The sequence below is a fragment of the Argopecten irradians genome, chromosome 1 (assembly GCF_041381155.1).
Source record: "Argopecten irradians isolate NY chromosome 1, Ai_NY, whole genome shotgun sequence".
Lineage (NCBI taxonomy): Eukaryota > Metazoa > Mollusca > Bivalvia > Pectinida > Pectinidae > Argopecten > Argopecten irradians.
Genome location: NC_091134.1, coordinates 51,206,170 through 51,278,258, shown reverse-complemented (window position 1 = coordinate 51,278,258; position 72,089 = coordinate 51,206,170). Strand labels below are relative to the sequence as shown.

General features: G+C 34.3%; 3 protein-coding genes across 3 annotated transcripts in view; 1 reads left to right on the top strand and 2 right to left on the bottom strand.

The window, feature by feature from the left end:
- Positions 1–208, bottom strand: part of LOC138332166 (baculoviral IAP repeat-containing protein 7-like) — a 10,735-nt gene extending 10,527 nt beyond the window's left edge. The window contains exon 1 of the mRNA XM_069280163.1: positions 1–208. This exon is cut by the window's left edge and continues 1,434 nt beyond it. The gene's annotated coding sequence lies outside the window, so the exon portion shown is untranslated.
- Positions 209–23,990: 23,782 nt separating this feature from the next.
- On the top strand, positions 23,991–58,241 carry LOC138332158 (retinol dehydrogenase 14-like). Its single transcript, XM_069280149.1, has 5 exons — positions 23,991–23,995; positions 56,374–56,575; positions 56,939–57,086; positions 57,408–57,534; positions 57,968–58,241. The coding sequence occupies exons 2-5, from the start codon at positions 56,423–56,425 to the stop codon at positions 58,056–58,058; spliced, it is 519 nt and encodes a 172-aa protein (XP_069136250.1). The 5' UTR covers positions 23,991–23,995; positions 56,374–56,422; the 3' UTR covers positions 58,059–58,241.
- Positions 58,242–63,668: 5,427 nt separating this feature from the next.
- Positions 63,669–66,243, bottom strand: LOC138332149 (uncharacterized). The gene has a single exon (XM_069280137.1). It carries the CDS (start codon positions 65,641–65,643, stop codon positions 64,480–64,482), a length of 1,164 nt encoding a protein of 387 aa, XP_069136238.1. The 5' UTR covers positions 65,644–66,243; the 3' UTR covers positions 63,669–64,479.
- Positions 66,244–72,089: the final 5,846 nt, after the last annotated feature.

Genomic DNA, 72,089 nt, shown 5'->3' with positions numbered 1-72,089 from the left:
TTACTACACCAAGTTTAGGCTGCATTTATTGAATCATAATGCAGATCACGATTATCATGGGAGTCTCTGTGGCAAAATGTAAATATGTTGTAAATAAATGGATAGAATGTGGCAATATGACTTGCCTTTGAGTTAAAAAAACTTCAACTTAAACGACAGGTTAGGCACCAAGAGGCTAGCTCCTGCGATTGTTAGTTTTGCGTGTACGGTGAGTGTCCGAGATTATACAAGTTAAAATTATAGCATAAGCGCATTTATCCGAGAACTCTTCAAAGAATACGTTCATAGGCAGTACGAAGGTATTAAACTTCAAGGAATTGTGGAGATTGATGAGTCATTGTTTGGTAAAAAATGTAAGTACAACCGTGGGAATAGGCAGAGTGGTGTTCGAGTTTGGATAGTTGGTTTGGTTGATCGATCTTCCAACAAATTAGTTTTATATCCGGTAGCAGACCGTGCGTCGGGCACATTAGAGAGCATTATTGAACGACATGTTATGGGTGGTTCCACGATATATACAGACAGTTGGCGGGGATACGATCGTCTGAATTCTTTAGGTTACAAGCATTTCTCATTGGTACACAAGATACAGTTCAAAAAATCCTTTAAAAACATTGATACTGGGGAGATTGTTGAAGTCAATACCAATACAATCGAAGGGGCTTGGAAACACGCCAAAGATCATTTCCGACGAATTAACGGCACATCCATTTCGAATTTTGAGAGCCATCTCTGTGAAATCTTGTGGAGGAACCATATGCGGACTGAGAATAAATTCGGTGCTTTTTTTAGTCTACTTCAATCCGTTTTTACTCTTGATAAGCCTCCTCAATATACTTACACCTCGAGCTCCCCATTGTTTGACACATGGTTGTCGTCCTCGCAAGATGATTCCAACACCACAATCTCTCGTTTTGATGACGACATCGATGTGTCATCATCGGATGACGGTAATCCCGATCAGTCTACACCACAACCTCAACCCATGGCCCCTCCCTCAGCTACATCAGCTAGTACTGAAGTGTCCGGTACAAGCACTTTTACTGGCGCGCGACAAAAGAGGGACGCTACAAAATGTCCACCGGATTTTGTGGCCGCATCTCAAGATGGGAATCGTGGTCGTCGTACACGTGGCAATGGTAAAGGTCAACGACAAAGCCCATCTTCCTCTACATCCAAGACAGCCTACGTCACCAAAAGCCAGCGGGTCGTAAAACAGCCAGCAAGGCAGTCATTTTTAGAATGGTCGTCGGAAGATGACGACTTTGAATCCTAACCTGCAACATTATATTGACAGTGTTTATTCATACAGTAAATTGACACATTTATAAGTTTGGAAATAAGTGTCTATTGCACATATAGTTTCGCGTGAAGCATTGGATAGTTTTAATGAGAGTGTTGAAGAAATGTAAACATAATAGAAAAAATTCGAATTTAGTGAAAAAAATGTTAATACAGTAATGAAATTTCCACTTACCTTCTAGTTCTGTTGTTTTTATATGAGTGACATCGTTTAAAACAGATTTAAATCTCTGTTTAAATATTGCAGTGTAACACTGTGTGTGCCCGTCTACTCGTCTGCTGACTGATTCAGCTGCACGCAATTACTGTGATATGGGACATACCATTTGTTGAGAGGGGCGTTACGAAAATAGGTGAAAATAACGGGAGTTTTTTTCTTCAACGGTATTATCGATTTGGTTTCCATTAAATTTCTTAAGTCATAACTGAATTCCACTTGCGTACTAATTGTGAAATTTACGCATGAATAAATTATAACAACAGTGTCGTAGTTTGACCACCCAGACAATTAATGGTATGTTTCAACAACGGTGTTGCATGTTACCGCGCTTTGTAGCGGCGGTGACGTCAGACTACACGGAAACAAATCCAATCAAAGTACTGAAAGTACTGAAGGAGGCGTAGCTCAGATTCTAGACAGGGTAATGATATATTGAAATATTAAAGATATATCATAAAAAGAGGTAATAGTACATGTTCAGGTTATTTTCAATCAATATGGATTGAAATATCAGATTGAAAATTCTGTACTTTCGCAGAATGACTGTTGTTTATTATAGAATAATGTGGATCAAATATTTGCAAATTGGTTAAATCATGGAAATGTTTAATCTTATAAAGTTGTTAAAAACAAATGCTCCAAAGATCTTGAAAATATTGTATGCGAAATAAATATGAACAATGACGAATGATATAGAATAAAAATGATGCAAGACTAATATATATTCCTTTTGAAAGTTTGTGTTGGTTTTTACATGTTTTGAAATTTCAATCATGGTTTGAACTTTCTACCATCTGGGCAAAGTGTATGAAAGTGGTAGTTATGCTCCTGCTGAGCTCAGCATATACTGGCAGTAGAACGACTGGCTGACCCATTGTCAGTTTAATGTGTCAAGGTGTGTTGGGATGCTTGGGTGTCTTCAGCGGCATGTTCCAGTGATATCATAATACATGTAGCACAATGAAAGGGCAAGAGTTCCACTATACAAGAAGACCCAACAAATACAGCGCAGTCTGTGCATGCTACACACAACATACATTGGAGGCTGTCCATGCCATTAATGATCCAGTGTCAATCTGTCAATGTTAACAACAGCGTAAGGTGAAGTTGAAATCAATGTCCAATTTCCTCTCAAGGGATATTCCATTAAAACATCTAACCCAACTCAGGATATTATAAACATTGATACCCCTGATTTTAATTTCAGAAGTTAATACTGGATTGGAATATTACATTTTGTTGCAATGAAAGTACTAGTTAAAGGAATTGTGCAGTCAAAAAATATAATTTCAGTTTATGCTGGAAATGGCTTTATTAGCACGTGTAGAAACCTCTTCGTGCCGCGCGCGACCGGAATAACCTGTAAACCGTCGATATCGGGGTCCAAACTTCTGACCGCCCGATTATGCATATTTTCTAGCTCTAAACCGTGTGACATCATAATAGTCCGTGGCTTATAGCTGTACTATAACTGATGTGCTATCACTTACATCGACGGTCACAGGAAAAGCCGATCAACGATTTTTTTAAGATTACTTTTGAGTGAAGTTAATCATACAATTACTTTGGCTCGAATGTAAATAACTAAAAGAGTGAAATTCGATGTTTCAAATACTCTAATTTATGCTCTAATAACAGGTATCTTCGTGTAATTATGAAAGAAAATCCACACAGAAATAAAAGTTTCGAATTTTTTGTCGAGGAGTTCAGCAACGAATAAGCTTTAATTAGATAATATTTTCCTGTAGTCTGTATCTTTGATACATTGTGAATTACAAAGTTTGTGACTGTAAAATGAAATTTTATGAAACAATTTCAGAAATCCTTTATTAAAGTATTGACGTACATACCAGAAACATATATACATATATGTATACGGTGTATATGTTTCTGTACATACACACCGATGATTGATCATTACAAACATTGTGTTGTGTGTTGCTAACCGAATAAATTGAGATACATTTATTACAATACCGTAAAACGTTTCAACATGTGGTAGAAAGAATTTATTTTTGATATTATAAAAGATCTAAATATTGAGATATTAGCAAAACAAACTATTTTTTCAGACTGTGTGGTCGCTTTCAATTTTTAATCGATATACGAGTAGATATCCCTATATAGATATATAATTAGCCATGTCTTTGGTTTGATGGTTATGTAATACCTGTACCAAACGCCATTCATCGAACTCACCTGTAAGTACCTGGCCGCGGGCAATTTGCTATTCGGTGGACTATGTCGGGTATTTGCTATTGTCTTACTGTCAATCGGGTTAGGACATCCGTTAATTGGATTGTGACTTGAATTATGGAAACCCCGTACATCTATGCTCTAGGTTTTTTTATTGTCACCTCCATTTTTAAAATGAAGATGTAAAAGCAAATGGAAATAAAATATCCCTGATCATACATGTACCTAGGAATATATATTACATATATATATGCCGTACACCGGTAAAACAATAATGAAGTTGACTTATTCAGAAACAAAAATGGTTCTAAGAACTATTTCAACTAAAGATTTAACCTTAAAAATTATTCCAGTCTAGTACTGTAATTACGGAATCGTGGAATATAGCAATCACCCGTAATTTCTAAGGTTTTAGGAAAAATTCTAAGCATGTATTTTCATAGCCGCAATATTGTAGCTCAAAAGACTTTTTGACAGAAAATGGTGTCGTCTTTAGAAAGGTATAGTAGGCCGGGTACGTATATTCGTTCTAGTATTTTCACCGTTTCGAATCTACATGTATAGTCATACAAGAAGGGTAACAGCATTACCACACTAAATATACTTATTTAAATATCACCAAGTATAATTTTGAAAAGGTACAACATTTCATATCTATTTATGATGCCTGTATACAAGTAATTTCATTTTTCATTTGAACACTATATGTGGTTACTTTTTGGATAATACGATAAATGTTTCATATATCATACTATTAAATCTCGGTATGATATACAAAAGGATCGACAATGGATATACTATTTTAAGGATTTAGTATAATTTTGAAATTATGAATTTAAATCTACACTTATACTGTAATTTAGAAACACATATCAGAAATATCATTGATGTATTTCTTCTTTTTAGTAAATGTTATGGATAAAGTTTCAAAGGCAACAATATAGATATACATATTATTTTCGGTATAAGTTCGGTATTGTCACTCCAATATCACATAACTAATAACCGTCCACATTTTACTTTTACTCAAAAACTGTGACGTATTTGCATCGTTATGGTAGAAGTTTGAAATAAAAACAATAATAAGTAATAAGATAGTGTTACATTATACTGGGTTTTTTTTTATTACAGAGAAATTTATATAATATGCTATCTAAATCTCAGTCCAGACTGATCCGAACATCATTTTGATATCGCTATCAAATTGGACAGATTATCTAATCTAAAGTTAGATATATGCTTGTTTGAATGTTTGAAATGGTGTAAATGGATTGTTTTGAAACTGAAAATATCTACATCATTATCTCATTATCTCTGAACCGTAGTCGACACTACCCGCAAATCACGACCAAAACCAACCGATAGCGCTAAAAGCTAGGCGATTTGTTGGGTGGGACTTAATTTTTCATTCATCAAAAGCAATATCCTGACGTATTATCAAAAAAAATATTTTGGCTGCACAAATCCTTTAATATCTTAACGGAATATCCCTTTGTATAGAATATGCAACATCTGCAAATAAACAAGATATTGTTAAAAACAAGAAAAAAATATATTTTCACCTTACATAAAAAAATATTTTTTGTCTTACATAAAAAAAAAAAACATTTTTCGTCCCACATAAAAAAAATATTTTTCACTATACATAAAAAATATTTCTTGTCTTACACAAACTGTTTTACGTGAGCACGTAAACGTTTTACGTGCTCACGTAATAAGTTTTACGTGAGCACGTAAAAGAAAAAATATTTTTCACCCTACATAAAATCTTTTTTTTTTTGGTCCTACATTAAAAAAAAATTGTTCGTGTCACTTCTGTGCCGCCGTACTTTTATGTTTATTTTTGAGAAATGTTTTGTTAATAATGTTGCTTCAGAATGAATCAAATTACACAGTGATGCTATCATTTCCAAATATTATTCGACATGAGGTCTTCAAAAATTAATTAAAACGTTTACATGTCAGAAAATGGGCGATTTTCTATGTCGGAAATACTCAAAATATTGCCGATTTTTTATAACTTAAAAACAATATATGCGCAAATTACCTGAAATATCGTAAACAAACTAATCAATATTTGTATCGTGGCTCCATCAATATATTTGCTCTGTAAAACACTGTTATTTCTGCTTTGTCCGTGCCGATTCACCGTCCGTTCACCGCTTCTTTCACTTTCTATCGTTCCGAGTAGTGTGTTTATTGTAGGATGTTAGTACATTATGCCGTTGAAAAATGCACGAAAATAATCTGATCAACTGTAAATGAAACATATTAAAGGATTATTGAAGTTTTGACAATAAATTTTTAACAAAATTATCATCCCTCACGGCTGTAGACTCGCCAGCCATTCCAGGACCAACACGGCGTCATGATCAGGTAATGACGATAGTACGGGACCTCGCCGTTTTTCATGTACGTCAGATTTTCGTTCGGTCAAATTGAATAAAAAAATCGTCAAAATCATTGTCAGATTATATCCTTTTAGGCCTGTGATATTTAAATATCATGACATCGTACTTATAATTACAAATATATACCGTAATATCAACAGCAGAAGCCATGATGGCGTCCCCGGTAACATGAGTGAAGCAGTGAACACAAGTGCGTCGGCAGAGTTTGTAACAGTTGTCTCCCTTTGTACGGACTGTTCTTTTTGACATGTTCGTTAGTTTGGGGAATTCTAGTTCATTTTTATAAAATATTAGTGGATAGGCCTAGCAATATTCGATTAAATACCCGTAATTGAAAATGCATTTATTGTCAGTTGAATTATTTTTACTTACAAACAAGTTCATATGCAATTACTGTTAGATTCGCGGTTTGCAAGTTAGTCTGCCGTAGGTTAGTAAGGCCAACCGATCTAGATGCAGCGCACTCACTAGTATAAGTACCGATATTGAAACACACTTTCGGTGAGAATAATTAATAACTAATTGTAACATTGAAAATAAGTCAAAAGTAATTAAGTGGGAAATTATAATGTGACTGAAACATGTAATAAACGGAGAACCTCTGACTGCTGTATAATACACAACGTACGTTGCAATACACAGTGTAAAGTTATCTCCCGTAGTTCCGGAAACTGTCGATAGGATTACCAAGGTATAGTGTTCCGGTGATAATTGAAAACCAGAGTGATTACATGATGGCAGGCTGCGCCTCCATAAAAAGTGATATGAAATGAGAATTGACATCTAATATCATGACAGGTTTATTCAGTTAACCAAATAATACTTTTATAACACCTTACTGTATGTACTGGATAATCTGAGAACATCTTACGAAATTTACAGGATTTTTTAGTGGGACGATAGTACGAGTAGAACGTCGATGCTAGTGAGATAGTGATAACAGCACTAGTAATCTGAAAATATTTGACGAATTTTAAAGGATTTGTTAGTGGGACGATAGTAAGAGTAGTATATAGAGCGTCGATCCTAGTGATAATAGTACTATACATTATACAACATGTTGATAGTATATTCATGAACAACCATACCGGCAGAATGAAACTAAATGAATGCTATATATATTGCTCTTACTAGCCTCCCACTAAACACAACTATACTATCTAAACGATAAGTAGGTTTATCCTATCTATACTATTTCGACGATAAGTAGCTTTACCCTATCTATACTATCTCGACGAAAAGTAGCTTCACCCTATCTATACTATCTAAACGATAAGTAGGTTTATCCTATCTATACTATCTCGACGATAAGTAGCTTTACCCTATCTATACTATCTAAACGATAAGTAGGTTTATCCTATCTATATTATATCTCTTGACGATAAGTAGGTTTACTCTATCAATACTATCTAAACGATAAGTAGGTTTACCCTTTCTATACTATCTCGACGATAAGTAGCTTCACCCTATCTATACTATCTAAACGATAAGTAGGTTTATCCTATCTATACTATCTAAAAGATAAGTAGGTTTACCCTATCTATATTATCTAAACGGTAAGTAGTTTTACTCTATCTATACTATCTCGACGATAAGTAGGTTTACCCTATCTATACTATCTCGACGATAAGTAGCTTTACCCTTTCTATACTATCTTGACAATAAGTAGCTTTACCCTATCTATACTATCCCGACGATAAGTAGGTTTATCTATACTATCTCGACGATAAGTAGCTTCACCCTATCTATACTATCTCGACAATAAGTAGGTTTATCTATAAGTAGCTTTACCCTATCTATACTATCTCTACGATAAGTAGGTTTACTCTTTCTATACTATCTCGAAGATAAGTAGCTTTACCCTTTCTATACTATCTCGATGATAAGTAGCTATACCCTATCTATACTATCTAAACGATAAGTAGGTTTACCCTATCTATACTATCTAAACGATAAGTAGGTTTATGTATACTATCTCGACGATAAGTAGCTTTACCCTATCTATACTATCTCGACCATAAGTAGCTTTACCCTTTCTATAATATCTCGACGATAACTAGCTTTACCCTATCTATACTATCTAAACGATAAGTAGGTTTACCCTATCTATACTATCTCGACGATAAGTAGGTTTACCCTTTCTATACTATCTCGACGATAAGTAGGTTTACTCTATCTATACTATCTCGACGATAAGTAGGTTTACCCTATCTATACTATCAAAACGATAAGTAGGTTTATCTATACTTTCCCGACGATAAGTAGGTTTATCTATACTTTCCCGACGATAAGTTGGTTTATCTATACTATCTCGACGATAAGTAGGTTTACTCTATCTATACTATCTCGACGATAAGTAGGTTTACCCTATCTATACTATCAAAACGATAAGTAGGTTTATCTATACTTTCCCGACGATAAGTAGGTGTATCTATACTTTCCCGACGATAAGTTGGTTTATCTATACTATCTCGACGATAAGTAGGTTTACTCTATCTATACTATCTCGACGATAAGTAGCTTTACCCTTTCTATACTATCTCGACGATAAGTAGCTTTACCCTATCTATGCTATCTAAACGATAAGTAGGTTTACCCTATCTATACTATCAAAACGATAAGTAGGTTTATCTATACTTTCCCGACGATAAGTAGGTGTATCTATACTTTCCCGACGATAAGTTGGTTTATCTATACTATCTCGACGATAAGTAGCTTTACCCTTTCTATACTATCTCGACGATAAGTAGCTTTACCCTATCTATACTATCTAAACCATAAGTAGGTTTATCTATACTATCTCCACGATAAGTAGCTTCACCCTATCTATACTATCTCGACGATAAGTAGCTTCACCCTATCTATACTATCTCGACGATAAGTAGGTTTACTCTATCTACACTATGTCGACGATAGGTAGCTTTACCCTTTCTATACTATCTTGACGATAAGTAGGTTTACCCTGTCTATACTATCTAAACGATAAGTAGGTTTACCCTATCTATAGTATCTAAACGATAAGTAGGTTTACTCTATCTACACTATCTCGACAATAACTAGGTTTACTCTATCTACACTATCTCGACGATAAGTAGGTTTACCCTTTCTATACTATCTCGAAGATAAGTAGCTTCACCCTATCTATACTATCTCGACGATAAGTAGCTTCACCCTATCTATACTATCTCGACGATAAGTAGGTTTACTCTATCTACACTATCTCGACGATAAGTAGGTTTATTCTATCTACACTATCTCGACGATAAGTAGGTTTACCCTTTCTATACTATCTCGAAGATAAGTAGCTTCACCCTATCTATACTATCTCGACGATAAGTAGCTTTACCCTATCTATACTATCTCGACGATAAGTAGGTTTACTCTATCTATACTATCTCGACGATAAGTAGGTTTACTCTATCTACACTATCTCGACGATAAGTAGGTTTACTCTATCTATACTATCTCGACGATAAGTAGGTTTATACTATCTCGACGATAAGTAGCTTCACCCTATCTATACTATCTCGACGATAAGTAGGTTTACTCTATCTATACTATCTCGACGATAAGTAGGTTTATACTATCTCGACGATAAGTAGCTTCACCCTATCTATACTATCTCGACGATAAGTAGCTTCACCCTATCTATACTATCTCGACGATAAGTAGCTTCACTCTATCTATACTATCTCGACGATAAGTAGGTCTATGCTATCTACACTATCTCGACGATAAGTAGGTTTACTCTATCTACACTATCTCGACGATAAGTAGGTTTACTCTATCTACACTATCTCGACGATAAGTAGGTTTACCCTATCTATACTATCTAAACGATAAGTAGGTTTACTCTATCTATACTATCTCGACAATAAGTAGCTTTACCCTTTCTATAATATTTCGACGATAAGTAGCTTTACCCTATCTATACTATCTCGACGATAATTAGGTTTACTCTATCTATACTATCTCGACGATAAGTAGGTTTACTCTATCTACACTATCTCGACAATAACTAGGTTAACTATATCTTCACTATCTCGACGATAAGTAGGTTTACTCTATCTACACTATCTCGACGATAAGTAGGTTTATCTATACTATCCCGACGATAAGTAGGTTTATCTATACTATCTCGACGATAAGTAGCTTCACCCTATCTATACTATCTAAACGATAAGTAGGTTTACCCTATCTACACTATCACGACGATAAGTAGGTTTACTCTATCTATACTATCTCGAAGATAAGTAGCTTTACCCTTTCTATACTATCTAAACGATAAGTAGGTTTACCCTATCTACACTATCACGACGATAAGTAGGTTTACTCTATCTATACTATCTAAACGATAAGTAGGTTTACTATATAAACGATAAGTAGGTTTAACCTATCTATACTATCTTGAGTAGGATTTTATTTTCGTGAAAAATGCAATAATAATACAATTGTATCTTTATATATAGACATAAACATTATCTCCACTGTCTCCATGTCTTATCAAGGTATCCTTCAGAGGCGATCTTTGTCGTGGTAATTTTTAAAGAGGAGTTGGAAGTCGAGGTCCGTGCTGTTTGAAGAAAAGTGTCGTCTGCTGTGGTTTGTTACGATAGCAGTCAAATCTTTCTCACACCATCTGAAGCAGAAAGGCAGAACATCAGTTCAATATCATCAGAAAACTAATTACAAGAGATCCCAGAGGGATCTTAACGCCCACCAAAGAATGATTTACGTCTGACAATGGAAAGAGAGATCTTTATCTGCTTTTCAAACATACTACATATAAAATTTGAGACTGATCGTTTCAGTACTTTGTGAGAAATAGCAGTAACAATCTTCAACTAGAAATTGTCACCGGGACAATTTGACAGGCTGTTCACCTAAAATATAATCAGGTCAAGGTCATTTGTATTAACAAACTTGACAACCATTTATTTCAGCGTCCTGCATGCGTAATATAAGATCTCTAGGCCTTCCAGAACTTGAGAAGTAGTCATTTGGATATCTTAGATTTTTTGGCCCCTGTGACCTTGAATATAGGTCAAGGTTAATCATATTGAAAAACTTGGTAGGCATTTATGTCAGCATGCTTCATGCTTAATATTAGGTGTCTCGGCCTTCTAGAATTTCAAAAAAAGATTTGATAATGATTTCATCAAAAAATTGCACTTTTGAACTTTGACCCTTATTTACAACCGAAAGTTCACGTATAACAGAAAAGTGGTATGTAAGTTAATTGTTTCACTTTCAATTCTAGATAACATATCCAAAAATGAAAGAAATTGGCCGTGTGGTTAACGAGCTACTGCTGTTTCAATGAGCTGTATCTTCACTTGATCATTTTTATAGCTCTACAATCACACGCACTCTGTGACCTTGGATGAAGGTCAAGGTCGTTTATTTTTTCAAACCTGATAGTTAACTACCAAAGCATACTTCATGCACATTATCAAGCATCTATACCTTGTAGAACTTGACAAGAAGTTGATTTCGTGATTTTCACCGAAATTGGTGAATTTGCATTATGAGTCAATGATCAACCGGAAGTTGACATTTTAGAGAAAAATTTACAATTACAAAGTTTCTCAGTATGCTATTCTACATAACATATCAAAAAATGAAAGAAATTAGCTCCGTGGTTAACGAGTTATGGCTGTCTAGGTTAAATCGGAAGTGACGTCATTGCGGCCATATTTGAATTTGAATCAACACCATATTAACAAGAATTAGTCACGGTAATCAGTTGAAGATCTTGTGTGAGTTTGGTCTTGATCGGACTGGTGGAATCAGAGGAGATGTTTAAAATATAATTGTCGAAATTTGCAAAAAAATCTTAGTTAAATATTAATTACGTCATAAAAAATTAATTAGTGGACCAATTTGATTTTTGAAGACATCCAAACCTTCAAAATGACATCCGGAATCGATGTATTGAAAAAAATTGGAGAAAAAATGAATAATAAAAAAAATCTAAAAATAGTCACTTTTGGTAAACTTCGACCTAATAGCGAGCTTTTTAAAGAGACATATTTTGTGGAAACATGTCATGGGTAAAAGTTAGATATGTTCATTCTTTACAATAATATACCTTCAGATTTGAAAAAGCTTTCATACTTTTTGAGTTATAGCATTTTTTGTGTTTTAAGGTTTTACGTCATGGCGGCCATTTTGGATTTTTTGACCTACTTAATTATGTTCGTGGAACACCTTCAGATACATGGTTTAGACATACTGAAATCATTTTTATCCTATGTCTTACCGTTTGACCGATAGAGCGGTCACAAAAACAGGAAGAAGAATAATAATAATAAGACTAGAAATTGTCACCGGGACAATTTGACGGGCTTTTCACCTAAAAGCTACTCCGTTCAAGGTCATTCATAACACACTTGGTAGCGCTTAGTTTCAACGTACCAAAAGTCCAATACCAGGTCGTAGGCCTTTCAGAACTTTACAATAAGTCATTTGAAGATTTTAGGATTGTTAGCCCGAGTGCCCTTTGATATAGGTCAAGGTCAATCACATTAACAAACTTGGTAGGCATTTATGTCAGCATGCTTCATGCTTAATATTAGGTCTCTAGGCCTTCTAGAAATTGAGAAGAAGATTTTTTAATGATTTTGTCGAAAAATTCTATTTTTGAACTTTGTCCCTTATTTCCAACCGGAAGTTGACATTTTACAGAAAAGTTGTAACTAAATCAATTGTTTCATTTTTTATTCTACATAACATATCCAAAAATGAAACTAATTGGCTTTGTGGTTAATGAGCTACGGCTGTCTCAATGAGCTGAATTTTCACAGGATTATTTTCATAACTCTACAATCACACGCACTCTGTGACCTTGGATGAAGGTCAAGCTCGTTTATTTTTTCAAACCCGATAGTCAACTACCTAAGCTTACTTCATGCAAAACATGAAGCCTCTATACCATGTAGAACTTGACAAGTAGATTTTTTCGTGATTTTCACCTAAAACGGCGATTTTGCACTATGAGTCAATGATCAACCGGAAGTTGACATTTTAGAGAAAAATGTACAATTACAAAGTTTCCAAGTATGCTATTCTACATCACATATAAAAAAATGAAAGAAATTGGCTTAGTGGTTAACAAATTATGGCTTTCTAGGTTAAACCGGAAGTGACGTCATTGCGGCCATATTTGAATTTGAATCAACACCATATTAACAAGAATTAGTCACGGTAATAAGTGGAATATCTTGTGTGAGTTTGGGCTTGATCGGACTGGTGGAATCAGAGGAGATGTTTAAAATATAATTGTCGAAATTTGCAAAAAAATCTTAGTTAAATATTAATTACGTCATAAAAAATTAATTAGTGGACCAATTTTATTTTTGAAGACATCCAAACCTTTAGAATGACATACTGAATTGATGTATTAAAAAAAGCTGGGGAAAAAAGGAATAATAAAAAAAAAATCTAAAAATAGTCACTTTTGGTAAACTTTGACCTCTAGCGAGCTTTTTAACAAGACATATTTTGTGGAAACATGTCATGGGTGAAAGTTAGATATGTTCATTCCCTACAATAAAATACCTTCAGATTTGAAATAGCTTTCATACTTTTTGAGTTATAGCAGTTTTTGTGGTTTTAGGTTTTACGTCATGGCGGCCATTTTGAAATATTTGACCTACTTAATTTTGTTCATGGATCACCTTCAGATACATGGTTTTAACATACTGAAATCGTTTTTATCCTATGTCTTACCGTTTGAACGATAGAGCGTTCACAAAAACAGGAAGAAGAATAATAATAATAAGAACTAGAAATTGTCACCGGGACAATTTGACGGGCTTTTCACCTAAAAGCTACTTCGTTCAAGGTCATTTATAAAAAACTTGGTAGCGCTTAGTTTCAACGTACCAAAAGTCCAATACCAGGTCTTAGGCCTTTCAGAACTTTACATTAAGTCATTTGAAGATTTTAGGATTGTTAGCCCGAGTACCCTTTGATATAGGTCAAGGTCAATCACATTAACAAACTTGGTAGGCATTTATGTCAGCATGCTCCATGCTTAATATTAGGTCTCTAGGCCTTCTAGAAATTGAGAAGAAGATTTTTTAATGATTTTGTCAAAAAATTGCATTTTTGAACTTTGTCCCTTATTTCCAACCGGAAGTTGACGTTTTACAGAAAAGTTGTAATTAAATGAATAGTTTCATTTTCGATTGTACATAACATATCCAAAAATGAAAGTAATTGGCTTTGTGGTTAACGAGCTACGGCTGTCTCAATGAGCTGAATTTTCACAGGATCATTTTCATAACTCTACAATCACACGCACTCTGTGACCTTGGATGAAGGTCAAGCTCGTTTATTTTTTCAAACTCGATAGTCAAGTACCTAAGCTTACTTCATGCAAAACATGAAGCCTCTATACTATGTAGAACTTGAGAAGAAGATTTTTTCGTGATTTTCACCGAAAACGGCGATTTTGCACTATGAGTCAATAAACAACCGGAAGTTGACATTTTAGAGAAAAATGTACAATTACAAAGTTTCTCAGTATGCTATTCTACATAACATATCCAAAAATGAAAGTAATTGGCTTTGTAGTTAACGAACTACGGGTGTCTCAATGAGCTGAATATTCACAGGATTATTTTCATAACTCTACAATCATACGCACTCTGTGACCCTGGATGAAGGTCAAGCCCGTTTATTTTTTCAAACCCGATAGTCAACTACCTAAGCTTACTTCATGCAAAACATGAAGCCTCTATACTATGTAGAACTTGAGAAGAAGATTTTTTCGTGATTTTCACCGAAAACGGCGATTTTGCACTATGAGTCAATAAACAACCGGAAGTTGACTTTTTAGAGAAAAATGTACAATTACAAAGTTTCTAAGTATGCTATTCTACATCACATATAAAAAAAAATGAAAGAAATCGGCTCAGTGGTTAACGAGTTATGGCTGTCTAGGTTAAACCGGAAGTGACGTCATTGCGGCCATATTTGAATTTGAATCAACACCATATTAACAAGAATTAGACACGGTAATAAGTGGAAGATCTTGTGTGAGTTTAGGTTTGATCGGACTGGTGGAATCAGAGAAGATGTTTAAAATGGAATTGTCGAAATTTGCAAAAAAGTCTTAGTTAAATATTAATTACTTCATAAAAAAATAATTAATGGACCAATTTTAAGTTTGAAGACATCAAAATCTTCAAAATGTCATACTGCATCGATTTAATGCAAAAATTTTGGAAAAAAATGAATAATAAAAAAATTCTAAAAATAGTCACTTTTTTGTAAACTTTGACCTCTAGCGAGCTTTTTAACGAGACATATTTTGTGGAAACATGTCATGGGTAAAAGTTAGATATGTTCATTCCCTACAATAAAATACCTTCAGATTTGCAATAGCTTTCACATTTTTTGAGTTATAGCAGTTTTTGTGTGTTTAGGTTTTACGTCATGGCGGCCATTTTGGATTTTTTGACCTACTTAATTTTGTTCATGGATCACCTTCAGATGTTTGGTTTAAACATACTGAAATGATTTTTATCCTATGTCTTACCGTTTGACCGATAGAGCGTTCACAAAAACAGGAAGAAGAATAATAATAAGAACTAGAAATTGTCACCGGGACAATTTGACGGGCTTTTCACCTAAAAGCTACTTCGTTCAAGGTCATTTATAAAACACTTGGTAGCGCTTAGTTTCAACGTACCAAAAGTCCAATACCAGGTCTTAGGCCTTTCAGAACTTTACAATAAGTCATTTGAAGATTTTAGGATTGTTAGCCCGAGTGCCCTTTGATATAGGTCAAGGTCAATCACATTAACAAACTTGGTAGGCATTTATGTCAGCATGCTTCATGCTTAATATTAGGTCTCTAGGCCTTCTAGAAATTGAGAAGAAGATTTTTTAATGATTTTGTCGAAAAATTGCATTTTTGAACTTTGTCCCTTATTTCCAACCGGAAGTTGACGTTTTACAGAAAAGTTGATATAAATAATTGTTTCATTTTTTATTCTACATAACATATCCAAAAATGAAAGTAATTGGCTGTGTGGTTAACGAGCTACGGCTGTCTCAATGAGCTGAATTTTCACAGGATTATTTTCATAACTCTACAATCACACGCACTCTGTGACCTTGGATGAAGGTCAAGCTCGTTTATTTTTTCAAACCCGATAGTCAACTACCTAAGCTTACTTCATGCAAAATCATGAAGCCTCTATACTATGTAGAACTTGACAAGAAGATTTTTTTCGTGATTTTCACCGAAAATGGCGAATTTTGCATATGAGTCAATAAACAACCGGAAGTAGACATTTTAGAGAAAAATGTACAATTACAAAGTTTCTCAGTATGCTATTCTACATCACATATAAAAAAATGAAAGAAATTGGCTCAGTGGTTAACGAGTTATGGCTGTCTAGGTTAAACCGGAAGTGACGTCATTGCGGCCATATTTGAATTTGAATCAACACCATATTAACAAGAATTAGTCACGGTAATAAGTGGAAGATCTTGTGTGAGTTTGGGCTTGATCGGACTGGTGGAATCAGAGGAGATGTTTAAAATATAATTGTCGAAATTTGCAAAAAAATCTTAGTTAAATATTAATTACGTCATAAAAAATTAATTAGTGGACCAATGTTTAATTTGAAGGCATCAAAACCTTCAAAATGAAATACTGCATCGATTTAATGCAAAAAGTTTGGAAAAAATTTAATAATAAAAAAAAATCTAAAAATAGTCACTTTTTGTAAACTTTGACCTCTAGCGAGCTTTTTAACGAGACATATTTTGTGGAAACATGTCATGGGTAAAAGTTAGATATGTTCATTCCCTACAATAAAATACCTTCAGATTTGCAATAGCTTTCATATTTTTTGAGTTATAGCAGATTTTGTGTTTTTAGGTTTTACGTCATGGCGGCCATTTTGGAATTTTTGACCTACTTAATTTTGTTCATGGAACACCTTCAGATACATGGTTTAAACATACTGAAATCATTTTTATCCTATGTCTTACCGTTTGACCGATAGAGCGTTCACAAAAACAGGAAGAAGAATAATAATAATAATAATAAACTAGAAATTGTCACCGGGACAATTTGACGGGCTTTTCACCTAAAAGCTACTTCGTTCAAGGTCATTTATAAAACACTTGGTAGCGCTTAGTTTCAACGTACCAAAAGTCCAATACCAGGTCTTAGGCCTTTCAGAACTTTACAATAAGTCATTTGAAGATTTTAGGATTGTTAGCCCGAGTGCCCTTTGATATAGGTCAAGGTCAATCACATTAACAAACTTGGTAGGCATTTATGTCAGCATGCTTCATGCTTAATATTAGGTCTCTAGGCCTTCTAGAAATTGAGAAGAAGATTTTTTAATGATTTTGTCGAAAAATTGCATTTTTGAACTTTGTCCCTTATTTCCAACCGGAAGTTGACGTTTTACAGAAAAGTTGTACAAAATGAATTGTTTCATTTTTATTCTACATAACATATCCAAAAATGAAAGTAATTGGCTGTGTGGTTAACGAGCTACGGCTGTCTCAATGAGCTGAATTTTCACAGGATTATTTTCATAACTCTACAATCACACGCACTCTGTGACCTTGGATGAAGGTCAAGCTCGTTTATTTTTTCAAACCCGATAGTCAACTACCTAAGCTTACTTCATGCAAAACATGAAGCCTCTATACTATGTAGATCTTGAGAAGAAGATTTTTTCGTGATTTTCACCGAAAACGGCGATTTTGCACTATGAGTCAATAAACAACCGGAAGTTGACATTTTAGAGAAAAATGTACAATTACAAAGTTTCTCAGTATGCTATTCTACACAACATATAAAAAACTGAAAGAAATTGGCTCAGTGGTTAACGAGTTATGGCTGTCTAGGTTAAACCGGAAGTGACGTCATTGCGGCCATATTTGAATTTGAATCAACACCATATTAACAAGAATTAGTCACGGTAATCAGTTGAAGATCTTGTGTGAGTTTGGGCTTGATCGGACTGGTGGAATCAGAGGAGATGTTTAAAATATAATTGTCGAAATTTGCAAAAAAATCTTAGTTAAATATTAATTACGTCATAAAAAATTAATTAGTGGACCAATTTGATTTTTGAAGACATCAAAACCTTCAAAATGACATCTGAATCGATGTATTGAAAAAAGTTGGGAAAAAATGAATAATAAAAAAAAATCTAAAAATAGTCACTTTTTGTAAACTTTGACCTAATAGCGAGCTTTTTAACGAGACATATTTTGTGGAAACATGTCATGGGTAAAAGTTAGATATGTTCATTCCCTACAATAAAATACCTTCAGATTTGAAATAGCTTTCATACTTTTTGAGTTATAGCAGATTTTTGTGTTTTTAGGTTTTACGTCATGGCGGCCATTTTGGATTTTTTGACCTACTTAATTTTGTTCATGGATCACCTTCAGATGTTTGGTTTAAACATACTGAAATCATTTTTATCCTATGTCTTACCGTTTGACCGATAGAGCGTTCACAAAAACAGGAAGAAGAATAATAATAATAAGAATAATAATTTCCAGGATGTAATGAAAAAAAATTTAACTAGAAATTGTCACCGGGACAATTTGACGGGCTTTTCACCTAAAAGCTACTTCGTTCATGGTCATTTATAAAACACTCGGTAACGCTTAGTTTCAACGTACCAAAAGTCCAATACCAGGTCTTAGGCCTTTCAGAACTTTACAATAAGTCATTTGAAGACTTTAGGATTGTTAGCCCGAGTGCCCTTTGATATAGGTCAAGGTCAATCACATTAACAAACTTGGTAGGCATTTATGTCAGCATGCTTCATGCTTAATATTAGGTCTCTAGGCCTTCTAGAAATTGAGAAGAAGATTTTTTTAATGATTTTGTCGAAAAATTGCATTTTTGAACTTTGTCCCTTATTTCCAACCGGAAGTTGACGTTTAACAGAAAAATGATACAAAACTAATTGTTTCATTTTTGATTCTACATAACATATCCAAAAATGAAAGTAATTGGCTGTGTGGTTAACGAGCTACGGCTGTCTCAATGAGCTGAATTTTCACAGGATTATTTTCATAACTCTACAATCACACGCACTCTGTGACCTTGGATGACGGTCAAGCTCGTTTATTTTTTCAAACCCGATAGTCAACTACCTAAGCTTACTTCATGCAAAACATGAAGCCTCTATACTATGTAGAACTTGACAAGAAGATTTTTTTCGTGATTTTCACCGAAAATGGCGAATTTCCATTATGAGTCAATAAATCAACCGGAAGTTGACATTTTAGAGAAAAATGTACAATTACAAAGTTTCTCAGTATGCTATTCTACATAACATACAAAAAAATGAAAGAAATTGGCTCAGTGGTTAACGAGTTATGGATGTCTAGGTTAAACCGGAAGTGACGTCATTGCGGCCATATTTGAATTTGAATCAACACCATATTAACAAGAATTGGTCACGGTGACATAGTGGAAGATTTGTAGTGCGTTTGGGCTTGATTGCACTGGTGGAATCAGAGGAGATGTTTAAAATATAATTGTCGAAATTTGCAAAAAAAAATCTTAGTTAAATATTAATTACGTCATAAAAAATTATTTAGTGGACCAATTTTTAATTTGAAGACATCAAAGCCTTCAGAATGACATACTGCATCGATGCAATGGAAAAAATTTGGAAAAAAAGAATAATAAAAAAAATTCTAAAAATAGTCACTTTTTTGGTAAACTTTGACCTCTAGCGAGCTTTTTAACAAGACATATTTTGTGGAAACATGACATGGGTAAAAGTTAGATATGTTCATTCCCTACAATAAAATACCTTCAGATTTGAAATAGCTTTCATATTTTTTGAGTTATAGCAGTTTTTGTGGTTTTTAGGTTTTACGTCATGGCGGCCATTTTGGAATTTTTGACCTACTTAATTTTGTTCATGGAACACCTTCAGATGTTTGGTTTAAAACATACTGAAATCATTTTTATCCTATGTCTTACCGTTTGACCGATAGAGCGTTCACAAAAACAGGAAGAAGAAGAATAATAAATAAGAAATAATAATAAACTAGAAATTGTCACTTGGACAATTTGACGGGCTTTTCACCTAAACGTCTGTTTCCTGTTTTGGTATATTCGTGTTGTGTCTTCTTGTATATTGGAACTGTTGGTCTTTTTATAGTGCTTTATCACTGAAGCATGCCGCTGAAGACACCAATCAACCTACCCCACCCGGTCACATTATACTGACAACGGGCGAACCAGTCGTCCCACTCCCGGAATGCTGAGCGCTAAGCAGGAGCAGAAACTACCACTTTTATAGACTTTGGTGTGTCTCGGCCAGGGGTCAGAACCCAGAGCCTACCTCACAGGGGCAAGCGCTCATCTAAAGGCTAAAAGTGAGGTTGTGTCAAGGGAGACGTTATGAAGAAGAAAGTAAATTAGGAAGAAAGAAAAGATAAGATCCTAAATTTAGTCGCCTTTTACTATCATGCAATAGGGGCAGCAGGTACAATTCTCACTCCCTACCTGCAGGGCCATTTTTGAGAAGAAAATGTTACTAGGCCTATTTATATTTTTATTGATATGCTTCCTCAGCATAACCTCTAATAATTTACATTCACCAGACGCTATACTAAATGGTTTATAACTTCCTGGTTTGCATTTGTCACTCTTTTTAAATCACGGTTTCGTCTGTTTCCTGTTTTGGTATATTCGTGTTGTGTCTTCTTGTATATTGGAACTGTTTGTCTTTTTATAGTGCTTTATCACTGAAGCATGCCGCTGAAGACACCAATCAACCTACCCCACCCGGTCACATTATACTGACAACGGGCGAACCAGTCGTCCCACTCCCGGAATGCTGAGCGCTAAGCAGGAGGAGAAACTACCACTTTTATATACTTAGGTGTGTCTCGGCCAGGGCCAGAACCCAGAGCCTACCTCACAGGGGCAAGCGCTCATCTAAAGGCTAAAAGTGAGGTTGTGTCAAGGGAGACGTTATGAAGAAGAAAGTAAATTAGGAAGAAAGAAAAGATAAGATCCTAAATTTAGTCGCCTTTTACTATCATGCAATAGGGGCAGCAGGTACAATTCTCACTCCCTACCTGCAGGGCCATTTTTGAGAAGAAAATGTTACTAGGCCTATTTATATTTTTATTAATATGCTTCCTCAGCATAACCTCTAATAATTTACATTCACCAGACGCTATACTAAATAGTTTATAGCTTCCTGGTTTCCATTTGTCACTCTTTTTAAATCACGGTTATTTGAGCTTTTTTTGCAATCATCTGGTAGATATCTACTGTTCCTGTTTTCAAAGAAATTTTGAATAGTTTTGTTATTAGTCACGAAATTGCCTCTGCTGTTTTCTTGAGGAAAAGAGGATGTGACTGATTATTAGTTCCTGGTGATTTATCTACCTTCAATCTAAAAAAATCCTTTAATACAGTATCCTGATTAATAAGTTTGTTGCATAGGGTAAGTTATATCTCCCATACTTTACAGGAATATCCCGTGGTTGCTAGGGAAAAGATAACTTACATGGGGGGGATAATCTTAATATAGGAGTGTGGAAATTTGTGTATTATCGTCTTCCTCAGTTACAAACACACTTTCAAAGTAAGATACTAATATATTCGCTTTTTTCATGCTATTTTGTTCTTTTTGCGAATTGTTATTTCCCGGGCCGGTATAGAGATTTCAGGTATCAGCGTGCGTGTTTGATTTTAATTTGTTTGTTTGGTTAATTAACGTCCTATTAACACCGAGAGTCATGTAAGGACGGCCTCCAATGCATGTGGTGTGTATCGTGCGTGTAGTGTAGAAATGCATATTTTGGGAGACTGATATATTCGTGTTGTGTCTTCGTTTACAGTGGAACTGTTACTCTTCTTATAGTGCTATATCACTGAAGCATGCTACCGAAGAAATCAAGCAACACATCCACCCAATCACATTATACTGACAACGGGCGAACCAGTCGTCCTACTTTCTGTATGCTGAGCGCTAAGCATCTTTTTAAAGCATCTTTTTATAGACTTTAGAGAGTCTCGGCCAGGGGACAGAACATAGAGCCTACCTCACAGGGGCGAGCGCTTAACAGAAGGCCAAAAGTGAGGTGGTGTCAAAGGAGACGTTAGGAAGAAGAAAGTTAGTTAGGAAAAAGATCCTTAATTTAGTCGCCTTTTGCGATCATGCAATAGAGGCAGCAGGTACAATTCTAACGTCCTACCTGCAAGAGCATTTTGATTTTGATCTAATGTACTTCCATAATACTTTCGTGTTGTATTTTGCATCTCGTGATAAAATTATCTTCAAACTATTTTCTGTTGACCATATTAAACAGAATTTGGATACCGTTGGATCAAAAAGGGAACCCTGTCACACACCTCTAATGGGCAACTTTAATTTGGCAATAGCACAGCCCCCTGCATTTTTTTAAACGTAATAAAAGGATTTGCACTAATATTACTACATGTAAGATTTAGTTTTGATTATATTGCTTCCTGGGCGATTTCCATAACTTCGTGAAAGACGTCATTTGGCGCAGCATTTGTTTTTCATTAAAGCCATTGTCATAAGTTTTATGCATTCTATTTTGATTAGCAATAATAATCAAACTTTAACTTTTTACTTCATTAAGAAAGACTTAATTCCACAATAAGTTTATCCAACACCTTGTTTTCTATACCATTCAATGTTTTGTCTTGCAATTTTGAATTGCCTTTGTTGAATTTAAGATAGATAGGTTTTGCGGATTCAGAATGCCTCGGAAGAAGAACTGGCGTAAGGGTTTGGCGAAGAAGAGGGTACTTCCTGAGACGCCGGAGGATGCTACCTCGTTTGAAAAATCTGAATGTGCTATGAGGATGCTACCTCGTTTAAAAACTCTGAATGTGCTAAGGAGGATGCTACCTCGTTTGAAAAATCTGAATGTGCTAATGAGGATGCTACCTCGTTAACAAAAGCTAAATGTTCTAATGAGGATGCTACCTCGTTAAAAACTGAGCTAATGAGATGCCTAAAAGTCGATTAGCTGTTAAAAAAGACGAGCTGTGAGATATCGTTTAAAATCTGAATGTGCTAAGGATGCTACCTCGTTTGTGCTAAAAGTACCTCGAATGTGCTTGTGAGGATGCTACCTCGTTAAAAAGTCTGAATGTGCTTGTGAGGATGCTACCTCGTTAAAAAAGACTGAATATGCTAGTGAGGATGCTACCTCGTTTAAAAACTCTGAATGTGCTAAGGAGGATGCTACCTCGTTAACAAAAGCTGAATGTGCTAATGAGGATGCTACCTCGTTAACAAAAGCTAAATGTTCTAATGAGGATGCTACCTCGTTAAAAAAGGCTGAATATGCTAATGAGGATGCTACCTCGTTTAAAAAGTCTGAATGTGCTTGTGAGGATGCTACCTCGTTAAAAAAGACTGAATATGCTAGTGAGGATGCTACCTCGTTGAAAAAGGCTGAAATTGAATGTGCCAAACCATCCTTAAAAGTTAGTATTCAAAAGCAAACGCTGAAAGGCAAACACAACCCTCGCTTCAATATAATGCTGATCACTGCAAAGGCAGATAGAAAAATTAGAAAAAATAAAATGAATGAAAATTCTGAGAAAACAATAGCTATTGACATTTCAAAGCAAAAGGTGAATCGTGTTAAAGGGATACACCGTACTTCTCAGTTAAGGTATTCTTGCGAGAAACCAACCAACCGTAGAAGAATTAAAACCAAAAACATGAAATTAAAACCACACAAAGAAAAACTGCTAACATTACATAAACAGAAAAAAAGAAAACAAAAAGAAAAACCAAACAAACAGAAACAATGCAAAGATTCTGAGAGTAAATGTAAAACAGATATTCCAATTCTTAATGACATTGAAGAAAAGTGTCGCGCTACAGACAATGGAAACTCAGAAAAAGAAAATGTTGTTAGTTCGATGAGAAAATGTAGAAAACCACGTGGATTGAGGAAAACAAAGGAAAACGAACATGTTTCATTACCAATCACTAAAGAAACGAAAACTTTGATAAAAAACAAAATAGACCAGTTGTCCAGTCAACAGAATTATTCACATGAATATTTTGCTGGTCCAAACAGAGGTACCACTGAACAGACAATAGATGAAACGGCTGAATTTGAACAAACAGATGAAGTTCAATTTGAAAGTGAAACTGGACCTGCAGTGTTTTACTTTAAACCATTATCCACTGGAACACAACAGAGATTGACAAAGAAATTGAAAATCAGCAGTAATTGTCGCAATGAAAAAGACAAAATGAATTATAAAATATTGGGTAAGCCTAAGCAAACAAAACGAATACTCGGTGATGGTAACTGCTTTTTCAGAGCATTGTCGTATAATCTAAGTAATGATGAAACGCACCATAGAAAAATTCGACACGACACCGTTATACACATGGTTCAGAATGCTAACCAATACAATAGTCACTTGAGATCTGGTTATAAATCTGTTAGTGATTGGGTGATGAAGAAAAAAATGCTTGAAAATGGAACATGGGCGACAGAAATTGAAATATTGGCCGCTGCTGATTTTCTCGGAACCGATGTGTACATCTATGAAGAGAATATGTCATCTTGGTTGAAATTTTCAGCAAAGCAGGTAGATCGAAACAGAGAAGTAGAACAAGAAGCCATATATCTGATACATAGATATCGAGCTCATTATGATGTGGTGTTATGCGTTGAAGATACTTTTGGAAATGTTGAATCATTTGCTGGTTGTAATCGGGCATCTGTATGTAGTGGTAAAGATATATGTAGAAAACAAACAAAACAGTTTGGCAGTGACAAAGAAGTACTCAAAAGACCAGGCGCTTATGTAGAATCAGTTGCAAAAAAAACGAATTCGACAGCTTTTAAATCTTTGAATGAACACAGTTCCCATTTAGATGAGAATCAATGCCAGCCTTGCAAAAGTATTGAAAAAATAAAGACGCAAAGGGACATGCATGAATCGGTGCAGGGAAATTTTCATCAGGGACACCGAAGATTTTTAGACAATGCAGGGAAACAATGTGTAATGAACAGTTTAGCAGCTCTTATATATAGCAAAGAAAAGCCTGTTAGTACGTGGATGAGTCCGGATCTGGACCAAATACTGATTGAGGGCGACGAGGTATATGGTTTCCTTCAGCAGAGCTCTACAATGCACAATGAATACGTGTCTATAAATGAAATACCAAGAGAGTTAGAATGTTATGGGAAAAATTATCAGTTCGAATTTCAAGAACCTCTAGAGGGTACACTTGGACATACAGGTGAAGATCTCGATGTGTTACTGTTTGTCACACTGAATGAAGCATTACATGCCGCGTTAAACCAACCTGAAAGTCATGGTGCTTTTATTACATTTAAAGGAAACACGTTCATAATTATTAAGGAAGCTGGCGGGTACTACGCTTTCGATTCTCATTCAAGGAATTATTTAGGTTTACAAATACCATGCGGGAGAAGTGTAGTTGTTCATCGATCTTGCATTGATGAGGTGTATGATCATTGCATTCAATTGGCTCTGTCAATGAATTACAACATGTACGACAGGTTCGAAATTACTGCAGTTACTGTCAAACGACAACTCGCTGTTGATCTTAACGGCACGGTTAATCAAGCTGCTGAAACCTCAAATCTAATTAATTGTTCTAGAGCAATATCACAAGATGTTCATGATACAGGCTTGTTACTATCTAAGAAGAAACAAATCAGGAAGTCTTACAAGAAAAAGCAAATAGAAAGGAAGTTAAGAATGAGAGAATACAGACATAAATCAATTGAGGTAACCGATTCTTTTGGAAATAAAACTGATTACAGGTTGTACGAAGGGAAAAAGGAAAAACTAAGACTGAAGTATGCATTTGATAGCGTCTATAAGGAATCTAAAAAAGCCAATACAAAAAAGAAATACGCAAATGACAATACATACAAAGAATGTAAAATGGCCAATTCAATTATGAAATACGCTACGGACATAGAGCACAAGCAAAATGTGAACAAGGCATCAAAAAGGAAATACCAATGCGACGTGGAGCACAGAGAAAATATAAAAGCTGCATCAAAAAGAAAGTATGAGATCAATGAAGAACATAAAGAAAGTGTAAAAGCTGCATCAAAAAGAAAGTATGAATGTTGCGAAGAGCACAGACAAAATAAAATTAATTCGTCAAAAAGGAAATATGAATGCAATGAGGAGCACAGGGAAAGTGTAAAAACTGCATCAAAGGGAAAATATAAGATCAACGAAGAGCACAGGGAAAAATTAAAAGCTGTATCAAAAAGAAAGTATGAGATCAATGAAGAACATAAAGAAAGTGTAAAAGCTGCATCAAAAAGAAAGTATGAATGTAATGAAGAGCACAGACAAACTAAAATTCATTCATCAAAAAGAAAATATGAATGCAACGAACAGCACAAAGAAAGTTTGAAAAGTGCATCTAAAAGAAAATATGGGTTAGACGCCCAGAAAAAGAAGGTTAAAGATAGAGTTAAAAAAACAAGAAATAGATTGGAAAACCAAAAACAAGATTTAAACTTTGTTATTAACACATTTTCAAACATTATTAAGGAATGTCCTGATCATATATGTTCTGTCTGTCACAAATTGCTTTTCAGGAAACAGGTCCTACGATGCCACAAGGATAATTATGTTAAAATGGGACAGAAAAGTATCGAGGTAGCACAGCTTTGCATATCTGAACGTTGTTAATCCTTGTTCAGATGATGACAACCACCAGTGCTCAAACATGTGTTTTTCGTGGATTTGTTTTACATGTCATAGAAAATTACTAGATGGAAAAATTCCCAGTGAGGCAGCAATGAACAAAATGGAAACCGTTGATATCCCTTCAGAACTCAAGTGTTTAAATCCAATTGAATCGCATTTGATTTCAATAATTGTGCCATTTATGAAAATGATACCTTTACCGAAAGGTGGACAACACGGTGTTCATGGACCAGTTGTGTGTGTTCCAGCAGATATTAACACGTCCATTACAAGTTTACCTAGATGTGAGAGTGATAACCAATTAATTCGTGTAAAACTGAAAAGAAAACTGTCATACAAAGGTCATTATGACTACCATTTTGTAAATACAAATCATCTTGAAAAGGCAATTGCATATTTAAAGGATAGAAATAAGTGGTACGCAAATGTGAAAGTAGAGGAATTTTGGGAAAACCCTATTGAGGAAAACACTGAGAACACCAATGTGGAAAATGAGGTAGAAAACAAAAATGCAGAAAATAATGACAATGAAGTGGTTGATGACGGTGTTGATAATGCACTTCACGCTTTGCCACTTGATACTTGTTTACAACCTGTGGATATAGGACAAGAAGTCCTTGATCAATATTTTGACAAAATATTTTCTGTAGCTCCATGCGAGAAAAACAACCCAATTAGTGTTTTAATGGAAAAGGGGATTGAAGCAAAAGCATTTCCTGTATTATTTCCAGACGGAGAAAATGTTTTTAGTGATGACCGTGATATAAACATAACTTTATGTAGATATTTGCATAACAGATTAATGAATGCAGACAATAGGTTTGCAAAAAACACAGATTTCATATTCTTTGCACAATATATATCAGAATTACAACAAGTGGTATCGAATGTCTCGATAGCTTTGAGAAAAGGAACCAGTATTGGTCAAGATGGAAAAAATGTCACTTCTGAAACATTTAAAAACCATGAAAATGTTAAATCGATTCTAAAAAATGACGAAGGTTACAAGTTCCTTAAACCAATAAGAGGTACACCACCATATTGGCAAGCAACACAAAAAGATCTGTTTGCTATGCTACGCCAGCTTGGGCTTCCAACCTGGTTTTGTTCATTTTCAGCAGCAGAAATGAGATGGACCGAAGTAATGGAATGCATTTTAAATCAGCAAAATGATAAAAGAAAAATAGAAATGTTAGGATGGAAAGAGAAAAACGATATATTAAAAAGCAATCCTATAACAGTAGCTAGAATGTTTGAACACCGCTTTCACTATTTCTTAAAGGATGTTATCATGTCCAAAGCTAATCCAATAGGTAACGTAATTGACTATTTCTATAGAGTTGAATTCCAACAGAGAGGGTCACCGCACACTCATTGTTTATTCTGGATAGAGAATGCCCCACAGTTGGACAAAGATGATGATGCAGACATAGTCGATTTTGTTAACGAATATGTTACATGTAGAATGCCTCCGGATAGCGAAACAGAACTGCACGAAATAGTTACAAGTGTCCAACAACATAGTAAACGACATTCTAAGTCTTGTATAAAGGGTGGAAAAGCATGTCGATTTAACTTTCCTAGACCACCATCAGCCGAGACATTTGTTTCACGTCCACAAAACAATTCAAAAGACATAAAAAAGTCAGACCCCACAATGAGTGCAGTAGAGTTTGAAGAGGTTTGCTCACATAACATGAAAATTGGAAAATATGTCTGTCGAAATGGCAAAAGCTACATTGGGTTCTTTGTGGGAACGTATAACATCTGCAGACCATGATACTGAAACAGTTGAAACCATTTTTCATGAACTAGGATTGACACAATCTATGTTTGAACAAGCATGCAATACTCTCACGAAAAAAACAAATGTGGTTCTAAAGAGAGATGTAAATGAAACCTGGACAAACCAGTACAACCCACACTTACTGCAATGCTGGAATGCAAATATGGATATTCAGTATATAACCGACGCATACGCATGTGTTGTTTACATAGTGTCATACATTTCCAAAGCCGAAAGGGAAATCAGTCAAATACTTGATCATGCTCAGACTGAAGCTAAAGAGGGCAACTGTGATGCAGAAAAGGCCATGAAAAAAATTGGAAGTGTGTATCTTCATCATCGCGAAGTAAGCGCACAGGAAGCTACATTTAGGGTTTGCAACATGAAACTTAAACAAAGTTCAAGAAAAGTTCAATTCATACCCATAGGTGATAACCCTGTACGAATGAGTCTTCCGTTATCTGTTATAAAAAACCAAACAGAGATCGATGACAGCAATATATGGATGACTAACCTGGTCGACAGGTACAAAGCAAGGCCTAGATCTGAAGAATTTGACCAAATGTGTCTTGGTACCTTTTGTTCTGAATACAGAGTATTATCATCAAGTGAAGCGTCTAAAAATTCTAAACATCGGAACATTGTCCATACTCTACAAAATGGTTTGGGGTTTGTCATGAAGCGATCACGAACAGACTTTGCCGTAATAAGATACCCTAGATTTTCAGTCACACGTACACCAGAGAAATACTTTCAATCTATTCTTCAACTATACTTACCATTTAGAACAGATGTACAATTAAAACCAAATGGTTTTGAAACCACGAAGAGTTTTACAATACAGGATATGTCAAACTTGAAGGAAATGAAGAGTTGAAACAGGTCCAGTCATTAGTAGATGCTAACCGTAACTTTTTTGAAAAAGATGTTGATGCATTAGATGACGCACAAAATATTTTGGAAAAACTTGAACCGCAAGAGGATGCATGGGCACTCATTTGTCCGGAATCAGAAGTACAACGAATCGAATGCGATTTAGAAAAGTGCAATTCAGGAGACGATACAGAAAAGATAAAAGGAATACCAGATTTACTTGGCAATAAGAAAAACGAAGATGTAGAAATATGTCCAGCTGTTGTATCAAGAGATGAAGGTTTAACTATACTGAGATCAATGAATTCAAAACAAAGTCAAGTGTTTTACAAGATTCGGCAATGGTGCTGTCATAAACTATATGGTCTTGAACCTGAACCACTACATGTGTATCTAACTGGAGGAGCTGGTACAGGAAAAAGTCATTTGATCAAAGCCATCTATTATGAGGTCACAAGACTTTTTGCACCAACATTGCAAAATCCAGATGATATTGCAGTTATGCTAGTTGCACCAACTGGTGTTGCAGCTTTTAACATTGGCGGGTCAACTATTCATAACGCATTTTCGATACCTGTAGATGCTAAATCAAATTATCAACCACTTGGTGATGAAAGAATTAACACAATGCGAAGTAAACTTGGTCAGTTGCAACTCCTCATAATAGATGAGATATCAATGGTTGACAAAAAACTGCTCTCTTATGTTCATGGACGCTTGAGACAAATAAAGCAAACAGGTGATCATTCTCCATTTGGTAAGGTCAGCGTATTAGCTGTAGGCGATTTCTACCAGCTTCCCCCAGTTAAGGGAAAAGCTTTGTATACCAGAGATATTTTTTATGACTTATGGAATGATAATTTCTCAATTGTGGAATTAGAAGAAATAATGAGACAGAAGGATGACCAGGAATTTGCCAATGTACTAAACCGATGTCGCATCAAGTCAAAAAATGAAACTCTTAATGATAATGATATTCAAATGCTATCCAGCAGAGAAACTGGTGAACAAAATAATGCTTTACATATATATGCATGTAATGATCAGGTGAATACACACAATTTGAATGCATTACACGAAATTTGCGATGACCCTCTTTGTATTGATGCTGAAGACTGGACTAAAGATGAACGCAGTGGAAGAATGACAAGAAATGAAATCACCGACACACAAACAAGAGCATGTAGTTTGCCAAGTTCATTATGGTTGTCAGTAGGTGCTCGTGTCATGCTTACATCAAATGTAGATGTTTCTGATGGACTCGTTAATGGTGCATTTGGAACAGTAAAAGGATTGGTAACTGAAGAGAACAGCGAATCAGTACAATTTGTGGAAGTTATTTTTGAAAATAAAAAAGTTGGAAGAATAAATGGTAGAAATGTTGGAGGTGATATATTGGTTAAAATAGAACGTCAGGAAGTAGTACGAGGTAAAAACAATAGAAATGTGAGACGTCAATTTCCTTTGAAACTTGCATGGGCATGTACTGTTCATAAAGTCCAAGGTCTTACAACTGACAAAGCTGTTGTTTGTTTGGACAAAATATTTGCGCCAGGCCAAGCGTATGTAGCATTAAGTAGAGTAACGTCTGTCCAAGGACTTTCAATCATAAATTTTAACCAGAAAATGATATTCTGCAATCCAAAGATAAAGGATTCACTTGCAAGAATGCCCAATTTTATTATTACAAATAAGCAAACTGTTCAAAATTCGATACACATTATTTATCACAACACTGAAGGGTTAATTCCGCACCTACGAGATATACGTGTTAATAAACGAATGCTCGAAGCAGATTATGTTTGTTTGACAGAAACCTGGCTAGTAGATGACACTTACGAAAATATCAATGTTCCAAACTTCTATTTACATAATCAAACCAGAAAAATGTCATTCAGCTACTCAAATGACACAGAAGCGCCCGAACATGGCGGAGTAGCAGTGTTGAGCAGAAACAATGCAGAATTCAATCGTATATTCCTGGAGGTGAATGATTTTGAATATATTGCTTTTAAGATTAAAACGGTCATTGTCATTACGATATATCGACCACCATCGTACAGCATTCAGACCTTTAAAAACAAATTGAGACTTCTAGTGAAGAAAATTGACGATATCAAGATGAGTTCAATAATTCTAGGTGATTTCAATGAAGACATATTGAAAATATCATCTGTGAAAACACTTATGGAGTCTTATGGCTACAAACAATTGGTAGGAGAACCAACAACAGAGAAGGGGACGCTTATTGACCATGTATATGCTAAAAACATTGATGATATAAATGTACATGTGGTTCCGTGTTATTATAGCTATCATGAGGCTATTTCTGTGTCGTTTTCAAATGAACCTTATTAAATATCCGGAGACATAAAAATGGAGGTGTGTTACATCCCGGGCCTCCGCCATAAATTATCAGCCAATGAGATGGTGGTAGAATACTACCAACGCAACCCTCTTCTCTCCAGTTGAGATAGTTGAAAGGGTTGAGATTTAGGGGGAGGGGTTGTTTAGGGGTTGTGATTTACATAAACATTCTGCAGTTTGATTTCTTGAAAACCTACACAAAATATTCTAAAGACTAAGCTCTGGCACTCTAAATGTATAAATCGGCCTGTATCCACATGGGAGGAGTGACGATTCATCATCAAAAACATTTTCATCAAACAAGGTTTCTTTTTATAATCATACCACCGTAGCACAATAAAACCACTTTGAATCCATGACATTGGATAAAAAAAATTTCACACCTGATAGGCAACTAACTCATACAGAATTTCACAAAAAACGACGTTTTTATTTGCGGTGACCCCAAAACAACCGGACGCTTTTTCTTAAGAGGAAACCGTTCAAGACAAATAATCTCCATTTATCATTCTGAATAATAAGGCACGAAGGGCACGAATTTTGAAGCACTTCTAAAGTAACGCATACATGAAAATATAAGAATAAACACAATCTTTAAAACGCTTTTAAGATCCGGCGAACGTAATCTTCATCCGGCTGTTGCTCTTTATTTGCAAGCGTTCAAGTGATAGACTACAGTCCAATATAATTACCTGACCAAAAACGGCATATTTGTTACGGAAATAAAAGTTTCTTTCTTCTCTTATGTGGGTTTCCTTCTCAAATGGGGGTTTTGGAACAAAGATAGAGTTTGAATATATGAATAAAAAATAAACAGAAAATTAGTCTCCGTTATTTCATAAATTGAACTTTTTAACATTGCATAATTAATGGTTACTGAAACATCTGCTGGCGCCCTTTAAGGCCTTGCCTTCAGTCATATGTAGAAATGAACGAAAGGACCTGTTACTCCTACCATTGAATTTTGCCAACGAACCAATTTAACTAAATCGAGGTACATTTTGTGGTACTATGACAGAGCACCTGTAAGATACCTTTAAAAAATTCAGAAGGCCCCAGGGGCCTGTGCTAGGGGTGATTTAATGTTGCCATCCCGAGGTGTACACCGGGGTTCACTTTTAGGTCCAAAGCTATATCAAATTAATGTTCAATTTCGAAAACCGATAACATTACTCAAAAGTATACAATACCGGAAATTTGGAAATTTGAAAATTTGAAATATTTTGTTTTACAAGTTCTTGAAACTAAAAAATTGCCAAATTTGGAGGTATGTTTTTAGCAATATCAAATTTTCACCAAAATGGTATACCCATTTCCAGTTCTTGTACACCAAAAATATTTAGTAACTTTTTAGCACATAATGTGAGAAAAATATTCAAAATTTAAAAAAAATCCATGACCGGTAAAGTTGTCATCTGAAAGAAAGATAACTGTGGGATAGTTTTTCAAGAAAAATGATATATCCTAATATAGCTCATATAATGATAAATTAAAGGGTGCAAATTATTTTATTTCTATTAAAATGATATGTTTTCATTAATGAAACGATTTTCTGATAATATTAGGCACTGAAATGTTATAATTTAGCGCATTTAAGGGAAAAAAATTAATCTTAAACCCCCTTAAGAAATTTCACCCTTATTTTCAATCGGAAGTTGATGTTTTACAGAAAAGTGGTGAATAAGTGAATTCTTCCATGTTTGATTCTACATAACATATCCAAAAACGAATAAAATTGGATTTCTGGTTAACGAGCTAAGGCTGTTTCAATGAATTTAATTTTCTTAGCTCTTGCATCCAAGGCACTCAAAAAAATTGGCTATGTGTTTGACGAGCTACAGCTGTCTCAATGAGCTGTATTTTCACTTGATCATTTTCATATATCTAAAATGTCATTTTCATATATCTAAAATGATAAATCACAAGCACTCTATGACCTTGGATGAAGGTCAAGGTCGTTTACTTTTTCAAAACTGATCGTCAACTACCAAAGCATACTTCATGCAAAATATGAAGCCTCTGTACAATGTAGAACTTGACAAGAAGACATTTTCGTGATTTTCACAAAAAACGGAAATTTTGCTCTATAAGTCAATGATGAACTGGAAGTTAACATTTTAGAGAAATATCTACAATTACAAAGTTTCTCCATATCCTATTCTACATAACATATAACAAAATGAAAGAAATTGGCTCAGTGGTTAACGAGTTATGGCTGTCTGAGTTTAAGAGGAAGTGACCTCATTGCGGCCATATTTGAATTTGAATCAGCACCATATTAACAAGAATTGGTCACGGTGATAAGTTGAAGATCTTGTGTGAGTTTGGGCTTGATCGGACTGGTGGAATCAGAGGAGATATATTTTCGTGATTTTCACAAAAAACGGAAATTTTGCACTATCAGTCAATGATGAACCGGAAGTTAACATTTTAGAGAAATATCTACAATTACAAAGTTTCTCCATATCCTATTCTACATAACATATAACAAAATGAAAGAAATTGGCTCAGTGGTTAACGAGTTATGGCTGTCTGAGTTTAAGAGGAAGTGACCTCATTGCGGCCATATTTGAATTTGAATCAGCACCATATTAACAAGAATTGGTCAGGGTGATAAGTGGAAGATCTTGTGTGAGTTTGGGCTTGATCGGACTGGTGGAATCAGAGGAGATATATTTTCGTGATTTTCACAAAAAACGGAAATTTTGCACTATCGGTCAATGATGAACCGGAAGTTGACATTTTAGAGAAAAATCTACAATTACAAAGTTTCTCCATATCCTATTCTACATAACATATAACAAAATGAAAGAAATTGGCTCAGTGGTTAACGAGTTATGGCTGTCTGAGTTTAACAGGAAGTGACGTCATTGCGGCCATATTTGAATTTGAATCAGCACCATATTAACAAGAATTGGTCAGGGTGATAAGTGGAAGATCTTGTGTGAGTTTGGGCTTGATCGGACTGGTGGAATCAGAGGAGATGTTTAAAATATAAGTGTCGAAATTTGCAAAAAAATCTTAGTTAAATATTAATTACGTCATAAAAAATTAATTGGTAGACCAATTTTAAGTTTGAAGACATCAGAATCTTCAGAATGGCATACTGCATCAATGCAATGCTAAAAGTTGGGAAAAAATGAATAAATAAAAAAAAATCTAAAAATAGTCACTTTTGGTAAACTGTGACCTCTAGCGAGCTTTTTAACTAAACATATTTTGTGGAAACATGTCATGGGTAAAAGTTAGATATGTTCATTCCCTACAATAAAATACCTTCAGATTTGAAATAGCATTCATAAATAAAAAGTTATAGCAGTTTTAGTGTTTTTAGGTTTTACGTCATGGCGGCCATTTTGGAAGTTTTGACCTACTTAATTTTGTTCATGGAACCCCTTCAGATACATGTTTTAAATAAACTGAAATAATTTTTATCCTATGTCTTACCGTTTGACCGATAGAGCGTTCACAAAAACAGGAAGAAGAATAATAATAAGAATAATAGAAATTGTCACCGGGACAATTTGACGGGCTTTTCACCTAAAAGCTACTCCGTTCAAGGTCAATCACATTAACAAACTTGGTAGGCATTTATGTCAGCATGCTCCATGCTTAATATTAGGTCTCTAGGCCTTCTAGAAATTGAGAAGAAGATTTTTTAATGATTTTGTCGAAAAATTGCATTTTTTGAACTTTGTCCCTTATTTCCAACCAGAAGTTGACGTTTTACAGAAAAGTTGTAACAAAATGAATTGCTTCATTTTTCGATTCTACATAAACATATCCAAAAATGAAAGTAATTGGCTTTGTGGTTAACGAGCTACGGCTGTCTCAATGAGCTGAAATTTTCACAGGATCATTTTTCATAACTCTCCAATCACACGCACTCTGTGACCTTGGATGAAGGTCAAGCTCGTTTATTTTTTTCAAACCCGATAGTCATTTATGTCAGCCTGCTTCATGCCTAATATTAGGTCTCTAGGCCTTCTAGAAATTGAGAAGAAGATTTTTTAATGATTTTGTCGAAAAATTGCATTTTTGAATTTTGTCCCTTATTTCAAACAACCGAAGTTGTCGTTTTACAGAAAAGTGTATAATTAAATTAATTGTTTCATTTTTTATTCTACATAACATATCCAAAAATGAAAGAAATTGGCTGTGTGGTTAACGAGCTACGGCTGTCTCAATGAGCTGAATTTTCACAGGATTATTTTCATAACTCTACAATCACACGCACTCTGTGACTTGGATGAAGGTCAAACTCGTTTATTTTTTCAAACCCGATAGTCAACTACCTAAGCTTACTTCATGCAAAACATCAAGGCTCTATACCATGTAGAACTTGACAAGAAGATTTTTTTCGTGATTTTCACCGAAAACGGCGAATTTTGCACTATGAGTCAATAAACAACCGGAAGTTGACATTTTAGAGAAAAATGTACAATTACAAAGTTTCTCAGTATGCTATTCTACATAACATATAAAAAAATGAAAGAAATTGGCTCAGTGGTTAACGAGTTATGGCTGTCTAGGTTAAACCGGAAGTGACGTCATTGCGGCCATATTTGAATTTGAATCAACACCATATTAACAAGAATTAGTCACGGTAATAAGTGGAAGATCTTGTGTGAGTTTGGGCTTGATCGGACTGGTGGAATCAGAGGAGATGTTTAAAATATAATTGTCGAAATTTGCAAAAAAATCTTAGTTAAATATTAATTACGTCATAAAAAATTAATTAGTGGACCAATTTTATTTTTGAAGACATCCAAACCTTCAAAATGACATCCTGAATCGATGTATTGAAAAAAGTTGGGGGAAAAATGAATAATAAAAAAAAATCTAAAAATAGTCACTTTTGGTAAACTTTGACCTAATAGCGAGCTTTTTAACGAGACATATTTTGTGGAAACATGTCATGGGTAAAAGTTAGATATGTTCATTCCCTACAATAAAATACCTTCAGATTTGAAAAAGCTTTCATACTTTTTGAGTTATAGCATTTTTTGTGTTTTAAGGTTTTACGTCATGGCGGCCATTTTGGATTTTTTGACCTACTTAATTTTGTTCATGGATCACCTTCAGATGTTTGGTTTAAAGATACTGATATCATTTTTATCCTATGTCTTACCATTTGACCGATAGAGCGTTCACAAAAACAGGAAGAAGAATAATAATAATAAGAATAATAATAAGAAGAATAAGAAACTTAACGAAAACAATAGGTCTTTTCACCAAAAAGTGAAAAGCCCTAATAAGAAGAATAAGAAACTTAACGAAAACAATAGGTCTTTTCACCAAAAAGTGAAAAGCCCTAATAAGAATATAACTAGAAATTGTCACCGGGACAATTTGACGGGCTTTTCACCTAAAAGCTACTTCGTTCATGGTCATTTATAAAACACTCGGTAACGCTTAGTTTCAACGTACCAAAAGTCCAATACCAGGTCTTAGGCCTTTCAGAACTTTACAATAAGTCATTTGAAGACTTTAGGATTGTTAGCCCGAGTGCCCTTTGATATTGGTCAAGGTCAATCACATTAACAAACTTGGTAGGCATTTATGTCAGCATGCTTCATGCTTAATATTAGGTCTCTAGGCCTTCTAGAAATTGAGAAGATTTTTTTAATGATTTTGTCGAAAAATTGCATTTTTGAACTTTGTCCCTTATTTCCCACCGGAAGATGACGTTTAACAGAAAAATGATACAAAACTAATTGTTTCATTTTTGATTCTACATAACATATCCAAAAATGAAAGTAATTGGCTGTGTGGTTAACGAGCTACGGCTGTCTCAATGAGCTGAATTTTCACAGGATTATTTTCATAACTCTACAATCACACGCACTCTGTGACCTTGGATGACGGTCAAGCTCGTTTATTTTTTCAAACCCGATAGTCAACTACCTAAGCTTACTTCATGCAAATCATGAAGCCTCTATACTATGTAGAACTTGACAAGAAGATTTTTTTCGTGATTTTCACCGAAAATGGCGAATTTCCATTATGAGTCAATGATCAACCGGAAGTTGACATTTTAGAGAAAAATGTACAATTACAAAGTTTCTCAGTATGCTATTCTACATAACATATAAAAAAATGAAAGGAATTGGCTCAGTGGTTAACGAGTTATGGCTGTCTAGGTTAAACCGGAAGTGACGTCATTGCGGCCATATTTGAATTTGAATCAACACCATATTAACAAGAATTGGTCACGGTGATAAGTGGAAGATCTTGTGTGAGTTTGGGCTTGATCGGACTGGTGGAATCAGAGGAGATGTTTAAAATATAATTGTCGAAATTTGCAAAAAAATCTTAGTTAAATATTAATTACGTCATAAAAAATTATTTAGTGGACCAATTTTTAATTTTGAAGACATCAAAAACCTTCAGAATGAGATACTGCATCGATGCAATGGAAAAAGTTTGGAAAAATTTGAATAATAAAAAAATTCTACAAATAGTCACTTTTTTGTAAACTTTGACCTCTAGCGAGCTTTTTAACGAGACATATTTTGTGGAAACATGTCATGGGTAAAAGTTAGATATGTTCATTCCCTACAATAAAATACCTTCAGATTTGCAATAGCTTTCATATTTTTTGAGTTATAGCAGTTTTTTGTGTTTTTAGGTTTTACGTCATGGCGGCCATTTTGGAATTTTTGACCTACTTAATTTTGTTCATGGAACACCTTCAGATGTTTGGTTTAAACATACTGAAATCATTTTTATCCTGTGTCTTACCGTTTGACCGATAGAGCGTTCACAAAAACAGGAAGAAGAATAATAATAATAAAATAATAATAACTTTTCACAAAAAGTGAAAAGCCCTAACTAGAAATTGTCACCGGGACAATTTGACGGGCTTTTCACCTAAAAGCTACTCCGTTCAAGGTCTTTCATAACACACTTGGTAGCGCTTAGTTTCAACGTACCAAAAGTCCAATACCAGGTCGTAGGCCTTTCAGAACTTTACAATAAGTCATTTGAAGATTTTAGGATTGTTAGCCCTAGTGCCCTTTGATATAGGTCAAGGTCAATCACATTAACAAACTTGGTAGGCATTTATGTCAGCATGCTTCATGCTTAATATTAGGTCTCTAGGCCTTCTAGAAATTGAGAAGAAGATTTTTTAATGATTTTGTCGAAAAATTGCATTTTTGAACTTTTGTCCCTTATTTCCAACCGGAAGTTGACGTTTTACAGAAAAGTTGATAATTAAATTGAATTGTTTCATTTTTTATTCTACATAACATATCCAAAAATGAAAGTAATTGGCTTTGTGGTTAACGAGCTACGGCTGTCTCAATGAGCTGAATTTTCACAGGATTATTTTCATAACTCTACAATCACACGCACTCTGTGACCTTGGATGAAGGTCAAGCTCGTTTATTTTTTCAAACCCGATAGTCAACTACCTAAGCTTACTTCATGCAAACATGAAGCCTCTATACTATGTAGAACTTGACAAGAAGATTTTTTCGTGATTTTCACCGAAAACGGCGATTTTGCATTATGAGTCAATAAACAACCGGAAGTTGACATTTTAGAGAAAAATGTACAATTACAAAGTTTCTCAGTATGCTATTCTACATAACATATAAAAAATGAAAGAAATTGGCTCAGTGGTTAACGAGTTATGGCTGTCTAGGTTAAACCGGAAGTGACGTCATTGCGGCCATATTTGAATTTGAATCAACACCATATTAACAAGAATTAGTCACGGTAATAAGTGGAAGATCTTGTGTGAGTTTGGGCTTGATCGGACTGGTGGAATCAGAGGAGATGTTTAAAATATAATTGTCGAAATTTGCAAAAAAATCTTAGTTAAATATTAATTACGTCATAAAAAATTAATTAGTGGACCAATTTTTTTTTGAAGACATCAAAACCTTCAAAATGACATACTGCATCGATGTATTGAAAAAAGTTTGGGAAAAAAATGAATAATAAAAAAAAATCTAAAAATAGTCACTTTTTTGTAAACTTTGACCTATAGCGAGCTTTTTAACGAGACATATTTTGTGGAAAACATGTCATGGGTAAAAGTTAGATATGTTCATTCCCTACAATAAAATACCTTCAGATTTGAAAAAGCTTTCATACTTTTTGAGTTATAGCAGTTTTTTGTGTTTTAGGTTTTACGTCATGGCGGCCATTTTGGATTTTTTGACCTACTTAATTTTGTTCATGGATCACCTTCAGATGTTTGGTTTAAACATACTGAAATCATTTTTATCCTATGTCTTACCGTTTGACCGATAGAGCGTTCACAAAAACAGGAAGAAGAATAATAATAATAACTAGAAATTGTCACCGGGACAATTTGACGGGCTTTTCACCTAAAAGCTACTTCGTTCAAGGTCATTTATACATTTATAAAACACTTGGTAGCGCTTAGTTTCAACGTACCAAAAGTCCAATACCAGGTCTTAGGCCTTTCAGAACTTTACAATAAGTCATTTGAAGATTTTAGGATTGTTAGCCCGAGTGCCCTTTGATATAGGTCAAGGTCAATCACATTAACAAACTTGGTAGGCATTTATGTCAGCATGCTTCATGCTTAATATTAGGTCTCTAGGCCTTCTAGAAATTGAGAAGAAGATTTTTTAATGATTTTGTCGAAAAAATTGCATTTTTGAACTTTGTCCCTTATTTCCAACCGGAAGTTGACGTTTTACAGAAAAGTTGTAATTAAATGAATTGTTTCATTTTTGATTCTACATAACATATCCAAAAATGAATGCAATTGGCTTTGTGGTAAACGAGCTACGGCTGTCTCAATGAGCTGAATTTTCACAGGATTATTTTCATAACTCTACAATCACACGCACTCTGTGACCTTGGATGAAGGTCAAGCTCGTTTATTTTTTCAAACCCGATAGTCAACTACCTAAGCTTACTTCATGCAAAACATGAAGCCTCTATACCATGTAGAACTTGACAAGAAGATTTTTTCGTGATTTTCACCGAAAACGGCGATTTTGCACTATGAGTCAATAAACAACCGGAAGTTGACATTTTAGAGAAAAATGTACAATTACAAAGTTTCTCAGTATGCTATTCTACATAACATATAAAAAAATGAAAGAAATTGGCTCAGTGGTTAACGAGTTATGGCTGTCTAGGTTAAACCGGAAGTGACGTCATTGCGGCCATATTTGAATTTGAATCAACACCATATTAACAAGAATTAGACATGGTAATAAGTGGAAGATCTTGTGTGAGTTTGGGCTTGATCGGACTGGTGGAATCAGAGGAGATGTTTAAAATATAATTGTCGAAATTTGCAAAAAAAATCTTAGTTAAATATTAATTACGTCATAAAAAATTAATTAGTGGACCAATTTTTTTTGAAGACATCCAAACCTTCAAAATGACATCCTGAATCGATGTATTGAAAAAAGTTGGGAAAAAATGAATAATAAAAAAAAATCTAAAAATAGTCACTTTTTTGTAAACTTTGACCTAATAGCGAGCTTTTTAACGAGACATATTTTGTGGAAACATGTCATGGGTAAAAGTTAGATATGTTCATTCCCTACAATAAAATACCTTCAGATTTGAAAAGCTTTCATACTTTTTGAGTTATAGCAGTTTTTTGTGTTTTAGGTTTTACGTCATGGCGGCCATTTTGGATTTTTTGACCTACTTAATTTTGTTCATGGAACACCTTCAGATGTTTGGTTTAAACATACTGAAATCATTTTTATCCTATGTCTTACCGTTTGACCGATAGAGCGTTCACAAAAACAGGAAGAAGAATAATAATAAAAATAATAAAAATAAGAAACTTGAAAACAATAGGTTTAAAAGTGAAAGCACCGGGACAATTTGACGGGCTTTTCACCTAAAAGCTACTCCGTTCAAGGTCATTTATAAAACACTTGGTAGCGCTTAGTTTCAACGTACCAAAAGTCCAATACCAGGTCTTAGGCCTTTCAGAACTTTACAATAAGTCATTTGAAGATTTTAGGATTGTTAGCCCGAGTGCCCTTTGATATAGGTCAAGGTCAATCACATTAACAAACTTGGTAGGCATTTATGTCAGCATGCTTCATGCTTAATATTAGGTCTCTAGGCCTTCTAGAAATTGAGAAGAAGATTTTTTAATGATTTTTGTCGAAAAATTGCATTTTTGAACTTTGTCCCTTATTTCCAACCGGAAGTTGACGTTTTACAGAAAAGTTGTAACAAAATGAATTGTTTCATTTTTTATTCTACATAACATATCCAAAAATGAAAGTAATTGGCTTTGTGGTTAACGAGCTACGGCTGTCTCAATGAGCTGAATTTTCACAGGATTATTTTCATAACTCTACAATCACACGCACTCTGTGACCTTGGATGAAGGTCAAGCTCGTTTATTTTTTCAAACCCGATAGTCAACTACCTAAGCTTACTTCATGCAAAACATGAAGCCTCTATACTATGTAGAACTTGACAAGAAGATTTTTTCGTGATTTTCACCGAAAACGGCGATTTTGCACTATGAGTCAATAAACAACCGGAAGTTGACATTTTAGAGAAAAATGTACAATTACAAAGTTTCTCAGTATGCTATTCTACATAACATATAAAAAAATGAAAGAAATTGGCTCAGTGGTTAACGAGTTATGGCTGTCTAGGTTAAACCGGAAGTGACGTCATTGCGGCCATATTTGAATTTGAATCAACACCATATTAACAAGAATTGGTCACGGTAATAAGTGGAAGATCTTGTGTGAGTTTGGGCTTGATCGGACTGTTGGAATCAGAGGAGATGTTTAAAATATAATTGTCGAAATTTGCAAAAAAATCTTAGTTAAATATTAATTACGTCATAAAAAAATTAATTAGGGACCAATTTTTTTTGAAGACATCAAAACCTTCAAAATGAGATACTGCATCGATGTAATGAAAAAAATTTGGAAAAAAATTGAATAATAAAAAAATTCTAAAAATAGTCACTTTTTTGTAAACTTTGACCTAATAGCGAGCTTTTTAACGAGACATATTTTGTGGAAACATGTCATGGGTAAAAGTTAGATATGTTCATTCCCTACAATAAAATACCTTCAGATTTGAAATAGCTTTCATACTTTTTGAGTTATAGCATTTTTTGTGTTTTTAGGTTTTACGTCATGGCGGCCATTTTGGAATTTTTGACCTACTTAATTTTGTTCATGGATCACCTTCAGATACATGGTTTTAAAATACTGAAATCATTTTTATCCTATGTCTTACCGTTTGACCGATAGAGCGTTCACAAAAACAGGAAGAAGAATAATAATAATAAGAATAACTAGAAATTGTCACCGGGACAATTTGACGGGCTTTTCACCTAAAAGCTACTTCGTTCAAGGTCATTTATAAAACACATGGTAGCGCTTAGTTTCAACGTACCAAAAGTCCAATACCAGGTCTTAGGCCTTTCAGAACTTTACAATAAGTCATTTGAAGATTTTAGGATTGTTAGCCCGAGTGCCCTTTGATATAGGTCAAGGTCAATCACATTAACAAACTTGGTAGGCATTTATGTCAGCATGCTTCATGCTTAATATTAGGTCTCTAGGCCTTCTAGAAATTGAGAAGAAGATTTTTTAATGATTTTGTCGAAAAATTGCATTTTTGAACTTTGTCCCTTATTTCCAACCGGAAGTTGACGTTTTACAGAAAAGTTGTAATAAAATGAATTGTTTCATTTTTTATTCTACATAACATATCCAAAAATGAAAGTAATTGGCTTTGTGGTTAACGAGCTACGGCTGTCTCAATGAGCTGAATTTTCACAGGATTATTTTCATAACTCTACAATCACACGCACTCTGTGACCTTGGATGAAGGTCAAGCTCGTTTATTTTTTCAAACCCGATAGTCAACTACCTAAGCTTACTTCATGCAAAACATGAAGCCTCTATACTATGTAGAACTTGAGAAGAAGATTTTTTCGTGATTTTCACCGAAAACGGCGATTTTGCACTATGAGTCAATGATCAACCGGAAGTTGACATCTTTGAGAAAAATGTACAATCACAAAGTTTCTCGGTATGCTATTCTACCTAACATATAAAAAAAATGAAAGAAATTGGCTCAGTGGTTAACGAGTTATGGCTGTCTAGGTTAAACCGGAAGTGACGTCATTGCGGCCATATTTGAATTTGAATCAACACCATATTAACAAGAATTAGTCACGGTAATAAGTGGAAGATCTTGTGTGAGTTTGGGCTTGATCGGACTGGTGGAATCAGAGGAGATGTTTAAAATATAATTGTCGAAATTTGCAAAAAAAAATCTTAGTTAAATATTAATTACGTCATAAAAAATTAATTAGTGGACCAATTTTAAGTTTGAAGACATCAAAATCTTCAAAATGGCATAGTGCATCGATTTAATGCAAAAATTTTGGAAAAAAATGAATAATAAAAAAATTCTAAAAATAGTCACTTTTTTGTAAACTTTGTCCTCTAGCGAGCTTTTTAACGAGACATATTTTGTGGAAACATGTCATGGATAAAAGTTAGATATGTTCATTCCCTACAATAAAATACCTTCAGATTTGCAATAGCTTTCATATTTTTTGAGTTATAGCAGTTTTTTTGTTTTTAAGTTTTACGTCATGGCGGCCATTTTGGATTATTTAACCTACTTAATTTTGTTCATGGATCACCTTCAGATACATGGTTTAAACATACTGAAATCATTTTTTATCCTATGTCTTACCGTTTGACCGATAGAGCGTTCACAAAAACAGAGAAGAAGAATAATATAATAATAATAATAAAACTAGAAATTGTCACCGGGACAATTTGACGGGCTTTTCACCTAAAAGCTACTTCGTTCAAGGTCATTTATAAAACACTTGGTAGCGCTTAGTTTCAACGTACCAAAAGTCCAATACCAGGTCTTAGGCCTTTCAGAACTTTACAATAAGTCATTTGAAGATTTTAGGATTGTTAGCCCGAGTGCCCTTTGATATAGATCAAGGTCAATCACATTAACAAACTTGGTAGGCATTTATGTCAGCATGCTTCATGCTTAATATTAGGTCTCTAGGCCTTCTAGAAATTGAGAAGAAGATTTTTTAATGATTTTGTCGAAAAATTGCATTTTTGAACTTTGTCCCTTATTTCCAACCGGAAGTTGACGTTTTACAGAAAAGTTGTAATAAAATGAATTGTTTCATTTTTGATTCTACATAACATATCCAAAAATGAAAGTAATTGGCTTTGTGGTTAACGAGCTACGGCTGTCTCAATGAGCTGAATTTTCACACAGGATTATTTTCATAACTCTACAATCACACGCACTCTGTGACCTTGGATGAAGGTCAAGCTCGTTTATTTTTTCAAACCCGATAGTCAACTACCTAAGCTTACTTCATGCAAAACATGAAGCCTCTATACTATGTAGAACTTGAGAAGAAGATTTTTTTCGTGATTTTCACCGAAAACGGCGATTTTGCACTATGAGTCAATAAACAACCGGAAGTTGACATTTTAGAGAAAAATGTACAATTACAAAGTTTCTCAGTATGCTATTCTACATAACATATAAAAAAATGAAAGAAATTGGCTCAGTGGTTAACGAGTTATGGCTGTCTAGGTTAAACCGGAAGTGACGTCATTGCGGCCATATTTGAATTTGAATCAACACCATATTAACAAGAATTAGTCACGGTAATAAGTGGAAGATCTTGTGTGAGTTTGGGCTTGATCGGACTGGTGGAATCAGAGGAGATGTTTAAAATATGATTGTCGAAATTTGCAAAAAACTCTTAGTTAAATATTAATTACGTCATAAAAAATTAATTAGTGGATCAATTTTAAGTTTGAAGACATCAAAACCTTCAGAATGAGATACTGCATCGATTTAATGCAAAAAGTTTGGAAAAAAATTGAATAATAAAAAAATTCTAAAAATAGTCACTTTTTTGTAAACTTTGACCTCTAGCGAGCTTTTTAACGAGACATATTTTGTGAAAACATGTCATGGGTAAAAGTTAGATATGTTTATTCACTACAATAAAATACCTTCAGATTTGAAATAGCTTTCATACTTTTTGAGTTATAGCATTTTTTATGTTTTTAGGTTTTCCGTCATGGCGGCCATATTGGAATTTTTGACCTACTTAATTTTGTTCATGGAACACCTTCAGATGCATGGTTTAAACATACTGAAATCATTTTTATCCTATGTCTTACCGTTTGACCGATAGAGCGTTCACAAAAACGGGAAGAAGAATAATAATAATAAAATAATAATAAGAACTAAGAAATTGTCACCGGGACAATTTGACGGGCTTTTCACCTAAAAGCTACTCGTTCAAGGTCATTTAAAACACTTGACGGCTAGCGCTTAGTTTCAACGTACCAAAAGTCCAATACCAGGTCTTAGGCCTTTCAGAACTTTACAATAAGTCATTTGAAGATTTTAGGATTGTTAGCCCGAGTGCCCTTTGATATAGGTCAAGGTCAATCACATTAACAAACTTGGTAGGCATTTATGTCAGCATGCTTCATGCTTAATATTAGGTCTCTAGGCCTTCTAGAAATTGAGAAGAAGATTTTTTAATGATTTTGTCGAAAAATTGCATTTTTGAACTTTGTCCCTTATTTCCAACCGGAAGTTGACGTTTTACAGAAAAGTTGTAATTAAATGAATTGTTTCATTTTGATTCTACATAACATATCCAAAAATGAAAGTAATTGGCTTTGTGGTTAACGAGCTACGGCTGTCTCAATGAGCTGAATTTTCACAGGATCATTTTCATAACTCTACAATCACACGCACTCTGTGACCTTGGATGAAGGTCAAGCTCGTTTATTTTTTCAAACCCGATAGTCAAGTACCTAAGCTTACTTCATGCAAAACATGAAGCCTCTATACTATGTAGAACTTGAGAAGAAGATTTTTTCGTGATTTTCACCGAAAACGGCGATTTTGCACTATGAGTCAATAAACAACCGGAAGTTGACATTTTAGAGAAAAATGTACAATTACAGAGTTTCTCAGTATGCTATTCTACATAACATATCCAAAAATGAAAGTAATTGGCGTTGTAGTTAACGAACTACGGTTGTCTCAATGAGCTGAATTTTCACAGGATTATTTTCAAACTCTACAATCACACGCACTCTGTGACCTTGGATGAAGGTCAAGCTCGTTTATTTTTTCAAACCCGATAGTCAACTACCTAAGCTTACTTCATGCAAAACATGAAGCCTCTATACTATGTAGAACTTGAGAAGAAGATTTTTTCGTGATTTTCACCATTTTGCAATATGAGTCAATAAACAACCGGAAGTTGACATTTTAGAGAAAAATGTACAATTACAAAGTTTCTCAGTATGCTATTCTACATCACATATAAAAAAATGAAAGAAATTGGCTCAGTGGTTAACGAGTTATGGCTGTCTAGGTTAAACCGGAAGTGACGTCATTGCGGCCATATTTGAATTTGAATCAACACCATATTAACAAGAATTAGACACGGTAATAAGTGGAAGATCTTGTGTGAGTTTAGGTTTGATCGGACTGGTGGAATCAGAGGAGATGTTTAAAATATAATTGTCGAAATTTGCAAAAAAATCTTAGTTAAATATTAATTACGTCATAAAAAATTAATTAGTGGACCAATTTTAAGTTTGAAGACATCAAAACCTTCAAAATGACATACTGCATCGATTTAATGAAAATTTTTGGAAAAAAATGAATAATAAAAAAAAATCTAAAAAATAGTCACTTTTTTGTAAACTTTGACCTCTAGCGAGCTTTTTAACGAGACATATTTTGTGGAAACATGTCATGGGTAAAAGTTAGATATGTTCATTCCCTACAATAAAATACCTTCAGATTTGAAATAGCTTTCATACTTTTTGAGTTATAGCAGTTTTTGTGTTTTTAGGTTTTACGTCATGGCGGCCATTTTGGATTTTTTGACCTACTTAATTTTGTTCATGGATCACCTTCAGATGTTTGGTTTAAACATACTGAAATCATTTTTATCCTATGTCTTACCGTTTGACCGATAGAGCGTTCACAAAAACAGGAAGAAGAATAATAGAATAATAATAAGAATAACTAGAAATTGTCACCGGGACAATTTGACGGGCTTTTCACCTAAAAGCTACTTCGTTCAAGGTCATTCATAACACACTTGGTAGCGCTTAGTTTCAACTTACCAAAAGTCCAATACCAGGTCGTAGGCCTTTCAGAACTTTACAATAAGTCATTTGAAGATTTTAGGATTGTTAGCCCGAGTGCCCTTTGATATAGGTCAAGGTCAATCACATTAACAAACTTGGTAGGCATTTATGTCAGCATGCTTCATGCTTAATATTAGGTCTCTAGGCCTTCTAGAAATTGAGAAGAAGATTTTTTAATGATTTTGTCGAAAAATTGCATTTTTGAACTTTGTCCCTTATTTCCAACCGGAAGTTGACGTTTTACAGAAAAGTTGTGACAAAATGAATTGTTTCATTTTTTATTCTACATAACATATCCAAAAATGAAAGTAATTGGCTTTGTGGTTAACGAGCTACGGCTGTCTCAATGAGCTGAATTTTCACAGGATTATTTTCATAACTCTACAATCACACGCACTCTGTGACCTTGGATGAAGGTCAAGCTCGTTTATTTTTTCAAACCCGATAGTCAACTACCTAAGCTTACTTCATGCAAAACATGAAGCCTCTATACTATGTAGAACTTTACAAGAAGATTTTTTTTCGTGATTTTCACCGAAAACGGCGATTTTGCACTATGAGTCAATAAACAACCGGAAGTTGACATTTTAGAGAAAAATGTACAATTACAAAGTTTCTCAGTATGCTATTCTACATCACATATAAAAAAAATGAAAGAAATTGGCTCAGTGGTTAACGAGTTATGGCTGTCTAGGTTAAACCGGAAGTGACGTCATTGCGGCCATATTTGAATTTGAATCAACACCATATTAACAAGAATTAGTCACGGTAATAAGTGGAAGATCTTGTGTGAGTTTGGGCTTGATCAGACTGGTGGAATCAGAGGAGATGTTTAAAATATAATTGTCGAAATTTGCAAAAAAATCTTAGTTAAATATTAATTACGTCATAAAATATTATTTAGTGGACCAATTTTTAATTTGAAGACATCAAAACCTTCAGAATGAGATACTGCATCGATTTAATGCAAAAAGTTTGGAAAAAATTGAATAATAAAAAAATTCTAAAAATAGTCACTTTTTTGTAAACTTTGACCTCTAGCGAGCTTTTTAACGAGACATATTTTGTGGAAACATGTCATGGGTAAAAGTTAGATATGTTCATTCCCTACAATAAAATACCTTCAGATTTGAAATAGCTTTCATACTTTTTGAGTTATAGCAGTTTTTGTGTTTTTAGGTTTTACGTCATGGCGGCCATTTTGGAATTTTTGACCTACTTAATTTTGTTCATGGATCACCTTCAGATGTTTGGTTTAAACATACTGAAATCATTTTTATCCTATGTCTTACCGTTTGACCGATAGAGCGTTCACAAAAACAGGAAGAAGAATAATAATAATAACTAGAAATTGTCACCGGGACAATTTGACGGGCTTTTCACCTAAAAGCTACTTCGTTCAAGGTCATTTATAAAACACTTGGTAGCGCTTAGTTTCAACGTACCAAAAGTCCAATACCAGGTCTTAGGCCTTTCAGAACTTTACAATAAGTCATTTGAAGATTTTAGGATTGTTAGCCCGAGTGCCCTTTGATATAGGTCAAGGTCAATCACATTAACAAACTTGGTAGGCATTTATGTCAGCATGCTTCATGCTTAATATTAGGTCTCTAGGCCTTCTAGAAATTGAGAAGAAGATTTTTTAATGATTTTGTCGAAAAATTGCATTTTTGAACTTTGTCCCTTATTTCCAACCGGAAGTTGACGTTTTACAGAAAAGTTGTAACAAAATGAATTGTTTCATTTTTCATTCTACTTAACATATCCAAAAATGAAAGTAATTGGCTTTGTGGTTAACGAGCTACGGCTGTCTCAATGAGCTGAATTTTCACAGGATTATTTTCATAACTCTACAATCACACGCACTCTGTGACCTTGGATGAAGGTCAAGCTCGTTTATTTTTTCAAACCCGATAGTCAACTACCTAAGCTTACTTCATGCAAATCATGAAGCCTCTATACTATGTAGAACTTGACAAGAAGATTTTTTCGTGATTTTCACCGAAAACGGCGATTTTGCATTATGAGTCAATGATCAACCGGAAGTTGACATTTTAGAGAAAAATGTACAATTACAAAGTTTCTCAGTATGCTATTCTACATAACATATAAAAAAATGAAAGGAATTGGCTCAGTGGTTAACGAGTTATGGCTGTCTAGGTTAAACCGGAAGTGACGTCATTGCGGCCATATTTGAATTTGAATCAACACCATATTAACAAGAATTGGTCACGGTGATAAGTGGAAGATCTTGTGTGAGTTTGGGCTTGATCGGACTGGTGGAATCAGAGGAGATGTTTAAAATATAATTGTCGAAATTTGAAAAAAAATCTTAGTTAAATATTAATTACGTCATAAAAAATTATTTAGTGGACTAATTTTTAATTTGAAGACATCAAAGCCTTCAGAATGAGATACTGCATCGATGCAATGGAAAAAATTTGGAAAAAATTGAATAATAAAAAAATTCTAAAAATAGTCACTTTTTTGTAAACTTTGACCTCTAGCGAGCTTTTTAACAAGACATATTTTGTGGAAACATGTCATGGGTAAAAGTTAGATATGTTCATTCCCTACAATAAAATACCTTCAGATTTGCAATAGCTTTCATATTTTTTGAGTTATAGCAGTTTTTCTGGTTTTTAGGTTTTACGTCATGGCGGCCATTTTGGAATTTTTGACCTACTTAATTTTGTTCATGGAACACCTTCAGATGTTTGGTTAAAACATACTGAAATCATTTTTAACCTGTGTGTTACCGTTTGACCGAGAGAGCGTTCACAAAAACAGGAAGAAGAATAATAAGAATAATAATAATAAGAAACTTAAAAACAATAGTCTTTCACAAAAGTGAAAAGCCTAATAAAACTAGAAATTGTCACCGGGACAATTTGACGGGCTTTTCACCTAAAAGCTACTTCGTTCAAGGTCATTTTATAAAACACTTGGTAGTGCTTAGTTTCAACGTACCAAAAGTCCAATACCAGGTCTTAGGCCTTTCAGAACTTTACAATAAGTCATTTGAAGATTTTAGGATTGTTAGCCCGAGTGCCCTTTGATATAGGTCAAGGTCAATCACATTAACAAACTTGGTAGGCATTTATGTCAGCATGCTTCATGCTTAATATTAGGTCTCTAGGCCTTCTAGAAATTGAGAAGAAGATTTTTTGAATGATTTTGTCGAAAAAATTGCATTTTTGAACTTTGTCCCTTATTTCCAACCGGAAGTTGACGTTTTACAGAAAAGTTGTAACAAAATGAATTGTTTCATTTTTGATTCTACATAACATATCCAAAAATGAAAGTAATTGGCTTTGTGGTTAACGAGCTACGGCTGTCTCAATGAGCTGAATTTTCACAGGATTATTTTCATAACTCTACAATCACACGCACTCTGTGACCTTGGATGAAGGTCAAGCTCGTTTATTTTTTCAAACCCGATAGTCAACTACCTAAGCTTACTTCATGCAAAACATGAAGCCTCTATACTATGTAGAACTTGACAAGAAGATTTTTTCGTGATTTTCACCGAAAACGGCGATTTTGCACTATGAGTCAATAAACAACCGGAAGTTGACATTTTAGAGAAAAATGTACAATTACAAAGTTTCTCAGTATGCTATTCTACATCACATATAAAAAAATGAAAGAAATTGGCTCAGTGGTTAACGAGTTATGGCTGTCTAGGTTAAACCGGAAGTGACGTCATTGCGGCCATATTTGAATTTGAATCAACACCATATTAACAAGAATTAGTCACGGTAATAAGTGGAAGATCTTGTGTGAGTTTGGGCTTGATCGGACTGGTGGAATCAGAGGAGATGTTTAAAATATAATTGTCGAAATTTGCAAAAAAATCTTAGTTAAATATTAATTACGTCATAAAAAAATATTTAGTGGACCAATTTTTAATTTGAAGACATCAAAACCTTCAAATGAGATACTGCATCGATTTAATGAAAAAAATTTTGGAAAAAATTGAATAATAAAAAAAAAATCTAAAAATAGTCACTTTTTTGTAAACTTTGACCTCTAGCGAGCTTTTTAACAGACACATATTTTGTGGAAACATGTCATGGGTAAAAGTTAGATATGTTCATTCCCTACAATAAAATACCTTCAGATTTGAAATAGCTTTCATACTTTTTTGAGTTATAGCAGTTTTTGTGTTTTTAGGTTTTACGTCATGGCGGCCATTTTGGAATTTTTTGACCTACTTAATTTTGTTCATGGAACACCTTCAGATGTTTGGTTTTAAACATACTGAAATCATTTTTATCCCATGTCTTACCGTTTGACCGATAGAGCGTTCACAAAAACAGGAAGAAGAATAATATAAAAATAGTGAAAAGAATAATAATAAGAATAAGAACTAGAAATTGTCACCGGGACAATTTGACGGGCTTTTCACCTAAAAGCTACTTCGTTCAAGGTCATTTATAAAACACTTGGTAGTGCTTAGTTTCAACGTACCAAAAGTCCAATACCAGGTCTTAGGCCTTTCAGAACTTTACAATAAGTCATTTGAAGATTTTAGGATTGTTAGCCCGAGTGCCCTTTGATATAGGTCAAGGTCAATCACATTAACAAACTTGGTAGGCATTTATGTCAGCATGCTTCATGCTTAATATTAGGTCTCTAGGCCTTCTAGAAATTGAGAAGAAGATTTTTTAATGATTTTGTCGAAAAATTGCATTTTTGAACTTTGTCCCTTATTTCCAACCGGAAGTTGACGTTTTACAGAAAAGTTGTAACAAAATGAATTGTTTCATTTTTTATTCTACATAACATATCCAAAAATGAAAGTAATTGGCTTTGTGGTTAACGAGCTACGGCTGTCTCAATGAGCTGAATTTTCACAGGATTATTTTCATAACTCTACAATCACACGCACTCTGTGACCTTGGATGAAGGTCAAGCTCGTTTATTTTTTCAAACCCGATAGTCAACTACCTAAGCTTACTTCATGCAAATCATGAAGCCTCTATACTATGTAGAACTTGACAAGAAGATTGTTTTCGTGATTTTCACTGAAATCGGTGAATTTGCATTATGAGTCAATGAACAACCGGAAGTTGACATTTTAGAGAACAATGTACAATTACAAAGTTTCTCAGTATTCTATTCTACATAACATATAAAAAAATAAAAGGAATTAGCTTAGTGGTTAACGAGTTATGGCTGTCTAGGTTAAACCGGAAGTGACGTCATTGCGGCCATATTTGAATTTGAATCAACACCATATTAACAAGAATTGGTCACAGTGATAAATGGAAGATCTTGTGTGAGTTTGGGCTTGATCGGACTGGTGGAATCAGAGGAGATGTTTAAAATATAATTGTCGAAATTTGCAAAAAAATCTTAGTTAAATATTAATTACGTCATAAAAAATTATTTAGTGGACCAATTTTTAATTTGAAGACATCAAAACCTTCAGAATGAGATACTGCATCGATGCAATGGAAAAAATTTGGAAAAAAATTGAATAATAAAAAAAAAATCTAAAAATAGTCACTTTTTTGTAAACTTTGACCTCTAGCGAGCTTTTTAACAAGACATATTTTGTGGAAACATGTCATGGGTAAAAGTTAGATATGTTCATTCCCTACAATAAAATACCTTCAGATTTGCAATAGCTTTCATATTTTTTGAGTTATAGCAGTTTTTGTGGTTTTTAGGTTTTACGTCATGGCGGCCATTTTGGAATTTTTGACCTACTTAATTTTGTTCATGGAACACCTTCAGATGTTTGGTTAAAACATACTGAAATCATTTTTAACCTGTGTGTTACCGTTTGACCGAGAGAGCGTTCACAAAAACAGGAAGAAGAATAATAAGAATAATAATAATAAGAAGAATAAGAAACTTAACGAAAACAATAGGTCTTTTCACCAAAAAGTGAAAAGCCCTAATAATAAGAATAAGAAACTTAACGAAAACAATAGGTCTTTTCACCAAAAAGTGAAAAGCCCTAATAACTAGAAATTGTCACCGGGACAATTTGACGGGCTTTTCACCTAAAAGCTACTTCGTTCAAGGTCATTTATAAAACACATGGTAGCGCTTAGTTTCAACGTACCAAAAGTCCAATACCAGGTCATAGGCCTTTCAGAACTTTACAATAAGTCATTTGAAGATTTTAGGATTGTTAGCCCGAGTGCTCTTTGATATAGGTCAAGGTCAATCACATTAACAAACTTGGTAGGCATTTATGTCAGCATGCTTCATGCTTAATATTAGGTCTCTAGGCCTTCTAGAAATTGAGAAGAAGATTTTTTAATGATTTTGTCGAAAAATTGCATTTTTGAACTTTGTCCCTTATTTCCAACCGGAAGTTGACGTTTTACAGAAAAGTTGTAATGAAAATGAATTGTTTCATTTTTAATTCTACATAACATATCCAAAAATGAAAGTAATTGGCTTTGTGGTTAACGAGCTACGGCTGTCTCAATGAGCTGAATTTTCACAGGATTATTTTCATAGCTCTACAATCACACGCACTCTGTGACCTTGGATGAAGGTCAAGCTCGTTTATTTTTTCAAACCTGATAGTCACCTACCTAAGCATAATTCATGCACAATATCAAGCCTCTATACCATGTAGAACTTGAGAAGAAGTTGTTTTCAATGATTTTCACCGAAAACGGCGAATTTCCATTATGAGTCAATGATCAACCGGAAGTTGACATTTTAGAGAAAAATGTACAATTACAAAGTTTCTCAGTATGCTATTCTACATCACATATAAAAAAATGAAAGAAATTGGCTCAGTGGTTAACGAGTTATGGCTGTCTTCGTTAAACCGGAAGTGACGTCATCGCGGCCATATCTGAATTTGAATCAACACCATATTAACAAGAACTGGTCACGGTGATAAGTGGAAAATCTTGTGTGAGTTTGGGCTTGATCGGACTGGTTCAATCAGAGAAGTTGTTTAAAATATAATTGTCGAAATTTGCAAAAAATTCTTAGTTAAATATTAAATACGTCATAAAAAATTAATTAGTGAATCAATTTTAAGTTTGAAGACATTAAAATCTTCAAAATGGCATACTGCATCGATGTAATGTAAAAAAATGACGAAAATTGAATAATAAAAAAATTCTAAAAATAGTCACTTTTTTGTAAACTTTGACCTCTAGCGAGCTTTTTAACGAGACATTTTTTGTGGAAACATGTCATGAGTAAAAGTTAGATATGTTCATTCCCTACAATAAAATACCTTCAGATTTACAATAGCTTTCATATTTTTTGAGTTAGAGCAGTTTTTGTGTTTTTAGGTTTTACGTCATGGCGGCCATTTTGGATTTTTTGACCTACTTCATTTTGTTCATGGATCACCTTTAAATGTTTGATTTAAACATACTGTAATCATTTTTATCCTATGTCTTACCGTTTGACCGATAGAGCGTTCACAAAAACAGGAAGAAGAATAATAATAATAAGAATAAGAATAAGAATAAGAAACTTAACGAAAACAATAGGTCTTTTCACCAAAAAGTGAAAAGCCCTAATAATAAGAATAAGAAACTTAACGAAAACAATAGGTCTTTTCACCAAAAAGTGAAAAGCCCTAATAAGAAACTTAACGAAAACAATAGGTCTTTTCACCAAAAAGTGAAAAGCCCTAATAAGAAACTTAACGAAAACAATAGGTCTTTTCACCAAAAAGTGAAAAGCCCTAATAAGAAACTTAACGAAAACAATAGGTCTTTTCACCAAAAAGTGAAAAGCCCTAATAAGAAACTTAACGAAAACAATAGGTCTTTTCACCAAAAAGTGAAAAGCCCTAATAAGAATAAGAAACTTAACAAAAACAATAGGTCTTTTCACAAATAGTGAAAAGCCCTAATTACTTGCACTATTTCTTAATTGGCACAGGATAATATTTACATTCCGATTACCGCAGTATTTAAATACATCAGTTATGTCAGTTGAAGTTTGGTTATTTTTATTTAGAATTTTCTTTAGTTGTGTGGATGATTTCATTTAACATTGTTGGAAAAAAATAACTTACTGTGCGACATAAGGGATTATCAAATAATCTGTTTGTGCGAAAGGAATACCCATAGAGTGTCTCATCATGTATAAAAGGTTCAATAGGACTTCTGAATCAATCGAGGTGAGAAAATAAGGGTATTTTGTTTGTTTGTACCATATGTATAAGGAGACGACTAAGATAGGCTATCCAATTCAAAGCACAAAAGAATCTTTGTGTAAACACGTTTGTAAAATCAATTGACTGCTTTAGATTTGTTTCTTCACTCATAACTGTTTATTTCAATGTAGGTGAACTATTTGTCTCAGTTCCTTTTGGTGTCTCATCTACTTTCGGTGATGAAAACTTCCGGTCCAGACTGCAGAATCATTCTAGTTTCAAGCGTAGGCCATGTATTCGCTGACTTCGACTCTAAAGATATCGAATTAAAGAAATATTGCGAGCCAAAATATAACTCGAACAAACTATACCAGAATTCAAAAGTTTGTCAGGTACGTCATTAAGTCAGTGTGATATTTTTCACAATCTGTTATCATTATCATCTTACTAGAATGATAATAAAAAAAACTCAAATGCTGAATATTAACTATACTAATTTAAGAACTTATATTATTATTTATTTTATTAATTTAATTTGAACAGGTGTGGATGAAAAATTCCAATAAAGAGAGAATGACAAAATTTGTCTAAAAACAAAATAATTATAAGGGGAAAATGGTTGGAGAGTCCTGCGAAAGTGCGAAAGAAATTTATGATCAAATGTAGCACCCAAATCATTTATGCTAATGTATGAAAGCTACGTGAACGGATTTGGCGATGAAATGTTTTTACTATATTATTTTCTATTTCATCAGATTATGCAGATGTATAGACTAAATGAAATTCTCAAGAACACGGATATTACAGCTTGTTCTTTACATCCAGGGACCGTCAGAACACCTTTACTACAAACATTCAAGCAGGGGGTATTCAAATATTTAATTTCGGCGCTTGAAAGTGTAGGTAAGGCTCAGCATACTATATCATGATTGCCAAAACCAGTTCAAATTACCAGGAAAAAGACACCCTTAAATCAGAAGTTCTAAAGAAGTGATTTTTGATTTTAACGAAATTATGAAATTATCTTACATGAAAAGCGACAATTTTATCTTCCAACAAACTACATTGGCATCTATTTGGAAACGAAATAACCAATTTCCATAACAGCCTGTACAAAGAATTCGCATTCATTTTGTTTTACTTTTACTATAACATTACCTTGTACGTTAGCTTTTTGTAATATAGTTTTTCTGGTTACTGAATTATATTGCATATTCGACACAGGGCAATCAAAAAGTCCATTTGAGGGAGCATGGACATCGCTGAACGCTGGCGTTAATCCTGAACTGGCTGGTGTACGGGACGTGTACTATGATGACTCTAAACCAAAATCACCATCGTCAACTTCAAGGTAAGATGTGTTTCTCAATCTTTCACCTCTTTCACCTTATCAGGGACCAGTTTCGTGATCATTTCTTAAATTTAAGGAGTCTCTTGACTTAAAATTCTCTATAGAAAAGCATTACGGATTTTAAGGGAAGTCCTTAATTTAAGGTTGGTTCTTTAACTTCTGTAATGCTTTCTTATGGAGAAGTTAAGCGATTCCTTAAATATAAGGAATGTGCATGAAACTTGGCCCAGTTGGCGAGACCGTGCTATCCGCAGATGTAGCTTTGATCAATCATAATTTGTTCCATGGTACTAGGAAGGCAAGATCAATTAAGTTTGTTATTGACATAATATTTATCCAATACACTTGAGATGTTCTGATATGTCTAGATTTTGTCCGACATATCTTAAACTTAAAGATGTACTTGTAGCTCAATATCTGTTCATCTTTACAGGAACAAATCCTATCAAGCTGCGCTTTGGAAGTACAGCATTGAACGCCTCAAAGAGTACCTCCCTGAAGGTATCATCAGTGAAATACTATAGACTCAGAACCTCAATTGTTTGTGAACTTCAAAAAACTGTCCGTGCGTCTTCAAACAGAATCGCAAAGGAGTCACAAATATATAATATAAATTATATAATGTATCATTAAGATTATATAAAATGGTTTCAATATAATGTGATATAAATATGTGCTTCATCGAATTAAAGCATATACATATACAAGTGAATTCCGATTTGTGCTTTGAAGATGGGTATGTCTGATTACTTTAGTGGTCAATATTTACATTTTGCCTCCGCGACTCCCATTACTCTAATGATAATCATGATCTGCATTATGAGCCAATAAATGCAGCATAGACTTGGTGCAGTAATATCTACATAAATGGATGAGAGTCTTGTTTAAGGACACCATGTTAGTCCGCGCGGGAAATTTGACATTATAATAGTTGAATGAACCAGTTTGGTTATGAAACTTATAAAGATTTTTTTAGATGTCTGGATAGTCTTGATAATTGAATGTAAACTGAAAAGCTATTGAAAAACATCGAAATTTTGTTATCTATTCAATTATTTATAGGGACTATTTTTTATCACATTGAACTACAAAATTACATTTATTCTATTTATCTGCCACCAAGATTGCATTAATATCTCCAATAAATGCAATCTAACAATCCTTTAATTGTTAAATAATCATTATTTCGATGTATGCAAAGTTTAATGATTGACGAAAGTAATTTGACTCTTAAATAGCACTACACGATTTATAAGTGCATGGTTCGGTTAATAAAGTATATATGAAGATGATTACATCATGGGACGGTTACCTCCCATCATCAACCACACACACCTGTATACTTCAGATTTAAAACATTTTTGACAAGAGGTCCGATTATTTGTTATGTCATTGTGATATGTAATGAAGTAATAATTATTCAAAATTAAAATCTTTTTGGCATATTTGCTAGATATATGTAATATAACTATTTTAAACATTTTGAGTACCTCTGTTGTAATGATTAAAATATGTTTTTGCAATTGTATTCCTGTTAAAATAATCAGTTTCTAAAATATTCTAGCAATGATTAAGAATCACTTATTGAAGTTCTAATGCAATGCATAATTAAACGATTACTGACATAAATCGAGAGTGGATTTGTTTTTAATTATCTATGTTTGTTATTAAACAAATAATATAGGATCATCTTTTGTAGCAGTGTAAGTTTTCAACAAAAATGTTGTGATGCATATTAAATTTTAAGTTTAACTTGGTTAAAGAATTTTAAAAGATGCCCTTACAAATTCACAGCAACTGTTTTCAAAAGTGTGTATTGTTTATATCTTAAATACAACATATGGATATAATTTCTGTAAAATAATCTTATATTTGAAAATAAACTTGAAATTAAAAAAAAAATATCGGTGACACACATGTTCCGTATTTGCATATTAAACGTTATATTGCGGGTACGAATCGATTTTGACGTCATTTTTTATGCGTCGTTTTTTCTGAAATTACGCTCTCAAAAACGTGACGTCACAATGAAAGGGTAGTTTACTCTTTGATATCTAGAGACGGAATATTTATTTTATACTGTACACAAAATTCACCTTACCGCGATTTTCAAAGTGCATATTTATGTCTCACGGGTTTATCCACCTACATCACTACTATCCTTTGTTTTCGGAGGATGTTGACAGAGATGTGTCAACAAAACTTTCACAAAGGTTGTAAATGTCTTTTTGTCGGATAAGACGAAATCTCAAAAGCCGACTGAACTTTTCACATGTGGCATTCCCGTATCTGCATTACAGTATCGACCGTCACAACAATTAAACCTATCTTATGAAACATAAACAAACAGAATACGTCCACAAAATTCAAATTTCCGTTGGATAATAGCAAATGTGTATAAAACCTACATATGAAATCGGTGTTGTGACGTATGGTACAACGAAATAAAAAGGAGCCTATTTACTTGCCAAACAACATTTCCGCTTTCCCATGTTGCTTAAACTAAAATGTTAGCACGGAATTTCAACTAAATGATTATGTATAAACAGTCAATTTTCAACCCTTAAATGTTTCCTTATTCTTTTGTTATGGTATAAATATTTTCTCTAAAATGCGTTTGTATAAATCAGAAATTGCAGATGGAACAGGCATTTACTTTTACCATCTCATCCAATCATGACGTATATGCGGAGATCAGCCACAAGCGGATTGTGGTCAGGCAATGAAATGTTTGCTATGAAGAAAAATGTGGCCGAAGACATGAAACTAAAAAAGACAATAACCTGTCTTTCGATGGATCAGTCTTACGAGAAACATGCAGCCGAGCGTGATATTCGTGGAACCCGATTATTCTTAAAAGATGTTCGGTCGTCGACTGGACACAGCAAAGAGGGCATAGCAACCGGCGAATCTGCGCCTCCGAGTGGTCACTTGTCCATTATTTCATATGATGTTCCAGATCGACTCCTTCAAAGGTCTGAAAGGTCCTTCTCACTTCGACCAAGAGGATCAGTTATATATGAAATCAACGAAGCTATTAATAATGACAAACTTCCATTAATTACAAGCGCTACTCTTGCACCTCAAGCAACCAGACTCAATCGAAGCCGGGCTTTGACCGTAGGCGGAGTTCAAAGTGATGCACCTCGCTTACAAAACACAAGGAGAACTAAATCAGAAGGTGCCCCATCGAAATTTCTGTCGGTCAATGACCTCCCAAGAGGAAGTACAAAGTTGTCGGTTTTTACCGATGACACAGACAACGACAGTGACGCTGAAAGCATTGACGAAGAGCAAGAGAGATTACAAGAGTTCCTTCGGTTGAATACTAGATATAATCCGTGGAACATACAACAAGGAAATGGTGATTTGTACGATGCCTTGGAACCGCCTCGTATAAAGGATTGTTACCGGCCAGTCTGCAGTCTAACATGCAGTACATGCATGTCTAGAAAGCAATGCGCTCCATGTTTTGTTATTCCCGGAATCACACACCCGACAGGCTTTGTTCTGCCTCTAAAAAACGTTCCAAATAAGACTAAGAAAACTAAGAAAAAAGCCAAACCAAAAACGGCGACTGCTAAAAGTAACGAATGCCTTTCGACATCGGCAGATGACTGTGTTTCACAGGCAGAAAACCATGAAAGTGAAGTGACCAAGGAGGAAATTGAAGATGAATTACAATTGCGTGTTCAACAAGAGTTAAAGTTTCTTTTAAAGACAGAGAAAAAGATCAATATGGATCGGTTGAAGAAATTATCAATTCCTAAAGGTGGATTCAAAAGAGAAGTAAGATTTTCAAAGTCGATAATAAAAAGAGAAGTAAAAAAGTTGACACTGAAGAAGGCGGCAGAGACTTTATCAGAGGTGGAGATGGAGAATCGCAGGAAGATTAACAGCAGAGTGAATATGTTTCTGGCGATGATGAACTCGCAGGGAAATCACATTCCAGCCGCTATGGTTCATATTCCTATCCGAGACGATATAATGCATGTTGACATATCTCACATTCAACAGGTAGACTTAAATCTCATCACACAGCACAAAATCGGCAAACGGAAAGTCGCTTTTCAGTAAGTGGATGATACAACGTCAATATTTATGTGTTTTGCGGATGTGTGTCACACAAACCTTCAATAACATAAGTGAGTAATCATGCTAGTGAAGAAGGAATTACGTCTTAATTGATTTTTTAAGTTAATAAATTTTTGTACTGATACTAGCTAATGTATATATGATGCATTTATTATTTATTAGCATGCTAACTGTAACGCTACACTGCACCAACAATTAAACTGGTTAAAATAGAAATACTGAATAAGATGTGTAAATTAGGACATCGTATCTCTATTAAAGCAATTTACAAATAACTATTCACTATTTCCAATTAGTACTCATATCATGCGAAACTATGTAGATATATTGATACATTAAATTCATATTCATATTTGACTACCATATGTTATACTTACAACTCACTTTAGAGCAGTCGCATTTTAGCGCAACTGTGAAAAACTGTAAATGATGTGTTTTATTAGCGGGAATATAAGTCAGCGCAATTCGGTGGTTCAATACCGGATATATCTTTTACAACACGAAAAGCGCGAAAGTGTAAAAATATATTTAGTATTTTAACCAATAAATCGCAAATACTATGGATGGAGCATGCTAATATATCTGACGTGCAATTAGACTTGATCACGTGTCTTACCATCCTGGCTGATGTAGTGTGTGTACTTTATATATTACAATATGTTTGTATAGCTCTGTCCTAATAGAGCTTTAAAAGTATCAAAGACGTCGGGGCGAAGCCAACAGGTTACACAAATAAAGCGTGGGTTGTTGTATATCAAGTGAAAGCGAAGAAATCAACTTAATTACAATATATAAAATATTCTAAAATTATCCTTCTTCATCACGATTCTGGGTCCAATTTTCGTACAAAAATAATGAATTAAGTTGGCACTCTAAATCTCGACGTCATGATGACCATTAGAAACTTTATTATGTCCGATGCAATGTACCTTTACCAAACATCGTTAAAAGCTTGCTATAATAGGATATACGGCACTTTATATCAGTGTTTTTTATTCATTCATTATCTATATTTAAATATGAACGAATAATTTACAATAAGAATAGTTTGTAGTTGGGTAGCTAGCACTATCTAGATATATCTTTACAACTCGTTATCAAATTCGTAACATATTTGTTTATTGAACTTGGGTTTGAGTCAACACTTTCATGGCATACAAAATACTTTGACACATTTCAATGAAATAACACACCGGAAAATTGAATTGCCTTCTTTTATTCAATTTTCACCTTGCCCGTTCATTTGCTTATTTACTTAGGCAAATCATGTGTGTTTAAACTATTACAGTTAAAATTGAGTACAAATCGAAAATGTCACCATTGTCCATGTATACTGCTTATTGACTTACCCTTCGACGATGTAAATCCTGTGAGAAATGATCTACATATTGTTTACCTAACCCTTTATATCACAATACATGTTTAAGACTTACGTGTAAGTAAATGATATGAACGTACATATTTTGTCACAATCATATTTGAACGCGAGGATGATATTGAAAAGGTTACGCAATATTTAATTAAGGTATCAATCAGCGCAATAATGTTTCATGTTTTCATAATATTCTGAAGCAAAAGCACTGATTGTATACTTATATCTAGAAAATAGACGAAAAGTCACGTTTTCATAAGCCTGAACTACTTCCATGAATATGATTTACTTGAATACGGTAAGTATAATGTTGAGCGTTTCTAACACGAATCCCAAATTGTTTTTCTGTGGATACTGTGAATCTGTGAGTTTCGCGCATATCGCTGCAGTTAGAATTCGCGAAATTCAATCGCCTTAAAATCAGTTCGGCATGCAGACGCGAAGTCATAGGGACAAAATTATTTTACAGTCTCTCTGATATAGATTTATGACATATCTATCAAATTTTGCTTATTACTGAGTTGTAACTTATCATTTGAGGAAAACGCAAAAAAACCAAACAACTTCTCTGTTGCTATAGCCAATTTGATAATTTTGCGGATGTGGCTAATTGACGTCACCATTTGAAGGACAAAAAGGCGCTTACAAGAGAATAAAAATAACAACAAACATTTCAAGATATTTATTTTTTCATAAAAAAACCCTTTCAAGTTCATATTTTGAAACTCGAGTTAATACATACCGCAAATTTAATAATCTAGCTACTCATATTGAATAACATTTACAAAGTTCGATTTCTTTGTAAACGTACTTAATTTTGAGGTAATCATATTTCAGCGCATTTCATGCTAAAATGATTCGCTAAATATGATTGCGCTATTAGCATATACATGTAACCATAACGGTAACTGCGCGAATTCATTATTGCGCTAACCTGTTCAATATAAGGTTTGCTCTAAAATTGATTGCGCCAAAATTAGTACGTTTACAGTGGCACTCATTATTCTATCCATGATCGGAAGCCTTCTGATATCAAGACAAACCAATAGTTCCGATGGAATATGTGAAACTTCAGTATTGACGGAATAAGGATGTGTTAATTAATTATAGGATAGCTATTTTACAGCACAACAACAACTATTCAATACGGTAACAGAAATAACGTGGCTTAATACATTGTAAATGTTGTATGGTAATCCTTATTTCATCCTTAGACATGAAAGAGAGTTTGGTGCATACATGATGAGAGAAATATCGATCAAATATACATATACAAAGCCATCACAGACACAAGAATACATCATCATCTCCACAGTGTTACTGGTTTATAAAATCATCCGGATTATATACAAAACGAATTGCTTATCTTGGTTGTTCGTCACTAACGTCTAATCCCCTTATTCAGAAAACGCCTTTGAAATTGTCATGGGAAAGTTCAAACATAAAGTTAAAGTTTATATACCAGATTCCTCCTTTCTTTATAATCTCAGTATACCTAGCTTCTGCCTGGCTTCCTTTACGATCATCGTCCGTCTGTTCTCCACGTGTTGTCGTTTTTCTAGTATCGCCTGTGCTATTCTCACATTCTCCATCCCCTTTTTAATGTACTCTGGCAGAGGGTGTTCTTTGTTGAATGTCTCTTGAGAACTACAGAATTGGCGTATTCTGTTTTGTATACCGTTGTCATGTTCAGCGCACCGGTATGCATTGTTATCTGAAGTTGCTTGATCCAGTCTAAGTCCACCGTTATGAAGTAACTCTCTCATTTTTGGAATTTCGGAGCAGTACTCTGTTTCTAGGAGGTGCATAAATGTTTTCACCTGTCGATCTGAGAATGAGAATCGGCTATGATTGTCCTTAACACCAGTATCCGACTCTAATTCACCAATATGGTCCTCATACATTTGAATCAGTCTTTTCATATACTCACACGTACTGCAAGTGCGTTCCTTACGACGACGATCTTCTGTAGCACAATGTTCCCGTATATCCTTTGGTCGTTGCTGCAGAAATGAGACATAGGCTGGGGATGATTGAGGTCTCTGCTTTTTGGATCTTACAGTTGATACATCTTTTCCAGAATTCGATTTTGGAGTTGATCTTTCGAACATTCTAGCTGATTTTGTTCTGAACGAATGAGTTGATTGCGACCACTGTTTCTCACGAATCTTTTGCTCTTTGTGCACTCGAGATTTATAGCTTTCCAATTTGCATTCTTCAGATCTGTTTAATTTCTGTGCCTTATGCTCACTGTCTGTTTGGCAGAGCTGTTTCTTGTATCCAATGCAGTTGTTGGCAGGGTAACCGTCCAAAGATATACCGGTTTCTGTTGTCATGGCAGACATCGGCCTCGGAGGATATTGAGCACCGGAAACATGAAATTCTAAATTCTTCTGATTGCCATCTTCGTTTTTCCGACTTTCTGCCCTGATGCTGGTGTAGATACTAGATGTGAGGCTGAGAGCTCTAAAGTTCTTTGATGTCGCATACGTGCTAAAGCCTGTTCCATTAGAATAACTCCTTTCTTCACTAGAACTCGATGACCGGTTATCCCTGATGTAGTTTTCCAGTTTTAGCCTTGGAAGGCTTTCTTTTCTCGCTTTATATTGACTCCGCGCATATTTCGCTTGATTAACTTCCATGCCGATTATCACATAAACAGGTAGAAAAGAATTAATCTCATTGACTGTTAATTAGATATTTCCATGTCTGTCGAGACATATGACGCTGTTAATGTCTCAGTAACATGCATTGCATTGGATGTGCTCAGTTAATGTAGTTAGAGGAATCTAACACGAAAAACGTCGTGTCAACAACCAACAACAGTCTACTCCATTATTTTATCAATTGAATGTTAAATGAATATCAGGTATAATCTTATACATTCCTTGATTTGGAAACAATACACAGTGTCCCTTACCGTTGTGTCAACGTGACACCTCCCGTCACAGTGATCCCGTTAAGGCGTGTGTATCGTGGCTGGTTCCATGTCCATCACTCATAAAACTGATAAATGATGAAAATATTTGACATAAGGATTTAGCGCTGAACGACGTGTTGGGTACTCTGTGTCGATTATTTAGACAAGCGGGATTATACCGTGCAAACACCTACAGCGCTTTGTTTGCGTGCGTGAGGGGGACTAGGCCTTGTAAAACTTCATGTGACAGCGACAATAACAAACACAAAATTTAATAATGGGAAATCGGCAGCTTAAAGGTATCCCATGTCGTTCTAGTATAAAGCGGAAACATTCTGTCTCTTTATTGATAGATCAATTATCGCAGCAGAAGGACCGGGTATTTAACACCAATATAGAAAACTGAGAAAATGTAAAAGCTGTTCAAGTATTTATTCAGCCACATAAATCCTCCATACTTAAATAAACAGATGTGATTTATATGTTATGTGATAAAAGCGTTACTGTACGTGTCCTTTGATAGCACTGCCGACAAAGTCAGACTAAATCACAATTCTGAAAGACAGAGTGATTCAAAAAATCATTTCAGTTTCGTAATATTGATATTTATTCATGTGAGTTAATGTGACAATTAAAGTTTAATTATGAAATGTTACCTTTAGTATAGAAGAAATTCAAAACAGCAATACAAAAGATGTTTTATGTGTACGTCTCCGATAATTTGATAAATGGAATTTACAGATGACTTCGATTCATGCACAGATCAATAAAATGGTCTGATATGCATTTTGAACAGTGAACGTCTTTGATAAATTTTTCAAACTAAATCCAAACCAACAACATCTTCTTACGATATGTATTGATACTGCATTTATGTATAATTATATTCAAATCACCGTAAAATGAAACGTGATATCGCTGAGATTGAAATTTCTTCGTGTGCCAAGTGTATCCCACAATAAGCTCGGAGATCAACTTTCCCCGGTGTGCTTGTACATTGTATTTAGATTCACGTCCACAAAATGACATTGACGAATTTTTGTTTTAGACCAATATATAATGTTGTTCCACAAATAATTAAGTAAATTGATAATAAAAAAGGTATTTTCATTAAAGGGACTAAATCGCTAAAAAATCGTGTAATAAACGATAAAAAGAATTATAGGACTAAAATTAATTGTAAAAGTTGTGTACTTTGTGTTAATAACAATATTTAAAAGTTTGTATAGGCGAATAAATAGGTCACTTCAAACAGGCAAACAATCTGAATCACAGCTGCGTACATCCCTACATGTAAATGATGGCCGAGCAAACAGGGTACGCAAGGTAGTGAGTAGTGGTATGATGGGTTTTAAGTAGGATAAATTCCTCAAACTGTCCATTATTAGAGAGAATGGATTGTACCTCGCCCTGCGGGCTCGGTACTATCCATTCTCTCTAATAATGGACAGGTTTTCGGAAATTATCCATTACATAGGACTAAAATTAATTGTAAAAGTTGTGTACTTTGTGTTAATAACAATATTTAAAAGTTTGTATAGCAATTTTGTTCAAAATGGAGAAAAACTGAAAATAAATAGGACCGACCTAGTCACTATTTCATATTATTATCTTTCGGCGAGTGTAAACAACCCCTATGTGCATGCGCGACGCGTGAACATTCCAAACATCCGATCGAAGGAAATCTCATCTGTCTAATGGACATATCTAGCTATAAAGTAGCTATAAAGAAGGGTTTTCATTATATTATATGGTTTTATACTTGCTTCTACCATTATTTTATTTTCATTTGTCATGATATTATGTACTATTCCGCTAAACCTGCCAATATTATTAGGCTTTTAAAAAAATGGCCTAATATATAGACTTTATAATAAGGAAAAAATGACGAAAAACTAATAATATAGGCATGTTTAGCGGACTAAGTAAGTACGTGTATTTCTTTTATCATTATATCAATATTTAACATTCCGTATACATTGTATATCCTTAGTTATAATGTCTATCCGTCTAATGGGCATTCCCAATATATCTCTAGTTATAGTCTTTGTCCGTCTAATGGACTTTCCTTATATAGCCCTAGCTATAATATATATCCGTCTAATGGAAATTCCCTATATATCCTTAGTTATAGTCTCTATCCGTCTAATGGACATTCCCCTATATGTCACTAGTTATATAACTTTTTTTTCATCTGATTTACATAAAAAAAACAGCCTAACTATATATATAAATTTTATGTGTACTTTTATGTATTCAAAGCAAAAATACACCTTACATATACATTGTAGACCTATGTACATATATGTTTGCTTAATAATGTACATGTACACCTGTATTCATGTATAATATATACATAATTAACGGGTGAAAATACCTCTCACTTCTTGTCATATTTCCATCAAATACTCTAAAGCTTCATAGAACTATGCTGTTTTACTTGGCAATGTAGATACAGGGGCGTAGGAAGCGGATGTGAGAGGTGGGGCGGGGTTGGAGGGGGTCGGGGCAATTGCCTCCCCGTTTCCCAGGACGAGGGCAAACATTTCTTGTTTTCGCCGACTGAAATGTTCTAAAATTGCACATTTGAAAGAAAAAAGGGTCCTCCTGCTCATTTTCGTGAACTAGACTTATAATGTCAATCAGGGGATTCTACATACTATTTTAAAAAATGTCTCTTAAAAGATTCATCTGTTTATATGACTTAGCAAAACAATTAATTCATTTTTATTTTGTGTTAAACAACAATGTACCGATGGTGTGAAGCCAACTTATGTTCAGATCGAGTTGCATAGATATGACGGCATTCACGATTACCAATTTTTAATGCAGGTATCTTTAAATAAAAAAAGTATTATGTTAAGAACGCTTTAAAATCATTAAAATATATCGTAAAACTCATCACAGCCATTCTAAATCTAATATTTTTACCCGGGGGAGACCCTCGGACCTTCTCAAACACCCAAATCTCGCGCCTTCAGGCGCTTCCACATTCATCAATATACATCGTAAAATTCTAAATCGTAATGTATTTCCCGAGGGAGACCCCCTGGACCCCTCAAACACCAAATTCTCGCGGTTTCGGCGCTCGCAAATTCATCAAAATGCATCGTTAAACTCATCTTAGCCATTCTAAATAGTAATATTTTTTTCTCGTAGGAGATTGTCGCCCCCCCCCCCCCCAAACACCAAAATATCGCACCTTTGGCGCTAGCATGGCAATTTGCGTATTCATTAGTTTCCGTTTATCGACGCCACTGTCTATAAATGTGTACAATGATTCTACTCAACGATATATGAAAAAAGTTTATAAAGTATATATGGTTGTGTGTTGAATTAAAGAATCAATCTCCTCCTGTGGGTGCAGGGCGAGGAGGGGGGTCCAAATATGGATGACCTTTGCATCCCCCCCCCCCATTACGTTTCTTTCGTATCGGCTATTACGCTTAATCAGGCCAATGTAACCGATAAAATATAAGTTGCCTCTTAGTGGTGTTATTACATCTATATCCATTAGCCGGATGAGATTTTCAGGGACCTCGATTCCGAACTCAAAGATGCACTCGGTTCTTTCCTTTGTAAACATTCAATGCCGACAGATACAATTTCTTGTTGTGTTTGGCGATGTTTTAACGTTGATAAACATTGCCAATAGTTCAAATTAAATGTTGTAATTTTGAAAACTTTCTAATTTCAGGTATAAGAACGTTTGTAGGAAGTCAAAAACCTTAAGAAATCTATGTAAATCTAATGATTTAGTAACTTTAAAAGATTTAATCGAATTATTTTTAAAGACGCGATCCCGCGTATTGATGATCAATTCATTTCATTTTTTGGTATTTCTTATGGGTTTGAAATATTTTAGAAAAAGAAATATATATTTTGATGACTTATGCAGCAATTAACTTGATTTTGAAATTAACGTTACGCTCAAAACTTACATGAAACAAGATCTATACTTCAAATGTGAAAATATTTGCAAAGAATGAAACTTTTGTGCAAATATGTAGGAACTAACCTTTCAGGTTGATATCATGAACCAACTAAGTAATATTTCCCTAGTCAAGTCTGGTAAAGTCAACTGAATTAATTTGATATATTTTATAGTTAACAATGCATATGTATGTTGCCATGAGAATTTTTCAGATGCATTTGCTATTTTAAAAACATGTCAAAATGAAATAGAATGATAAAACATCAAATGCATGTTGATAATATGCATCGCGCCACATAATTATTGCCATAATAGGAGATTTCAGAAAAGATGGCAATGACGTCACACAAAGGTACATCCGGGCGCTCAAAGGTACAACTCCGTTGATCTGCATGTACACATTAACATGGTGTGCACACCGCCGCTTGCGATGTTTGTTTAGAATTTATTGTAATAAATAGTACGGCAATCCTAGAACTAATGCTTTAATTTTATTTCACAAGGTGTAAATAAAAATATTTAACAATAATATATAGATTTAAACATATGGTATTCATATATTTTACTCTGTTTATACTCCATTTTCGACCACCACGAGAATAAAACACGGTCACTTTTACGTAAAAACATTGACAGATATATTGCGAATATCAACTTGAAATTACAAATTAAATTCAAAGATCACTGACATTTTAATAAGCAATTACTGTTTTCTAAGTCTTACATGGTAACAAACCTACGATATGTAATTGACCAAATTAAAATTTGTTTTCGTAGATCACCCCAAGCGCACGGCAGCCATTACGTACAGAACTGCTGAAATACCAGATTTAGTCCTTTTCCAGAGTTTTCTGGATAACTTTTTCGTCAGCAATTTTGTAATTTAGTTTATGACATACAAATGAGTCAGTTTATAGTTACTTTTTCTTTTTATAATACATTTCTACAAAGCTTTGAGAATTTTACGATTCCCGAAGCCACTCGCAATGTGTCCTGGTCGGCATTTACAGTACTACGATCTGTATTTATAAATCTAAATGTAGTCTATCTAACATGTATTCAAATTATTTAAAAGTAACATCACTTTAATTTGATACTTAACATAACAGCCCATGGAATAAAAGCGACCACAAATTTAAAAAATCAACTCTACAACATGAAAACTGAACGATTTCACCATTTTTATTTTTCGAGAAATTGGCAACCATACCTGTACTGTACGTACACATGTAGATCTGCATGTACGTGTAACACAGTGGTTTATAGCATTCATTTTAAACAAGATATACAGGGTAAAGAACGAAACATATATATCTTTTACAAGTACCCATTGAGATAAGTGTTGGTAATTACGTATCAATATTATCAATTTCCCCAACTATGGGCTGTCGCCTGAGGTGATCTACTGTACCAGCGAAGCCATGCACGAGCGGCCGTAGTCTGGTTCACATTTCGTTATATCAATAGTGTTGTGAACAGCTTTTAATGTATAATAGAAACATGAAACAATAAAATCAATTATCTATTCATAAATTTTTCACAACATGGATTTCTGTTAACTAAAAAAACGGGTACGGGTTTCTGGTTATCAAGCTTAATTCACACTTCCTCCCCTGTGTGCAGTTCTGGTAATTTCCTTACTGCGTGATGCTGGTTGTACTGATATGTATATTTCTTCTTGTACAACATGTCATGGTTTCTAACCTCTTCAAAGTTCGGCCATCTTGGATTTAGATTTTTCTCCATTACATGTTATGTGGTTCTGATTTGACGTCCCATTATCAGCTGACAGGGGCTGATGCCATTTGATGGTACTGGTGTTGATCTGTAAGCCATCAAAGCTTTGAATATGTCATCCTGCTTTAAGATTCGTTTCGCGATCTTAACGGCACTTTCGGCTTCCCCATTCGACTGTGGGTAATGCGGACTAGAAAATGTCTGTTAAAAGTTATAATCAACTGCAAATTCATTGAATTCCTTTGAAGCAAATTGTGGCCCATTGTCAGACACAAATTCTACAGGTACGCCCCAAAGCGCGGAGATGTTCTTTAGCTTTCCTATGACATTGGCACTGGATGTACTAGGTAAGTATGCAAGTTCCAAATACTTTGAAAAGTAGTCCATGACCACCAAATAACTTTTGTTTTCAAAGTCATACAAGTCTGCAGATATCTTCTCCCATGGACGTCCTGGTAATGGTTTTGTTATCCAAGGTTCTTTCCTCTGTGATGATC

Excerpts from the sequence above, each read along its gene's own strand:
- LOC138332149 (XM_069280137.1), bottom strand. The coding sequence starts at position 65,643 with ATGGAAGTTAATCAAGCGAAATATGCGCGGAGTCAATATAAAGCGAGA.
- LOC138332158 (XM_069280149.1), top strand. The coding sequence starts at position 56,423 with ATGAAAACTTCCGGTCCAGACTGCAGAATCATTCTAGTTTCAAGCGTA. Across the intron at positions 56,576-56,938 it reads AGAATTCAAAAGTTTGTCAG|ATTATGCAGATGTATAGACT; the intron begins GTACGTCATTAA and ends CTATTTCATCAG. Across the intron at positions 57,087-57,407 it reads TTCGGCGCTTGAAAGTGTAG|GGCAATCAAAAAGTCCATTT; the intron begins GTAAGGCTCAGC and ends TATTCGACACAG.